Below are 71,041 nucleotides of genomic sequence, written 5' to 3'. Positions count from 1 at the left end.
ATGTGTGTGTGTGCGTGTGTGTGTGTGTGTGTGCGTGCACGCATGTGTGTGTTTGATCATTTGTTCTGTGCATCTGTATGAAGATTAAAAGAACATCATCTGTGTGCGACTAAGCACACACCTGTTTTTTATCTGGCAAAGGCTGTTCGATCATCCTCCCCAGCTCAATGTAGCATCACATATGGCATGCCTGGTGTAAGAGCCCTTAACGTGTGCTTTTTATGGTTTTTTATTGCAGCAGAAGTCACAGTTTTAGTACCTCGCTTGGAGCGAGGATCAGAATGAAGTCTGGGGTTCATGACTCCTCAGAGATTAACTAACACGTTGCTAAAAATGTCACGTCAGTGCAAAATACCTTTGCAACTAAAAACCATATGACACACCAGCATGTGGGGAGATTAAACGCACCTAGTTTTATGTTCTTGTGGGTTGAAAAATGTTTTTTTATTGTAATGATATAAGTTAAACCTTACCAGGTGACTTTAAAGATGATTTGGTTTTATGGTCAGATTTTTTGCACAAGTGAACTAAATGTTAAACCAGTAATCCACAGTTTTATTAGTTAAATTAATTTTGAATACTCCAAAAAACACTGACAATATTTTGTTCAAGTTGAGTGCAGTAAGTCTGTTTGAAATCTGGAATGGATTTCAGTGACCTCCTGTCAATACAGATGCAACATTACATCTGTATATTTCCACTTTAAAGTGGCTTTGTTTATGAAGATCAAACAGAACTGGGGTCTTCTGAGAGATCCTGAGCAAACATCCGATTCGGCCTCTTTAGAAAAATCTTCAAAAGCGTCTCACAGTATGGAAATGACCACATATGTTTCATTTTTACAGATGGGGTGGTGAATGCATTTGATCCTGACAGGTGACTCATACAACACTGTTTGGGGGTTTTTGTTTTCTAATGCAACAATATTGCAAAATGAGAAAAGAATATCATATATATATATATATATATATATATATATATATATATATATATATATATACATACAGTGGGGCAAAATAGTATTTAGTCAGCCACCGATTGTGCAAGTTCCCCCACCTAAAATGATGACAGAGGTCAGTAATTTGCACCAGAGGTACACTTCAACTGTGAGAGACAGAATGTGAAAAAAAAATCCATGAATTCACATGGTAGGATTTGTAAAGAATTTATTCGTAAATTAGGGTGGAAAATAAGTATTTGGTCACCTCAAACAAGGAAAATCTCTGGCTCTCACAGACCTGTAACGTCTTCTGTAAGAAGCTTTTCTGTCCCCCACTCGTTACCTGTATGAATGGCACCTGTTTGAACTCATCATCTGTATAAAAGACACCTGTCCACAGCTTCAAACAGTCAGACTCCAAACTCCGCCATGGCCAAGACCAAAGAGCTTTCGAAGGACACCAGGAAAAGTATTGTAGACCTGCACCAGACTGGGAAGAGTGAATCTACAATAGGCAAGCAGCTTGGTGTGAAAAAATCAACTGTGGGAGCAATCATCAGAAAATGGAAGACATACAAGACCACTGATAATCTCCCTCCATCTGGGGCTCCACGCAAGATCTCATCCCGTGGGGTCAAAATGATCATGAGAACGGTGAGCAAAGATCCCAGAACCACACGGGGGGACCTGGTGAATGACCTGCAGAGAGCTGGGACCAAAGTAACAAAGGTCACCATCAGTAACACACTACAACGGCAGGGAATCAAATCCCGCAGTGCCAGACGTGTTCCGCTGCTGAAGCCAGTGCATGTCCAGGCCCGTCTGAAGTTTGCCAGAGAGCACATGGATGATACAGCAGAGGATTGGGAGAATGTCATGTGGTCAGATGAAACCAAAGTAGAACTTTTTGGTATAAACTCAACTCGTCGTGTTTGGAGGAAGAAGAATACTGAGTTGCATCCCAAGAACACCATACCTACTGTGAAGCATGGGGGTGGAAACATCATGCTATGGGGCTGTTTTTCTGCCAAGGGGACAGGACGACTGATCCGTGTTAAGGACAGAATGAATGGGGCCATGTATCGTGAGATTTTGAGCCAAAACCTCCTTCCATCAGTGAGAACTTTGAAGATGAAATGAGGCTGGGTCTTCCAACATGACAATGATCCAAAACACACCGCCCGGGCAACAAAGGAGTGGCTCCGTAAGAAGCATTTGAAAGTCCTGGAGTGGCCTAGCCAGTCTCCAGACCTCAACCCCATAGAAAATCTGTGGCGGGAGTTGAAAGTCTGTGTTGCTCGGCGACAGCCCCAAAACATCACTGCTCTCGAGAAGATCTGCATGGAGGAATGGGCCAAAATACCAGCTACTGTGTGTGCAAACCTGGTAAAGACCTATAGTAAACGTTTGACCTCTGTTATTGCCAACAAAGGTTATGTTACAAAGTATTGAGTTGTATTTTTGTTTTTGACCAAATACTTATTTTCCACCCTGATTTACGAATAAATTCTTTACAAATCCTACCATGTGGATTCATGGATTTTTCTTTCACATTCTGTCTCTCACAGTTGAAGTGTACCTCTGGTGCAAATTACTGACCTCTGTCATCATTTTAGGTGGGGGAACTTGCACAATCGGTAGCTGACTAAATACTTTTTTTCCCCACTGTGTGTGTGTGTGTGTGTGCGTGCGTGCGTGCGTGTGTGTGTGTGTGTGTGTAGAAACACCATGAACAAGATATAACAAATAAAAAGAAGAAGAAGAAGTTTATATTGGGTCAAAAGAAGAATGCATAAAAACATAAACAAAACATGTCCTGTTTGGAGATGGGTCTCTCCACTGAAATCCACTAGGGCTCGTTAAACAGCGAAACCTGGGTGTGGAACTTTTCGTCTGTGAGATGGAACCATGCTAACCACTCTGCTGGGGAAGTACCCCGTGCTGGTGTGGGAGGTTGAGTAGTTGAGTTGTCTGGCTTATGCCTCCATTCTCCTGCAGTTCCATTTTCCAGAGTTTGTTGTGGCCTCTGGTGCCCAATGGACACTGTAACGGTGGACCCAAGAAATACCAGCCGGAGCGACTTTTGACAGTGCAGAACTTTTTATTAAGCTCGGGTTGTAGTGGACACATATACTCCGCGCTCTCTTTCTCTGCTGTCACCTTCCGTCTCCGTCTGTCACTGCCAACACATAAAGAGACACAATCACTGTCAGATCCCAGCACACCTGTTCACCCCGCCCCTGCGCCGCCCCGGGAGCTCACTGCGTCACGCCTCCTCTGCAGCTGGCCAAGGACCACACCCACGCCACAGACACTATACCTGAGTTGTGTGTTTTGTCTCTGGAGAATATTCCTGAATGTTTGTGAGACCTCATGGTTGGGTTCCGGTGCTAGAAACACCTTATTAGCAATCACAGGCTTACTTATTTGCAGCAAAACACTTAAGGTCAAAGTTCAAAGCTTGACTTTCTGATTGTATCATCAGATATGAGGTGCGATTTCTTGGACACTTGGGTGGGTGAACAGCTAACATGTAGTTGTGGCACATTTTTCCTCCACGGGACATTTTTGGATACACTGTGAGGATATTAGAGACATGGAAGCAAAGAAAGCCACGTTTGGACCCAGTGCTGGTGGTTACTTGAATTGTGGTCAGTAGGCTGTCAGCGCCTGTTGGAGCTGCAAACTAAGAATCATCAAGGGGACACCGATGATGAAGGAAGCTGTCAAGCTGAAAAAGAAGACCATTTGGGCTTGGCTGACCTAGAGGCCTCCAGAAGAAGTAGACAAGTACCTGCGGGACAGAAGGACTACAGCTGTGATGTAGGAACAGTTCAGTTAACTTGAACGAGGTTTTGGCAAATCCACAGATGATTCTAGATGGGAAACCAGGGCCTGTCCTGAGCTGTAATCAGTCAGGGAGAAAAATAGCTGACCTAAACTTTGGATATTGGTAGTGGAAAGCACATTTTGATGAAGTGTTGAATCAGGCACGAAAAAAAGAACAGGAAGAGATGAGAATCATATGGACTGCATATGCAGTTCCAGTAATTGTCCGATTACAGATGGTCAGTCATATAAACCACTGTCTTATTGTGTCTAATTGAAAAGACCTGGCTCTAGTATCTGCGGCTTGTGTGCTGGCAGATGCCTGATTGCCTCCATGCTTGCATTGCCTGCCTGTAGACATTTTCACACATGACCTCCAGATAATGTTGGAGGAATCCGGCTGATAAATTATCCAAATATGCCCTTTTTGATATTTAGCACAGTAATCTTTGGAGATGTTCTCACTCCAAAGATTTCTTCGGTTTAGGCACGTAGGGGCCCAGATAAAGCCTGCAGGACCCAGGAGACATGACTCCCACTCGCTAGCTGGGATTTCTCGGGACAGTTACCTGCTTGATATTTTTCACATCAGCCCAATCAGGCATCACATGGACTTTTTACTAGGGAGCTGGCAGATTAAAGACTGTCCCAAGTGTTGTCACGTGTACCTTTGTGTGGTAGTGTCTAGACAAGTTCAGAGCGGCAGTTCATGCGTGAAAATGGTCTATGTGGTTTTAGTGGAGGTGGCTGGCTTTTATTTCCAACACACATTATTATACAAAGCAGATTGTGTTCAGTTAAACCTGGAGTGGAGCTTTATGTGCAGATATGAGAGAAGTTTTGATATTCTCATAAAATATTAAGCCACAGGATATATATATAGTACACATTATATTTCGTTTTTAGCCTCAGACATTTTCAAGTTACAGATGAAGACTTTTAGTTTTCAAAGAGTTTTGTGAAGTTTAAAATAATATTTTCATTCAAATTTATTATTTAAAAAAGGGTGATAAATGATTTATTGATTGTCCTCTGAGCTCCTATAGATGATTCAATAACAAATGAGCCAGACCAAAGTGACCTTCCAATACCATCTCCCTCCTTTAATGGCTGCAGATGCAGATGTTCATGCCAAAGTCTCACTGGATCAATTAAACTTACCACCAGTGTTGGTCAAGTTACTTAAAAAAAGTAATCGGTAACTAATTACCGATTACTTCCCCAAAAAAGTAATCCCGTTACTTTACTGATTACTTATTTTCAAAAGTAATTAATTACTTAGTTACTTTTTAAAAACACGATTTACAACCTGAATAGGTGATAAAGCGATAGATCTTTCTGCCCAATTCTTTTTCTGCATAATCCATCATACAAAATGTAATCAAATGGAAAAGTCTCTTTTTAAAACTTGTTTTATTAGTTTTAACCTTTTAACTTCATGCATCAAGCAAAAATTTAATTATATGCAACATTCTCTGACTGGAAGAAATTAGTTTAACATTTAAACTTATTTTCTGCACATTCCAGCACATAAAAAATATTTTTTTGTGTTTACACTCAGTCTTTCAAATAGATGCAAGTAAAACACAGCAGAAAATAAATAAAGTCAAAGACTCAGCGGTCCTTTTGCTCTAGTTTCACCTGTAAAGCAGGAGTGAGGTAGGCGGAGGTTTACCCTGGTGCAGGTGTGCCGCAGCGGTCAGTGGAAGAATCCGCGAGTTTCTCTGTGAGTTTCCCATTACGTCGTAGCGCACTCGGTGCTTGCTTGGACGTTTAGGGGGGTTTTTTTCCGCTGTAAAAAGAAGTATTCTTCCCACGCACAATGGACACTAATGTTTTTGTCACTTTTTATGGAATCAAACTCAAAGTAAGGTCAGTACTTCCACGCTTTAAACGCTGCACGCTCATACTCTCTCCTGCACTTAACAGACCTCTCTGCATTGAATCATATCTGTTATTAACCTCTGTCTCTCTTCCACAGCATGTCTTTTATCCTGTGTTCCTTCTCTCACCCCAACCGGTCGCAGCAGATGGCCCCGCCCCTCCCTGAGCCTGGTTCTGCAGGAGGTTTCTTCCTGTTAAAAGGGAGTTTTTCCTTCCCACTGTCGCCAAAGTGCTTGCTCATAGGGGGTCATATGATTGTTGGGTTTTTCCCTGTATCTATGAAGCGCCTTGAGGCGACTTTTGTTGTGATTTGGCGCTATATAAATAAAATTGAATTGAATTTAACTGAATTGAACTCGATATATGATCCATTGTTGATCTGCACACAGCTGTTGCCACGAACGTCGCACTCGCTTACGTCACTGTCATGAGACATTCTCGCAAAAAAAATCACGGTTTTAGTAACGCGGTAACGCAGCGTTCCTACGGGAAAGTAACGGTAATCTAATTACCGTTTTTGCAATAGTAATCCCTTACTTTACTCGTTACCTGAAAAAAGTAATCAGATTACAGTAACGCGTTACACGTAATGCGTTACTGCCCATCTCTGTTTACCACTTTGAACATCAGTCGATCAAGTTAGATCAGAAGTAAGTAATACATAGATGTCAGACAGATCATATACAAAGACAGACTTCATTATGTCTCTCTTACAGAAACTAGACCAAACAGAAGATCCAGAGGCTGAGGGACAGTTTGTGTGCTAACAAGATAGCATAAAATAAAAAACAAGGCTGTGGATGTTAAACTGTTTGTCACAACATGGCTTTTTTTTCCCTCATTGATTGCTTCACTTCATCTGTTTACCTGTTATAGATCTGGTATATTTTTGGTAAACACAGGACTCAGAAGATGCCCAGGAAAGTAACAAAGCCTGTAGTCTGTCTGTGCTATTTAGGGTAAAGGTATTTTAGGTCATTTGGGTATATTCTTACTGAAAGAGACTTCTTAATTTTTTTTACAATCTAGATGGTGACTCATAGTTTTTATTAACTATACAAACCACACAGAGGTACCTTGTGGAATGTCCTCTACAGGCAAATCCTGATCTAGGTTGTGTCCTGTGTTTGAGGTGGTCATATAAAATCGTGATACAATCAGAGTCATTTAGAGTATTTATAAATGAGTCCTGGAGGGTATTTGTCTTCGTCAGGCAGAGAAAATATGACTTTATTGCACAGATATTTGACTTTTATAATGACATCTTTTTGGGTTTTGGAAAGAAAAAGAAAGAAAAACACACACATTTTCTTCCTATGACATGATAATTTGTCCTGCTGTTTTGCTCTGCTTACAGTAATCCCATCTATTCTAATCTGTGACTTCTCAACACAGAGTTTCTAGTTTTAGCAGGGACACAAACCACATGATGGTTGTGTTTGATAGTCACAGCACATTTAATTATCTGGTACTTGTAAACATCTATAGTTTCGCGTTTCAAAAACAAACATGACATTAATGGCAAATGGCACAGACAGCAGAAAAGGCATGACTGTATGGTTAGCTGTGATGGAAGTGGTTGTGTGACTGAGCCTTTAGTCACAGCTTCAAAGGCAGAAGTGGTGTTCAGGGTAAAAAGCACTTACTGGAATCCAGGGTGTCCCGGCGGATCTGTGGGCAGACACACATACCTTGTATACTTGATCCAAAGCTCTGATCCCATCTTATGTTCGTAATTGTTCATCACCCGACCACCTTCCTCTCAGTGTTTGTTGTTGAACTCTGTTTTTCACGTTTTTCATATTTGACTCACATTCGTGCGGTGTGGTTTTCCTTAGGTGTAAAAAAGCAGAAAAATGTTGATCGTGTGACAATTTGAAGTAGTTTTCTGATTCTCAAAGAATTGTTGCTAAATAACTTGACTTAAAAACATATGTAGAGGATTGCATTTATACCAAGTCAAAAAAAAATCTTTAAAAAAGTTAATGAAGAACCAATCAAAGTGTGGTTACGACTGTGACACAAAAGGTTAAGGTGACAAGATCTTAAATCTGCACTTTTGGTTTAATACTGACGGCTTCTCTGTTTGCAAGGAGGGTTTCCTGCATGGAAGTTAGCCGGAGGATGACTCTACCACTAAGATGATCTGTGACCTTACTGGACACTTTCTTTGTGGCCTTGAACTCTAGTTTCAAATCGATGTGTTTTTTTCTTCTTCTGAGGTTTGTATAGTGTTTTTGGATTTTGTGAATTGCAGTTTTTTAGGAAAGGTCGTTACTGCCGCTATGAAAAAAAAGTTTGTCTTCAATGAGTTGAGGTTTGGGGTTATTATGTCAGAGTTTCGACTTGATAACACAACATGTCAAGTTACTTTCTCAGAAATTTGAGTTGGTGGGTTGAGTTTTGGGATAATGGCTGGAAATTTTAACTTATTGGCATTGGCCAAAAGTCATGTTTGTTTCCACCACTGACCAAAAAAAAAAAAAAAAAGTGGTGGAAACAAGCTCCCTCGGTGTTTTCCTCACTGTAAAGTTGCTGACTATCTACCTCTGTATTTGTTAATTACTTTTATCTGTTTTATTTTTTATTTGTCTCCTGTTTGTTCCATTTAATATTTCTCCCCTTGCATGACCGTTTTTATTTGTTTCACCTGTGTTTCCCTCCTGTGTTCAATTCCCTGATTACCCTTTTTATTAGCGCTGTCTTCTCTCAGCCTGTGTACCTGCTCAACGTGCTTCCTCTCCTCACGGACTTGTGTATAGTGAAACAGATAATCTTTTCTTTAAAAAAATAAACACATATAAAAGAGCATTATTTTGGATGTTGGTAAAATCACTAAAACTGTCATTTAAACTGTTAATTTTATATCACACAATAGAAAGTTTGGGATTTCAAATGGCATGGTCTGATTTAAGATTTCAATTTCTTGGGAAATGAACATGTAAAAATACACGATATGTGTTAGGTGAGGCAATCTCATTAAAAACACCTAGATTAAGAAGTTTTAATGTATTTTTCTTTTCATTTTTTATTTGCAGGGTATTTTGTTTAGAATGATTGTGGAAAAAAATTTATTCATCCATTTTCTTTGAGGCTGAAATTAAATTAACTCAACCATCAGATCAAAACACTGATGCTAAGGCTTCAAAATACAAAGTCCAAAAGGTGACATCACAGTGGTACGTCCATCTTTTACATACATTACATGTTGTATCCACACTTGCTTTGGTTTTAATTATGTTGTTAAATAAAACAAGACTCAAAAATAAAAATACAGAACTGCAAAGCAACTTGATAAGAAATAAAGCAAAACTAAGACCAATGAAACCCATCCCAGAGCCTGCAGGGTCCACCATGCTGATGAATCATTACAGAAGTCAACCTATAATCCAGTATGGTAGCTGAGAGACCTCATCTGTTTTGAATTAGTGCTGCAGCAGGCACTACTCCTTCAGTGTTTTTTCCTCCTCAGGTTTGAAGCAGATTTTTTAAAAATGACTTGTTTCAGAGTTACATTTCAATTTTCCAAAAGATTCTCCTGAGATTGTAGCAACAAATACTCACTAAGGATGCAGTCATAATGGTGGGATATTAAATACGCACATGTTTCTTAAATGTTCCCCTAGCTCTCTCTTTTAAACCACTGTTTTATTTCAGGCAGTGTGAATAACAATAGGAAATACCTACATTAAAAAAAAAAGCTAACAACTTCTCAAAATGAAGAGCCACCTGAAACTACCACCTGAAACCGCCAGTGTAAGCATCTCTGTTTGGTCCTGTTAACAGATGACTTCAAAGATGACACTTTAATGGAGAAACTGTGATGCTTCATTTCTTTTTTAGGATCTATCACTAAATGCCAGATGTAACATAGTTTGCATGGCCTGAAGTTGAACTTGTAGGCCCCCAAAGTAGGAGGAACAATGTCAAATGCCAGACTTTACTGATAAGTTGTTTATGTTGCTAAATACTCATGCAGAGTAGAATAAAACTGGCCTAGTGATCAGGATCATCACCCTAAGCATGCAAGTTAAAAATCGGGGCAGGAACGTGGAGGAAATATTGAACAGAAACATTAATATAATCATTACACATGATTGCACAGTAATATTAGGTAGTACTGTACAACGCATCCACTTAACACACTGTTTGCTGCTACAACTACACATGTTTCTTTTCCAACTATTTATTTATGAGTGACTTATGTATGTATGTATGTATATATATGTATATATTGTACTATTCTTAGTTAGTGTATTGTCTGTCTTGTCTTAATGTTGGTTTAAAATGGAGCACTGTAACAAAAAATAATTTCCCCCAGGGATCAATAAAGTATTCTGATTCTGATTCTGATTCTGATTCTGATACTGAACCAGTAAAATGTCAGAAACCTAAAACAAAAGAATTGTTTCAGTATGAGATTTGTCCATACCGCTCCAATTACCACGCCTGTCACTGAAAACTAAAGGCCTAACAGTAAATGAGTGTGGAGGAGGGCAGCTGTATATGTGAAAAGCAACGGCAGGTCGACTCACTCAGGCTGTCATGTGTCCATAAATCTGCTGCACTTTCTCTGTCTCATCATCACACTGGAACTCAAACAGACACCTTTTCATTATCAGAGGATGACTAAACTTGCTTGCGCTCCTTTTCCATTAAGTTTGATCTCCATCACACCAGAACATGGAAAGGGGACAGGGTTTGGGTCAGCAGCAAAGCCAGAATTAGAATTACTGCACATCAAGAGAATGAGAGGATGAAGGGGTGTGAAGGAATGCAGCTGTTCAAACAGCTCTTTGATTTAGTGGTCACGGCGCCCAGTGTGACTCACTCTGGCTCAAAAACCATGGAGATCACTCAGACGTTTATCCCTCTGGCCCGGTGGATTTCTGCTCCCTGTTGACCTGTGTGTGTGTGTGTGTGTGTGTGTGTGTACTATCTGCAGTACCTGAACTTGATTACTTATACATGGTGTAAAGGTTAATGTTCATGTAATGTACTTACGCAGCTTAGAGCCTCTCAAGGACAAAGATTTTTAAAAAGCAAGAGCACTGGGGTTTTTTTTTTTTTCTTTCTTAATGTTTTGTTTCCAAGGAGCCAGACTTTCTTGTCATTTTAAAGTGGTCTTGTTCTCCAGGCTTTCTGAAGGTCATTCAAAGCTTTTCTTTGGGCATTGGCTACTTTTGCACTCATTTACAGTCCAGACCTTTTAACTGACCTTAAATTGCATCTTTGGGCACTTTGTTTTGTTACAAAAACACATCATCCCAAAGATTACACAGTTTAAATAGGTATAACATTGTATTTTTACATCAACAAGGTGAGTCCCAAAGAGCTATTAGCCAAAAACTTAGCATATCTCAGCACATCTCTGATCTGTATGTGCAATTAAGAAATTTGAGGAAAGTGGAGGGCAAAGAAAAAGTAGCAGGCATTAAAAACTGTCTACAACAGATGAACAGTATCCAAAGTCACATTCTTAAGAAACAGGAAAAAATCCACCTGGACCTTCAGTTGATCATTGAGCTTTTTAATCTCAGTTCCAGTCTTGTGGAAGGAAAACAGGGAGAAAAGACTGAGGTTGCCAAATTACACAAGAACTGGACGGGAGTCATGAATTCAAATTTGACGTTTTTGGTTAAAATTGTCATCAGCATCAGGCTCTGTCATGGTTTGGAACAGCATTTCAGGCCATTGCATTTTGATCGACCAGGAAAGCATCTGATTGGCTTCATTTCTCACACTGACAGTGATCCCAAACACATTACCAATGCAATAAAAGCATACTTGGACAGAAAACACACACACAATGGAACACAATCAGTCATAGATTGGCCTCCCCAAAGCCCAGACCTCAAGATTACTGAAGCAGTGTGGGATCATCTTCACAGAGGTCAAAACAAAAAGCAGCCAAAGAAGAGCTTTGAATGTCCTTTAAGAAGTCCAGAGAACTACACCTGGAGACTACTTGAAGAAACAAAAAGAAAGCTGCCTAAGAGACTTTAGGCTGTGTTGAAGAATAAAGGCGCTCATACCAAAAATTGACTTACAAGCTCGTTAGAATTGTACAAGCTCTGTGTTGCCTTATATACTGTATTTCAATGTACCTTGAAATACCTACACATGCTTTAAATTTTCAAAACAAAATGAAGAAAGAAATGAGGCCTGGCTCAAGACTTTTTGCAGTCCTGTGCGAATCCCACTTAAAACATTTCAAACATTTTTCTGCATGTTAACCACTCATGTTTATGATGTGACATGCTGTTTCTGTGCTGACGATAGAAAAATTAATGAATTATAGAATCAAAGGTCCCATATATGTAGGAATACTCCACATCTCCTATTAGCATTTATTACTATGAATAAATAAATAGAGAAATGGGCATCAGTAGTAAAAGCCACGTGCTACTACTTGGAAAATACGATTTTTCAAAGCATGTGGTTAACCAAGAACATCATATGGTACATACTAGTTTTATGACAATGAGATGCAAGTCAAAATCAATATATAAATTATGCAATGAAATTGAAGAGGTTAATGAGCAATCTGTATACAGGACACGAGGCCAATACATAAAAAGGCTGGAGTTTCATGTAGAGAAGAAGTGTTCTGTTTGTTTACTGAACTCTGTAACCTATCCCTCAACCAAAGGCATTTTAACAAGCCTGTGATAAGGCCAATAATATGACAGAAAAAAATAAATCTTCGTGGCAAATGAAAGCCTCGTGTCTCCAAAAAGCATCGCCTGCTTGGACCTTTTTTATAAACCGCAGCCTTTTGCGCACAGCAGCTGTCTGTCAAACTGATCCCTTCAAACTCTGCTCAGTTCTCCTTTCTCGCAGGGGTCAACACAATATAAAGAGCCACTCTGCCTTCCTTTCACTCTCTGACTGTGTCAACAGGCGGAGCATGAGGTTTCAGTTACACCGGTGCACTTCTCACCTATGTTTCACTGAAGTCATGCCAGAAATGATAATGGAAAATTGGAGGGCTTGCCTGTGTGTTAGCTGACAGTGATGGTGTGTGTGCCCATTGGTTTTTGTGTGCATGTCAAAATCTCAGGTCAGGTACCCACCAGGCTTCAATCCAAAAGTGCCACCACCTGATCCGTGTGTGCCTGCGAGTGTGTGTGTGTGTGTGTGCGTGTTATCGTTCGTGCATCAGTGAGAGCCTTGTGTTATCAGGCCTCTGCACCCCCCCAGCAGCCTGATTGAAATGTAAATTGAAAGTGTCATAAAGCCTATATTGTCAGCCAAATGCTAAGTTATGAAGAAATAGTAACAGGCTCTTTCATTAAGGAAATGACAGCTCGTATTTGCTCTGATTTTCCTTTCAATGGAATGTTTCCGTAATGACTTCAATACTGAGAAATGGAGAGAGGAAAAAGGAGGGGAGAAAAAACATCTGGCATCAATGACAACATTTTCTTTGGATATTAAAAAATGCTGTTTCTTTGACAGCATGTTAAGAGCAACAATGTTTTTTAAAATAGGTGTACCTTACTGTACAGACCACACTTCCAATGGCTCCACAGCCTTTAAGCGTTCAAGCTGTTCAACATTTTTAGAAAAATAAATTAAAGAGAGAGAATCACCTCATCCATGCCAACAACTTATAAAGTTTAACTGTAAAATTACAGTCGCCTCATTTTATGTATGTGAAACATTGTTTTTCTTTCTTTTTTAAAATTTATTCATCTCTGAGTTTATTATGTTTCAGAGAAGGTCTGACCATGATGGCATTATAATGAAGCAGACACTATGTATTTAGGTTTCAAAAGACAGAAGAAGAATTTATGGCATTTGTCTAATCCACACATTTTTTTTCAGTGCTTCTGGTTAGTCTCTATTCATGTTGTTCATGACTCGGTGTTTGTCTGTGACTTTCACTGGCCTCAGTTTTTCCTCTCCAATTCTTTGTAGTTGAATTATACAAAATCAAGTTTAGCAAACTGCAATACAACAATCAAAATGTGAAGTGTCCATACTTTCCAGCTCATATAAACTCAAACACTGATATATTGATTTTTAACATTTTCTCACGAGAAATTGTGATATGATATACAACAGATGAAATTTCGGTAACAATTTTGTTAGTAACTTGTAGGTCAGTTCAGTCAGCCCAACAGGGAGTAAGTATGACATGGAGGTAAACCTACACTTTCTTTCCTGGTGAACATGGGAGAAGCTTGCCTTCAGGGCTTTAGCAGCAAGACTTTCTAACATGTGAGTAATGCTGTCAAAGGGTCTCGCCTGACCCAACCCATAATCATTTCCTATACCTAACCCAGCAGTTTTCTATGACCATGCAAACCAAAACACAGTGAGAAACCATAAAAGAGGAAGACATTAAGATAATAACGCAACTGTAAGTCCAAAAGAAATATTTAGTATCCTTATTTTCAAATGGTGCACACATTCAAACTGACTGGGAGACAGGCCTGTGTCTGATCCATTTGTTCACCATGGCCTCCTACCTACCTTTGTGGACTGCAACGATGACCTCTCCTCCTTTCAATCATACTGTCAGTGTGAGAAGTGAGTAACCAGAGAAGTGTATTTATATTGACTCTGGACATCTGCCTTGACGTGTCACGAGGAAGAACCCGGAGGCTGAGGTTAGAGTGAGAAAAAGAAGATCGAAGAATGGGACACTGATACAGGGAAGTTCTGGCGTCTGCAGCCTCAAGGGGCATCTGTTGCTTTGTTTCCCAGGCCGGGTTGAGTATGAGTGAGCAAATTCAGTTTATAAGACAAGCAGACATGCAGAATCAAAACTCAACACTACCCCTTCTGGCATTAGTGACTTTGAAGAACAAAGATGGGGTGATAGACGAGGCAAAGTGCAATAATAGGGAAAGCACACTAATGCCACACTTGCATTTTGCAGGTAAGAGTGATTCTGCATTAGGAACAAAATAATAACAAACACCCTCGATTTAAAAGCCATTTTAACAGACAATCATCAGAATTTGTCTCATGATTAAATGAAAGAAGCTTTGTTGTAAAGAGATTAATAAGGCAATGACATTTACGGCCTCTTACATATAGAATCTTTTAGTTTACCCTTAACTGATCATTGCCTTATAAGAGAAATACACATTTTAACTTATTTAATAAATGAGATTAATTTTAACAGCAAGTAATGGAAATGTGTGGTTTTAGGTGATAACAAAAGAAAGCCCAGCAGCCAGTTTTATACAAGCTTTATTTACAATGTCATTTTTAGCAGTGTAGGAAGCACGTTTTCATCAGTAAGCCCTCATTGGACAGGTGCTATAATCCAAAGTAGACAGGATTTCTACTTTCCTCATTCTTAAAATGTCTACACGCTTCCCAAGTCACATACTTATGTACATAGTGTGTTTGTATACAAGCTATATAAAACTTGGCAAATGGAAGGTTATTTGCTACTTCAATACGAATTTTGTTCATTTTCACAGAGTAAAAAACAAAAGCAAAACAAAAACCTACAGCAAACACTGCACGTTATGATTACGACTTGTTAACAGCTCCCTGTTCATATTTTCTTTCTAATACAGTTTGACTGGTCTCCATTGTAGGTGCGCAACCAGCTAACAACAGAGAATACTGGGTAGTCATTTCATCTTAAGCATGTTTTAAAAGAAAAATGCACTACATTAGGACAGAGTTTTGTAGGATTACTGCTTTTCTCAATTAGAGTTCGGTTAATTAGAAAACAATGAGTAATAACCTCAGCATTAGGTAACTTTACTTTGTACTGACAAAGAAGTGGCATTGACGAGGTCTGAAAGTAGTCCAAACTAGCCGATTTGATGTATTATTAAAGAACAAACAGATGCAAATAAGAGCAACAAAACACAGGAGCTGATTTCACTGGGATAAAAGGGGTTAAGACATTGTGCTTTTTCTTAAGGGAGATAAAAAAAAAAAAACGTTTTCCTCAAATCCCTGATATAAATCTCAACAGGTCAACCCCAATGTGGATGTGTTTCATTATATACAGATTTCTTACCAGCGTATGGGGATGGACGGTTAAGAGTTCTGTGGAATAACATTTACAGCTGAAACTGCAGAGGTCACAGGCTAATGGTTTCAAAAACTCTGGGACAAGACACCGCCGTACTTTGCTACTGACTTCATACTTGAAAATATTCATCCACTACTCAGTTTTGGAAAACAAACATGACTTGCAGAGATAACATTTTAATGCAGTTAAACATCCATCCTCAAGAGCTAATGAACCTCTTTTCCCACTAAAAAGAAAGAAAAAAAAACAACAAAAACCCACCAGTCTTTGCAGGCATTAAAAAACATGACCATTTGTAGGGCTGAAGTAAATTATTAAATTAAAAATAAAGAGTGATTTGTTTGTTAAAGCAAAAGAAAAAAACTTTTTAAATAAAACGATTTCTAAGAAAATTCTCCTACTTAAGAAACGGGAGGTACATGTTCACAAACTTTATCTTCCTTTTTGTTGCATAAGACAAGTATTTAAATGATGGATAAATTACATCCACTGTAACAACATGAGTGGTGCTATAATACTACTAAAAGTTTAACACTGCTGTACAAGCAGCAAAAGAATAAGCTGTTAAGATTAAAAAAAAATGCACACCATGAATCATTTAAGCTTATGTAACATATCAAATAGAAGTAAAATAGATTAAAAGCAGAGAAAAGCCCACATTAAGCCCAACACAATAATTTATGAAGTTAAAATCCATATTTAACATTTTTCCCCAAATAACAAAATAAATGTGTGTGTAAGATCTATTGTTACAGAAAGAAAAGGACCAAATTAATGTTTTCATATAACAAATAAAAAAAGGCACTAAATCAGATGATGCAACCAACGCTCTTATTTAAATTAATGTATGCAGTCATACTTTTGACATACATTTAACCTTGAGTCCCGCTTTTCAATAGTTTCATAATCTTTAGGGAAAATAATGACATTTATTTAAAGAAGCTACATAAAATGTACAATATTACTCTCAGTAACATCAATGGTTCTCCATTACTAATACTGTAACATGTTTAAGTAGTAAGCGTCCAAATACAGGATGCCTCTCAACTGTCTGATGTGAAGGGCCTTTAAAAAAATAAATAAATAAATAAAAAATAATATTAATAAATATATATATATATATATATATATATATATATATATATATATATATATATATATATATATATATATATATATATATATATATATATATATATATATATATATATTATATTTATTTTTTAAGAGAGTCTATGGTCAGCAGGACCACTGGAGACCATTTCCAATTTTAGTGTGATGAACCAATTTTACTTTAAGTGAATAGACGGCACATCAGCCTGCATGAGCTAATGCACAGTTTCATGTCTGTACTACCAAGAATTTTCAAATCCAAGGTAAAATACACCAAGATATGGTAGGGCACAGGTTATTTGCTTCTAAAAAAAATATTAATCAATTAGGAATCAACTGAAATTTGGCTACTATCAGAAACACTATGTAGATGTGCGTTTAACAAAACAAAACAACAAAAAACTGCAAGCAGGCTTAATGGGGGCTTTTACTGCTTTTCAAAACATCTGTAACAATGTCTTTCATTTAAACACTTTATATTTATATCTCTGCAAACACTTTTCGGGCAGCATTGTTGCCTTTAGTCCAAAACTGGTTGCATTCAATACTTGAGGTAAAAGCACTTTTAAGATGCAATCTAGCAACATGTTCAGGGCTTTCATAAAAATACTTACTGTAGAAGTTAAAAACAGAATGGAGTCCTATTTTGTTATGCATACTGATTTGCCGGTTATACCTCTCAAATATTACCCCAATCCTCGAGCCACACAAATAAACAGAGTATGCAGGAATATGTCATTGAGGTATCCCTAAGCAGCCAAACAAAATCAAGTTAGACATAAATACTAGAGAACAGGCCTATTTAAACCCAAAACTTGACTGACAGATAACTGGCTTACTCCACTCCTTTTTCCTGGTTGTTTGTAACATACACAGCAAAATCTCCAGTGTTAAATTAACACTAGAGAGTGTCTATATGGGTCCACACCTCTGAGTGTTAAATACAACACTGTTGAGTGTTAAATTAACACTTTTGACAGTGTTATATGTTTAAAAGTAACCTAGTCAGTTTTGAAGATTAACAAAGACTAACACCGAGCAGTGCTGATTTTCTAACACTGGAAAAATAACTCAAAATGTTAGAAATATTTCAGTGTTAGAAAATCAGCACTGCCCAGTGTTAGTCATTGTTAATTTTCAAAACTGACTAGGTTACTTTTAAACATATAACACTGTCAAAAGTGTTAATTTAACACTCAACAGTGTTGTATTTAACACTCAGAGGTGTGGACCCATATAGACACTCTCTAGTGTTAATTTAACACTGGAGATTTTGCTGTGTAGGTGTAACAGACTTGATGCAGTGTGGAAGCAAACAAGCAGGCATGTTTATGAAGGCTACAAGAGGGGAGGAGGAGAGAATGTAACAAAGAGCATCAGGGTGTGGGGAAAGGAGTCGGAATGGTGGAAAAATTAACAGGGGAAAGGAGAGCGAAGGTTTTCTTTTCCAATCCCGTTCCTCCCCGGGTTTGTCTGGAGGTTATAATGCGTGACACCGCAGAGGGTTGTTAGTGCTCGCGCTGCTGCTAGTGGGCTGGTTATTCGCAGACTTGAGTCAATGCAAAGTCATGCAAACAGGTAGGTAGTTCATGCACGCGTGCCACAGCCTAGCCCAGCTGGGGGTCAGTGTAGGCCACATAAAGAACAGGCCAGGCTACACAAGGCTCGGGCAGGTCATTGGTGTGCCAGTCATGCAGGGACATTGCTGTTGAGGGAGGGGAAAAAAAGAAAAAAAAGAAAAGAAGTAATGGTCAGATGGCAGGGCTTTTTAGCCTAAAATCAACAATCTGCTCCTGATCTAACACCAAGCAAAATTATTTCAAGGTTAGTAAGTTATGATTCCTGATATGCGTTAAAACTGGAAAATGACAACGGAACAAACAATCGGTTAAACACATATTGAGAAAAGCATACCCTATTTAAGACTCCCATTTAAAGTTATATACCTGTATGTAGTGCGCATTTTAAACACCCTTTAGCAAACCTGGAAAAAAAGTGCTTTTTACTGTGACAGCAATGAGCTGATTATAGAAAGTGATATGGAACAGTCCACTCTGATGTGTGACACTGAACAGGTCTTCATGTCCACTCTGCAGATGATCCAGAAACTAAATCTCTTTCAACAGACAGTCCTCAGGTCTAAAACTCTCCAACCATCTCACCGCTAAACGTTCTGTGAATACATTATTTTGTCACGTCATATTAGGGGGAAGGTAAACCTGACAGATTGCCAAGGTACAGACATTTATATCAAACACTATGGCACATAAGGTGTTGTCTGTCAACTCTGTAAATGCTGGTGGCTCCTTGTTCTCTTAGATACTTAAAACTAATTTACACCAGTATGTACACTAGCACAGGAAATCTATCAAGTCTTAAATTGCACCACCTGGAACAATTTCAAAACCTAAAGAAGTCTTTTTTTTTTCTTCGGGAAAAAAAGCTACCATTCACAATTATTGCTGCACCATTACCAACAATCATGCAGTCCTATTTGAAATCACTCATTTAAATCAGTTAGAACGTTTAGCAAGCAAATCAAAGATTTACACGAGACATTACATAATCCTATGCTTCGATGTATTTGCTGGTCGAGACTGAAATGAAACACTGACACATTAAACTAAAAGTTGCTTTTACCTCCTTAAAGCTACATCATAAAGAGTTACAATAGATGACGCAGGACAGAAAAGCTGTCAAGTCCACTGCAAAAAACAAGCTGAACTTGAAAATGTTACTACAGGTAGAGATGTGCATAAATACTGCATGAACAGGTAGAGCGGTTCCTCTTATCAAAAATTACAGTAACTTGACAAGGACACGCGATTCTTCTGAGCCTTGCAGTCTGGAAAACCTGCATGGCACAAGTTTACTACATAGCACAGGTTCAAGAAGGTCAGTGGTAGAGAGGGAGGAAGAAAGGATGTTTGGTGTGATTGGTCAGAACCTATTAAATATGCTGAAGCCTGATAAAAGGTAGAAGTCTTGCATGATGGGCGTCAAGGTAAAATACGCTTAGGGGGAGGAGGAAAAAAAAAAAAAAAGGTGCAAGATTTGGGGGCAACCTTTCTTGGCATCTCTACCTCATGGATCTGATCAAGAAGGAAAAAAAAAGAAAATCAATCGGCAGGAAATGCAGGAAAACATTTACTTCCATTAGAAATGAATGAAAACAGAACGCCTCAAAATAGGCACATCGTTCGGGGGACTTGTAAAATAGCTGGCTGCAGCATTTCGTGCCCTACTGCCATCTACCTGGCGGTAGCTGACTGGGCGTGACCGGGATACTGGCGCCGGGTGCTGGTGGCTTGTCTCTGCCGGGCCAGGAAAGACTGACCAGAACCAGTGTTGGCGAGTCGATCTTCAGCAGCCTTCTTCTGCAGAGACATACCCTGGTAAAAGAAACAGAGGAGGAAAGCTTAAGGCCCCATTTGAAAGTCACTACAAATCAGCAACACTCCAAGTCAAAGACAGCCCTCAAGAAGGAGCGCAGACTGTTAACACACATATTAAGACAGTCATTAGATTATCTGCTAGTTAGTCCACCAAGCCTGAGGTATAGGAAATTAAATTAGCTGACATTCAACATTAGTGCTGATTTAGCAGCTCATGAACAATAATACCAGCAACTGAGGAGATATATAATGAGCAAACAGCCATTGACGTTATTGAATAGTCTGTGCTGCCATCTAGTGGTGATTTTCTTGGGCAAACAAAAAGGGGTGTTTACCCTCTGTGGTAGAGAAATGTATTATATCTGTTATCTACAGCAGAAAACATACGCAACATTTAAAAAAAGCTCCAATTATAACATTTTTGTCTTTCAATGCTTTAGTAGATGCTTTGTTCAGCTATGAATTACTTCCTGACAGTAGCTATTTCTGTGTATTGCTATTATTACACTGAACAAAAATATAAACGCAACACCTTTGTTACTGCTCCCATTCCCCATGGGATGGACGTAGAGACCTAAAATTCATTCCAGATACACAATATAACCATCCCTCCCAAACAGTGGTCACAAATCAGTCCAAATGTGTGGTAGTGGGCACATCTGCTATATTGAGATAATCCATCCCACCTCACAGGTGTGCCACATCAGGATGCTGATCTGACATCATGAGTAGTGCACAGGTGTACCTCAGACTGCCCACAACAAAAGGCCACCCTGGAATGTGCAGTTTTGTCTCACAGCAAAATGCCACAGATGCCACAAGCAATGAGGGAGCGTGCAATTGGCATGCTGACAGCAGGAATGTCAACCAGATCTGTCGCCCGTGCATTGAATGTTCATTTCTCAACCATAAGCCGTCTCCACAGGCGTTTCAGAGAATATGGCAGCACATCCAACCGGCCTCACAACCGCAGACCTCGTGTAACCACACCAGCCCAGGACCTCCACATCCAGCAGGTTCACCTCCAAGATCGTCTGAGACCAGCCACCCAGACAGCTGCTGGAACAATTGGTTTGCACAACCAAACAATTTCTGCACAAACTGTCAGAAACCGTCTCAGGGACGCTCAACTGCATGCCCGTCGTCCTCATCGGGGTCTTGACCTGACTCCAGCTCGTCGCTGTAACAGACTTGTGTGGGCAAATGCTCACATTCGATGGCGTCTGGCACGTTGGAGAGGTGTGCGCTTCACGGATGAATCATGGTTCACATTGTTCAGGGCAGATGGCAGCTGAGAATGTCCCAGTTCTTGGATGGCCAGCATACTCACCGGACATGTCACCCATTGAGCATGTTCGGGATGTGCTTGACCGGCGTATACGACAGCGTGTACCAGTTCCCACGAATATCCAACAACCTCGCACAGCCATTGAAGTGGAGTGGACCAACATTCCACAGGCCACAATTGACAATCTGATAGACTCCATGCGACGATGTGTTGCACTGCATGAGGCAAATGGTGGTCACACCAGATACTGACCGGTTCTGGGTCCCCAGACAGGCAGAAAAAAACTGCAATCTGTGGCATCTTGCTGTGAGACAAAACTGCACATTCCAGGGTGGCCTTTTGTTGTGGGCAGTCTGAGGTACACCTGTGCACTACTCATGATGTCAGATCAGCATCCTGATGTGGCACACCTGTGAGGTAGGATGGATTATCTCAATATAGCAGATGTGCCCACTACCACACATTTGGACTGATTTGTGACCACTGTTTGGGAGGGATGGTTATATTGTGTATCTGGAATGAATTTTAGGTCTCTACGTCCATCCCATGGGGAATGGGAGCAGTAACAAAGGTGTTGCGTTTATATTTTTGTTGAGTGTACTTGCTTGGCCACAAATCTCAGCTGTATGTGCCACAGTGCATTTTAAAAAGAAGACCAATCGTCTGTATCACCAGGATTTGCTTCAGACTGTATAGGTGCTCCTTACCATATTGTACCAGGCTGACACAATCAGTTTCTCCTCGTGATCTCTTTGGCTCTTTGTCTTGTCCATTTCTTTCTGTTTGGAGGAAACATGAAGGCAAAATCAACCTTAGAGTGGAGGATGTTTCTAAAACAAATATTGGCACATGAGTCTATTACTTATTTTGCCAGGCCCTTTTTTCAGGCACCCTAATTCCCAACTAGATAATTGATTACCTCCAGTGAATGCAACATCCTCTCCTTCTCCTGCAGCTGGTTTTTCAGGGCTTGGACTTCAGGACCTGAACCTTGGTTCTGTTTGGGGTCCAGTGTTCGGATTACCTGTGAAGGACACATTCAGGTTATGTTTGGGGGTTTTTTTTTGTGTCCCATACAGCCCGCCCTAAAGAAGACTATTCATTTATGGACCCTTTGCTAGTAAACATTTACTCACACTCTTGGCTTTTTCGAGGTATTTCTTGTATCGCTCCTCCATCTGTTTCATGTCTTCATCTTTTTTCTTCAAGGCCTCTTCCAGCTCCTCCACTCGTTGGACTGAGAGGGGAAACAGCATCTTAGTTTAGATTTCCTTTAAACTGACTCATACATTTTAATGTCAGTGCATGAAGAGTTACCTGTACAGCAACATTACACACAAAATGTTTTAAATGTCAGCGTGTTTTGCATATTCAGATATCACCGTAAACTCACTGCTGGTGTTGTATTTCGGCTCCATTTCATCAATGAAGGCATTTTTCTTCAGCAGCTCATTATTCAGCTCTTGTACTTTTTCCCTAAGAAAAAGAACATTGCACCTTATATCAGGTAGCTCACAATATGAAATGCAGAATTAAGCGACATGGGCAAATTAAGTTAAAACACACTCACATGTGCTCCTCATATTTCTTCTTCAAAATAGAAGACTGGAAGAAAAAGAAGAAAACAAACAAAACGGGCGAATGTGTTAGAAATCGTGGTATCAAAATTCAATCATTCCTGTACGTTGAACTGTTTTTGGAAAAGATCATGATCCAAGATGTGGAAAGATGAAGAGATGAAGAGACCTTCAGTATAGTCAAAGTGTTGATGATACTGAGAATGTACAATTAAAGCAGGAACCTAATTTCTTTACATTTTGAATCAGCACCAGTCCCCAATTTGACATCAAGGCGACGTGCAGCCAGTATAGACAAAACTCATTTTCAGAGTATTGAGAGATTACATGCTCCGATTGCTACAGGGAAGCTAGAGGAGAAGACAAGGACTTTGGGGTTTCTATCAGGGGAGGGGATTTAAAACTACTCACAAGAACAGAGAATATTTGCGACTTGCTACTACTCTAAAGTGTAAATGCTACATTCGGTTACACATTCTTGTCAATATAAATATGTTTTAAAAAGCTATGCAAACATCAGAACTGAAAAGTCTAAAAGCTGCAACTTGCTGAAATCACAAAGATATACTTACTATAGTCTGACAGTGGAGAACAGTTGGAAAATAACAATAACAAAAGAACAAAATGGCAAAAATTAAAAAGAGGTGCCAAATGTGACATAATAATCTGACAGTTTCACATCTTTGATTCTCACATAAATGTTGCATCTGTACTTTCAATGTTATTTGAGGGAAATAGTTTTCCATTCTCTTCTTTCTGTTGCATGATTTTAGACACTGTTCTCGTGATATTGAGTGAAAGGAAAGATGAGGCTGATACTGAGATCTAAGATCTACAGTGACGGACAAGAAATTAAACCAGAAACCCCACAAAAGAAAACAAGTTTTAGATCAGTGTTAATCAGGCAGTAAAGACAAAGTTAAACATGCACGTAAACTCTCTTCCTCACATCAACCTTCCTGGGAGATGCTCCAAATCGCATTTTCTTAAAAATCTGTTGTCCCATACTAGGAACTAGTTTGAAAGAGACAAGGAACAGAGAGGAGGGCCATGAAAACATTTAGCATCAGAGGTGAGGCGGCAGGCAAATGTGTTAATAAGATGGAGAAAAATTTGAGTTGTTGAATTGCTGAGGAGCTTGTATTAATCTCGTTCACTGTCGCAATCAAGCCTCAAACACCTGTCTTTAACATGGCTAGACATCATCCCAAGAAAGCTAGTGTGTCTAATGCTACAGCAGAAATAATTGTAAATAAATAAATAAAATGACATATGCGCAGAAAGGGGAATGCAAAAGCTGTTAGAAGTTGTTAATGTTTACAGTGCATTGAGGTAAGCACAAGAATTAAAAAGGCTGATGTTGTGAAAAAAATGTTCGTTGCCTTTTTCACTATTGCACATGACTTTCCAGGACCTAAGCCGTCAGTAGAAACAGAGCACTGCACTCTCTGAAGTGTAGTTTGATTGCTTTCTGTGTTTACTGCCACCAGTAAACTGGTGCTGGAATTAAACACAGTATGAGTACATGAGTACAAGCATTTACTTACATCATCTGCTTTTGAACCCTGTTCTTGAAGATTCTTTTGTAGCTCCTCTACCTGACTCTGTTCCTCCATCAAGCGCTGATTTATCAACCTAGATAACAAGTACAACGTTTCACCACAGTGTTGTTATTTTCAACAAATCAGTGACCAAACTGCAAAATAAACTGTTGTAGATCCAATATTAGAAGGAGATTTTTAGCTGATAAGTCATTCACTGAAATACAACAAAGACAAGAACAACTGTGTGGAGAAGTAAAGGCGAGAATCACCCACATTCCAGCACACAAGTGAAAATGTGGCTCAATATTAATATGAACAGACCAAAAGGAAGAACAATATTATTGTTTGCTCTTCTCAGATTCTATATCAGTGAGACACTGGGTTCAGTAATAGGTGATTTCCTGTTAATACCAATAAGCTATATGTCTTTGTGCTCGATGCCAACCTGTTCTCTGTCTCCAGTTCATTTTTTCTCCTGTTGGCATCCTCGAGTAGACTCTGCAACAGAGCGATCTTCTCATTGTCTGATCCCTCCTGAGCCAGTTTCAGCATCTTGTTTTCATGCTGAAGACGAATCACGTGTTCTCTAGAAACACAGAAGCATCAAGAGCATTAAACTCAAATAACAAGCATTCTTGTTTTATACCACAGTCTCAAAAATGCTTCAGAATATTAGTCTAAATGATGAACTTAAAATTCGCAATATTTTGTTATTTATTTTATCATCTCGTGTTAGTATAGGGCACAACGTGCAGAAAGGGAAACCTCAACCACAACAGGAAGAGGGCTCACTTTGAAATGGTGTACTCCTGTGCACGGAAACATACACACAAGCAAGCTCAGGTCAAGTAGTGAGTGTAAGTGAGATATTCACTTCAGCGTAACTAATCACTGTAGTGAATCACCTTATTACAACACTGTCTGCTTAATGAATTATACCTATGGCCTGCTCCGTTTTAGTGCTCCTGACAGTGTTACAGCAGTGGGTTAAATCTGACAAATTCCACACTTGAGTCAAAAATGTTATCTACACAAATTTGGTTGGATATTCCCTGTATTTAATACAGCAGGAGATAAAGCTTGAGGCCAGCCTTGTCTTGGGCTCTAGTGTGACAGACAGCCAAATGAATATAAAGCACCTGAGAGCCTTACATTCAGCTAATCACCAAAACAGCAGGATGGGTAGGAAGCTTTGTGTCAAGCCCTGTTTTTAGGGCATGGCACATGAATCCATTCCAACTGAAGAACTGTTGTTTCCAAACAATTTATTACTGACTACAGGTACTGACTACGACTTTCAGGTGAGGTGCAGTTGGCTGAGGGACTGAATTTTCAGCTGCGAGTGCGACTCCCTGTTTTACAGTTCAGATCAAATGAACAGGCAACAGGTGCCTCTTATAAAAGCAGCATGTTGATACTGAAAAGTCACCAAAAGACATCAACTGGAACATAAAGTCATTAGTCATTCACAAAACAACATGTTTTCATCATTTACCTTTACAGTAAATGAACTGCCTGGATGGGGTTAACCTTCCCTCTCCCTGAAAGTAGCTTTTAGAAGATTTGTATACAAATCCACATTTTTCCTGGGTTCACAAGTACTGAATAAAAATTTAAGCATATTATCCAGCCAACAGAAAATCCAGCTGTCCTGGAAAGCTGCTGGCAGTCTGATGTAACTCACACTCAATTATTACATAACGCTCTACAGGGTTTTTAAGCTAAACCCATCCACCATAAAACAGCAGAGAAAGCCTTGAAGCGGGCTTGAAACTATCTGGTTGTAAAATAAATTACACTAGAGACATACTTTACTATCCAAAATTTAGGAATCAAGCCTTAAAAAGTGAATTTATTTTACCAGAGCATTAGTTATATTCTTTTTGCATAGTTTGCTGTTGTATTTGTTACTCAGTTATTAGTTTTTTGTTCTTTTTTATTTTAAAAACCAACTTCTAGGATGATCTAATATCATTATTCTTCTCTTTCATTTAAAATAATCAAACTGGCACAAAAACATATGGGTTAAAACATATACACACACACACACACACACACACATACCGCATCTCTGGAGTGGTGATCTCAGCAGCCAGTGAATCAGAACCATCGTTGCTACCCAATGGGAATAAACCTTTAAATACAGATATTAGTTGTAAATAAGATGAGCAAGAATTCATTAAACTTATAAGAGGCAAAGCTACACCTATTATATTTCAGGACAAAGACATTTCTTCACCTGATGTGAACTGTCCCTCTTGAGCTTGAACACAGTGTAATTCCTCAATAGTTTCCTTCAATGAATCTCTCTCACTTCGCATACGCTATAAAGAGACAAAGAGTCAAACGTGTGAATGAGCGAGACAGACAGAAGGTCAAACAGCAGAAGTGCAGGATCTGGAATCAACATCAGTGTGCTTAGTAGTAAAACATTTCCAGTAAAATACTTTCCAGACAGCTGCGCAAGTACCAGTTATCAAGAGCCTTTGGTCAAAATTTCCTCTCATGCTAAGTTACAAGGTTTGGCTTTTCTAGCTGTAACAAATTTGATTTCATCTAAAAAGAGAACAGTAAAGTGGCATATTTCATAAAAACAAAACAAACAAAAAATTAAAGTAATTCTTTTGTATGTCATCAGTCCTAATTTTAGTCACATTAAATATACGTACATCTTTTTCTTTTTGTAAAGAATCGACTTTCTCTTTGAGGCGTTTATACTCAAACTCCATCTTGTCCGCCTTTTTAGACTCCTCTGACAGTCTGTTCTGAAGTTCAACCACCTGTGAAGAGAGATGACAGTTCAAAAGAAGACCTGATCGCTAAAAAATTATTACACAAGCATGAAAATTGTAAAACAGTACTAAGACTGGGAAAATGTAAAACTTATTTATTTAGGAACAGGTACCTGTCTCTTGTACGTCTCCAACTGGGCTTTGGCAGCATTCGCCTTTCGTAGCTCTTCCTCTAAGCCAACATTAGCCTGCATTAAAGCTGTGGTTTTCTCTTCCATAAGCTTGTTCTGGAAAATACGGACATACATTTTTTTTTTTTTAGACTGAAAGTCATGTTTCACAATCTGATTTACACGTTTTCAAGAACTGCAGTGTTAGCACTCATGAGAATAAAAGCTGTATTAAAGTTGCTGTGTGTGCGCGCGTGTGTGTGCGCGCGTGTGAGTGAGAGATTGTACTTGTCTTCTGAGCAGTCCCATGTCCTCCAGTTTCTTCTTGTAGTGTTCCACGGTGCCCTCCAGTTTTGACACCTTGTCAGATGAGTGCCTGCGATGAAAACAACAAGCAGTTTTATTTTCACCACTGTCATACTGATCCTGCTGATTTCCACACTGGATTAGTTAAAGTTTAGTTTATGGACAGATAACAAGCTGTAAAGCGAAAAGTTTTTTAAGCCATAGTGTTTTCTTGGCTCTTTTATTTTCTGTCTTTAGGCCAATACATCTACTAATGAATGAATGCTAAAATTAAAACGTGTGCTTCACAGCACCTTAGCTAGAATTACTACAAACAACAAAGCTCCTGTCTTATTAGTTTTTTAGTTTGTTTTAATTTAATAATTTTAATATGTTAAGGGTTCGTTTTGCATCCTCAAAATACCTGAGGACATCAATCTCATCTTTTAGAGACTGGGCCTCATCAGCCAGTGATGTAAGGTCTTCATTCTGGGACTTCACATCCAAAAGTTCTTTTTCCAGCTCCTCACAACGGATCCGGTAATCATCTTTTGCTGCCTCCAACCTAGAGGGAATTAGAAACAAGTGTCATTGAGCCTGCAGATTTTGGGCATTAATCAATTCAACCCTGACTTGTTGAAATTCCTTTCCACGTTGCATGCAAATCGAGACCTGAAGGTTTCTTCCTGTAGCTGCTCCAGTTGCGTCTGCAGCTGAAGATGTCTGCGTCCAGCAGGGCTGTTTATATCCTCTATGGAGTCAGACTGGTTAAGTCTCTCCATTAAGACCTGGTTTTCTGCTAGCAAACTGCTCTTCTCCTCTTGCAGGGCTGCCACCTGGAGAAAGGGAAGTGTTGAAGAAAAGGCCAAAGAATGGGATACACGAAATCATGAGTGAAATGAGAGGAATGGGATAAGAAAAGGTGAAAAATGGGACAGCGTGGAGAAAAGAAAGATTAACGGGAACACAAAAGGTGTGGAAATGATCGATTGAAGGGATTTTAAACACATGAAAAGAAGAGATGCAGAAGGGAAACAAGTTAGAGATGATTTATAACTTTCACAATGTAGGTAAGCTACTTTAATTTGCTTGTTTCCTTTACAGCATCCAGGTCCATTAGTTTAACAAACACACACCAAACACACCTTAATAAGGCAAATCAATTAACTCCAACATGGCAGAGAGAGCTACATGGTTGGTGTTTTCTCAGTGTGATGGGCAAAGCAAAGCAAAAGCTGCTGCTGCATTTTAATGTAAACAGTAAAAATTAGATATATTGATATAATTTGTTGAGAGAAAATACAAACCTTCTTTAAAAAATTAATATAATCAGTCAATAAGGAAGGGATTTTTATTAATTTGCCTGGATCAAGTCTATAAACATGCCTTAAAACACTGGAAAATAATTTAATCCTTCTGGGACTTTAGGAAAATTATCTAGTGAATCTATTTGCTCTTTTTTATTTTATTTAAAAATGCATTTTAAACTAATATGGTGTGACTCACTATCTCTTCTAAAAAGCTTAACACTTCCATGTCTAAAATTCCTACGAAATTCCTTGTGAAAATTCCCTTATGGCAACAAAACTGTATCACATCAAAGATGCGAACCGTGCAGCTCAAAACGCAGGAAACAGGGTGAAAATCAGCTGCAATTAATTCCAAAACCAGCACACGGGTTCCTCAAAAGATACCAAGTGCCTTCAGGTACAGGCTTAATAATTTTGCTGACTGCTTGCTGATCAGAGTTATGCAACCAAAAAAATAAAAAATAAAAATCTGAAGACTGCATAATGTTTAAACAGTGATGAACGCATTTTTCCAATAAGTGACTCATTTCTGAATTCAAATGTTAACCTATTTCCCTCGCTTTCTACTATTGCTGTGGAAAAGCATGGGACACACCAAGGTAAAAGAAAGCCACATCTGACACAGCCAGACCAAACTGCAGTTGTGCCTGGTGTGCTCCAACAGGACAATGTGTACAGTTGCACAAATGCTTGTGCACAAATGCTTGTGCACAAATGTGTACACATACATGCACACAGAATTTGGAAAAGGGGAACCTGTTGCAAGCAGGCTAAAGAAAATCACACACCATGAACATAAGAAAGAAACAAAGAAAATAAAGTCTGGATTTACCCTCTCTTCTAGCTCATTAAAGTCTAACCTCAGTCTATCACGCTCCTCTTCTGCACGGAGAGCCTTTAAACCAAGGCAAACAGTATTGAAAGAGTAAAGAGGAAAGATAAGAGGAAACTGATTCAACACAAGTGGAGAGCAAGTATCCCTTTAAATTACAGCTCCACTTTTTGGCAACAACTGCAATTAACAGTCTTTCATTTACAGTGAAGATTTTGGGCTGGTGGGTCAGATCGCCAATTTGGCAAGGCAATTATTAAATAAGGAACTATGGGACATGCCAATCAGTAGCAACTGAATCAACAATTTTGATGACATCAATCCAAAAATGGAGCTGCTTTTAAAGTGTAACTAAAAATATCTGTAAACTATATTATGAAGTATGACACTTATGTAACAAATGAGTTAGAGCAGAAAAATTGTTCACAACCTTATTGTAATAGGTTGTAGTGGAGTGTAGTGGAAGAGTAAATGTACACGGTGCTAGCTGTGAAGAGCCTAAAACCACTGGCCGTTATTCATACAAAACCAACCTGCAAGTCAAGCTCGCGACACCTCTGGGCAATCTCTTCCTTGGTAGCCAAAGCATCATTCAGCTCCTCAACTGTCTTCTTCAGCTGAAAACAGATTAAGCATAAATCAAGAACTGCTGCTCCTCAAAATGTTTTATGTAGTACACTTAATAAAAAAGGAAAACAATTCCATGCAGACTTGTGAAAAATTAAGTACATCCTTAATATTTTCATATAAATTAAGAGGGTAAGTAGCAGTCAGGTGCTGCTAATCAGTGGATTCACTGATCAAAAAAATAATAATAATAATAATTTTAATTCAATCTAATCCAATAGCAAAGAAGGTTTATAGAAAGACAATATAAAAGCAGTAAAACTACACACAACAATAAAAACATTGTTGTTTTTATTGTTTTTATTAAATTTACATCCAAAAGATTCCAAGTACACAAAATCATAAGACATAATCCTCCAACCCCCCCCCCCCCCCCCCCCCCAAAAAAAAACCAAACAAAAATCCACAAGGTAAATAAGAGAGACATAAAACTAAAGAACGCTACTGCACAGGTAATAAAAAAGTTTAGATCCTATGACATCTTACTCGTGTTCTTCTCCGTCTGCAGCCTGAAGGAAGTGGTTCAAATTCTCTGAAGGGGATGAATCTGGCTCAGCACAATAGCTCAGCCCTTTCACACTACCTGCTGCTCATATACAGCAAGGAGTAGACTGTGGGAAAACTATTATTTTGCTGGCTACCTTCACAACTTTGTTCAAGCCTATGCTGTTCTTTGCTCTAACATGATTATGAGAAAAAGTTCATAGAAAAAGACTGAACAAGTATACAAGTATGGATAGTTTTGATGGGTTGTCAGGATTTTTTCCCCACTAAAACAAACATAGAAACAAGGCTTAGGTTTGCAAAGCTACATCTGAGCAAAGCACAAGAGCTCTGGAAAAGAGCAGATCTTTGGACAGACGACAGACGAGACCAAACCGGAGATGTTTGGTGACGATGCAGAGGAAAAACCAAATACAGCCAATCAGCACACCTCCTACCATTTGTCAGCCACAGGATATGGCTGACAGATGGTACGAAGCACCTTATAGTAATTGAGTGGATCATGAACCGATCTGTATACCAAAGTATTGAAGAGTCAAATGTGAGGCCATCTGTCTGACAGCATGGCCAAAATTGGGTCAACAGACCAAGCACAGCAGCAAATGTACAAGAGATTGCTGAAAAAGTAACGATCACACTGTTGCAATGACGGAGTCAAAGTCTAGATCTCAACCTGAGTGAAATGCTGCATAGGAGCTTGTCAAAGCTTGAAATCTACATACCTGTCTGTCCAGATCCACATATGAGTCAGTTCCTCCTGTAGCTGGAGTCTCTTTAGTCATCAGCTACAGATACAAACAAAAATGATTAGAAGTGCAAACAACACTACTAGCGATGGATACCATTAGTTTTATTGGTATCAATATTACTATTTATCATCATTCCTGAATCGAATAGGTTTCAAATTTATAATTAACAATACCAGTGACCAGAGTGTGTTTTTTTATCCATAAAAATGTGACCAGTTAGCTGTTGATCACTAAAAAGCAAGAATCAAAGACTCTTACTTTCATTTATTAGTTATTATATGCACATAATACTTTTTAAAGGTCTAAAATAGATAACAAGGTACCTCTTGGATGGCAGTCATGACAACATGCTGCACCGATTCTTCCATCACCATTATGGTTTTGATGTATTCTAGGGATTAGAGAGAAAACCAAAATTAAGAGTAAGTAAGTATAAAGTAGCACATAACTTTCTGAATCAGTGGGTAAAGCAGGGAGACAACACAGAACATGGGCCTCTTAAATCCAATATTCACCTTGTTTCTGTTCACAGGTGACAGCGCAGCCCAATATAAGTTGTAACATCCTTCCAAGCTCAGCTGCATCAGAGTGTTCTCCAATAAGATTAACATCAGGTAGTGGGAAGTCATTAATATCCTGGCCTAAGACCTAGAGACAAGGATGAAATATGTAAGGGCTATACATTGTATTGGTTTGTATTTATTTATCAGGGTCAATGCACAAGAACATGAATCTCCTAAGAGAAGAGATGCATTCTACCAGATTTACATCAGTTACTGATAGGTTTGTAGCTTGAACCCATCCGCTGGAACGTTGGAGACAATATAATTACACTGCAAAGCAAGACACGAAGTAGGCAAACTTCTTCATGTTTCTCGTGCACGGGAGAGAACTGGACAGGCACCGTTCCTTCGCTTGACCCCAGTTGCTCTCGTCCGTTCTCCCGTACCACTGTTCTTTTATTGAGGTTACATGAATATGCATAAGTTCATTAACATATGACGTCTACATACACACAAAGAGTACCTTGCCTGTGTGTGTGTGTGTGTGTGTGTGTGTGTGTGTGTGTGTGTGTGTGTGTGTGTGTGTGTGTGTGTGTGTGTGTGTGTGGACTGCTGATCAAAGGGTCAAACATCCTTGGTCAGGAAGAGGGTAGCCTCCCCCTCACCCTAGATGGTTCATCCTAGATAACACGGTGAGGAAGTCCTGCAGTTCATCTAAACAAAGAGCACTTAGACTAGAACAGACGCAACTACGTTAATCCTACCATAAAACAATAAGACACGGTATGACCTCTCATGCTCCCAAAGTGCTGTCTAATACACACAAAGTTTGCAGACTATCAAGGATCAAAACCTCTACCAATCTACAACTAATTACAAAACTCTAAGCATATATAAGTAAATATTTCTAAGCATAAATGACAATCAACAATACAAATCTAACAGTTACTAGATCATTTCTATCCACAGTCACCGGGGAGATCAAGCAATAAACACAAATACACAAAATCACGTAAGCAAGGAAAAATTATCCTAACACAAATTCAACTGGTAGTTCCTTCAATAAAACACAGACTGTAACACAGCACCAAATCCCATATAACAATTACTGTCACACATAAACACAAATAGATCAAGAGGATAAAAGAGAATCCCCCTTTTAACATCACATGAGAAAGAGTGTCAATAAACAGTAGTTCAATGAGCTTATTCCACTTCCTGCCAGCTTTAAACATAAAGGCAGATTGGAACAAAGCAGAGTTCCTTCTAGGAACTTCACAGTCCCCTCGAGCTGTGAGCTCCAAGCTCTGGTTGTGTGTTCTGGGGGGTGGCGCACAATATTATGAACAATTTAAAAAAGTGAGTTGTACGTCTGCATTTTTTAAAGTATTTTACATATTATATACACACATATACAGTGTTTTGGGGTTTAGTCCATCTGGCAACCAGATGAGTGAAAGAAATAGTATTCACTGACCAGTTGCAAGTCATTGCTGGAAGTTGACTGTAGTTGCTGGGAAAACAATTGCTAGAGTGCCAGGCACATAGGCCTGTGTAACCTGTCGCAAGGGGAAAATGTGTATTCCTCAACCAGATGGCAATACCGCCTTGTGATTGTTTTGGTCACTACTATATTGTTGCGTTTATAGTTTGATTGGAAGTGATGGACTTGTCGACAAACTCTTGCCAGCTACTCTCCGAGCTGTTAAACTGTCAAAAGTGAAACAAACCAGAAATGATGAAGGGCTTTATACAAAGTAAAAGTTGTGCCTCAGTGCTGCAGCCAACACGTTTCAAAGGACACAACTTTTACTTACAAGTCGAATGGTCTCCATTTCCAGTAAGTATCACACTTTATGAACTTATCCTACTCCTCAGCTACAACAACACGACAGATAACCTGAAAAGTAAACGCGATTAACTACAGACCACCATGGCAATGTCTTAGCAACCTAGCAATCGGTAGTTGTATCACATCCAATAAAACAGTAAATTTTAAACAATAAAATCACATCAGAAACCTCAAGAACAACTGGATTATTAGGACTTGTGATGACTTAAGCTGACTGGAGTAGAGTAGACAATCACTTCTCCTCTACAAGAATGTCTGGATGTAAAGTACTGAAAGTTCATTTTAAAATCATTATAATAATTTAAATACTCTCACCTCCTGGATATAGTCTAGGATGCCTTTCAAGATTTTCTTTAGATTGCTGATCTGTAAAAGAGAAGAACGTATATTATTAGTAAAATTCAGGTTTAATCAGCAAATACTGATAAAAAAGAGACCATTTGACAAAGCCCATCTCATGCACACTTTGCTATTATTGAAATCAAGAGTAAGTCATGTTTACCTTTAACCTCCAGTTGTCTCCAACGTCTGGCTTGATTCTACTAATCCAAGCATCACTAAAATACACTACATCTCTAGAAATTTCAGACAAAAAACAAAACAAAACAATGCAAAGTGGGCTTTGGTAAAAATAAAAAAAAAAAAGCATACCAAATGAAAGGACTGGGGTTTTTTTTATTCATTTGTGGACTATGGATTTAATATAACTTTATAGAGATTAAACTGTATTTGTTTACCTAAACTTTACAATGATGTAATAAAATTCATCAAAAACTGATTAGAAACATTGCATTTTCTTTCTACACAAACATTAACAGTAACTACTTACATTTTCTGTAGAACTTGTGCCATGACAACACCACTTGTCAGGTCTTCTACAGTCTTGCATGGAGCCTCTACTCCAAATGTCTGGATCTGAAATAAGTAAACAAAGCGCTGGTTACAGAACTAAACTATACAATTATACAGGAGTAACCAGTGTGTTGAAAACAGCATAACATGTTTGAAACACTAGAAAAAACCTATTATAAGATTAAACGCCCTGTTTTAGGGAATCCCTTGCTCACAATCATACTGTCACAGCTGTATGCTGGCTAGTATCATCACACACTTATCTGCTGTCCACTGAGCAGATCCACCGTACGCATTGCAAATTTTATAATGGTGCCTTTTAATAACTCTCAATCATCCACAGTACTAACAAGAACTCACACTTACTGCTCTTGCGGACTTCACTTGTCATTCTGCTCAATTTCTATTATATCATTATTTCATTATGTCCCTTCTAACTATTTCACATGTCTTCTCTTCCTACCCTCCATATTTTTCTGTAGCATACCCCTCTGGCAGAAAGTCTGTTGCCCAGAAAGAAGTGATATCAGTCTGCATGCCAACTTTACAAGAGCCAAAGGAAGAAGATACACTAAGAAAAGGGATGAAAAACCTAGTTAAAATCCTGTTTGTACATAATTCTGTCTCCCTCACTTTCTATTATATAGTATAGTATATACATAATGCAAGGCCTCTATTAAAAGTAAAAGCCAACCAGCCGTCCACATATTTTGCTCATCAACAACGACACAGGTTAGTGAGGTTTGTTTCTTGCGGCAATCTATTTTTCTGTGAGTGACATAAACTGAATGAATGACACAGAGGTACCAAAAAGACACCAGCAACTTTGTCCCGGTTCTACCTGCTTGTCTCTGTGAGTGTCATCATTTTAATTCATGTCTAGTACGTTTTCCCACCCTGCTTTGTTATGCCGGGGTTGAAATTGAAAAGGCTGAACTGAATACATGTTTATCTCGCTGCAAGTCTGAGAGACTGACTGGACCAAGACTTTTACAAGTGTTTGCTGTCACTACCGAGTTTTAACATTTATTTAAAACTGAGTGTTTTATCTTTTTTTTTTTTTTTTTTAAACAAGATTAAAAATGAAAAATGAATTCACTGTTCTACACACCCACACACATACTTATTGATAAGTGGAAGAAAATGGATGGATGGATGAATTTACTGTACTAAACTAATTTGATTTCTAACTATTTTAACAGTTTCACACTAATTTATATTTTAAGTTAACAATTTAAGTCTGGGACCATGGGAAGTGTGTTATTATGTCACAGAAAAGCAACTAACGGCACTATTTCATCATTAGGAAAGAACAAGATTAGTAAACAAGAAGACACTTGACACTGTGCACCTTAGAAGGACACAGCTCATGTGGTATGAGGAGAGCATGACATTGCAGTAACATCCATCTACAAGGAAAGCTTTTAGACTAGAGTTGTATTTAGGCTGGACATGAAAGGTAACGCTACAGTTTAGATGCGAATTTTGAGTCTTTTCCGCTTGTCTTTTTTTTTTGCACTGTAATTACATTGGGGGGCCAATTAGCTGCAAAACTTTATCTATTACTGCTTTCAAAATAAGCGATTTGTCAAATAGTCCTAGGCAGCAGGAACAGAAAGCCAGACACTGGCCAGGAGCCAACACAAAAGAGAACCTAAACAATAGTCGTGATTATGTAACACCAATTACTGGGGAAAAGGCAGAGAAACTTCACCTGATAACCCACACCCACAGTTTTCACTCCATCTACCAGCTCACTTAAACTCTTTTGCCAGCTTTAAAGTACAGGATACAGTTACTTACTAACTTCCTATATTTGATGGAACTGGGATAGACGATAATAGCAAGACTTGCCTCTTAAAACATTTGCTGTGTTAGCTTTTTTAGGCAGTATTAAAATGTGTTACTAAAATACGAGCACGGCAACAACACAAATCCCTTTTCTTTTGAACAGCCACTGAGTTAAGAGGAACTGAGACAAGACAAACATCTAAGTAGAAACGGCTGCATGGATCCCTATTGTTATGAACTTAGTACTGCACAACAGCAATATTTGGTCTGCATCGTTTCCTTTTGCAGGAAAGGCAGACAAGGAAAGAAAATAAAGGAATAGCCAGCCCTGCAAAAACCACACTGACCACTAACAAACGTGACACTATGCCGGGCAGTCCTTAGCTGACAACACGCTGTGAGAGTTGTACAAAAGAAATGAATTCACGGCCCCTGACACGCAATGTGCTTTTGTGCTTGATTTAACGTATTACCTCAAGTCATCTTAAATCAATCAGCTACTTTTCCACTTTGCTGACTGATAAAAATTTCCTTTCATTTTTGTGTGGCTGTAGCTTGAAAAAGATCCTACACTATTCTTTCTAAACAATAGTGGCTTTCATGGTAATGTGAGCTTGACAGCTTTAGCTGCATGTCCCACTGTCCAAACCAGCGCAATACATAGAGTAACACTATATAACAAAGCATCGGAAAGGAATGTATGCTGATGTGATTTCTAATAAAAGCCAAAGCTGACCAGTGCAGGTGGGTTGCTTTATGTGCAGGTGCAGGACATTGTGCAGTCACGTTTTCCATGAATGAAGCCAAGTATCATTCTGTTCAGTACACTTATCCTCATAAAAACGCCTTTAGAGATTAGTTAATTATGTCACATTTGGTGTCTTGAATGTTGATCAGGCACAAATCTAAAAACAATTAACCCAGTAATTACATCAGTCACAAATAGCCAATCAGCCTTCAATCAAACCTAATGTTTATCGCCAATATGCTGGATTACATCACTGAATATAAAAAATATGATTTAATTTTATATCCATCCCCTTTATAGTCTCTACGTTTATGTGAATCAAGAGCTAAATACATGCAATCGGTAGTTACAGAGGACTAAATCTAGTTAGTATTTCCTATGCTTTGGTAAATACTGTCTTGGAAAGAAAACTTCGGTGATAGACCTTTGTGTTGCCTCGACTAAAGGGCAACAGAATATGAGCCCCAGTGTAAAATATTATATATAATATTTTATAATATAAGCCTAATTCAAACTTTATTGATTTCAGATGGGATGTCAACTTTTGAGATAGCGCTAGGCTACTAAATGTCCTCTGAATGACATCATCAGCTCATGTTCCAATCAGCTTATTTTAATTAAACTAATCGTGGAACCCTGAAGCACTCGTCCAAGAGCAAAACTGGGCTAATAAATGTCCTCTTAATTATCAGGATCACCTTCCATTCAGCTTGTTACGATTATACTAATCAAGAAGCCTTGAAGCACTTACGAGAGAGCAAAATAAGGCCAACAACCACTTCAGCAACTACTGGAATAGTACCGTCTGCACACCCTGGATTTTTATGAAAAACTGCTTCGACAGCTACCCTTTTGTCCTGCTCAAGGCAACTTCTCTTAAACAAGTGGGAAGCGGTCCAAAGATACTTTCTAGATATCCACTATAGTCCCTAACCTATGTTTAAAACCGAACTCTGGTTTGTTTTCCCCCTTGGTGTGGTTCACTTTTATAGATTGTGAACACAATAATCGCAGGTGTGGACAAAAACAACCAATTCGAGACCCTTTGAAGATGTTGGTCTCAGTGCGGCTCCAAATGAACTACAGAGCAGTTTGTTTATAGATGTGCAAAGGTCTGTATGGGCTAGCAATTAGCCGTGAAAAAAAAACCCCAAAATTTTCCATGTTCTCCAAATGTCCAGAACACAGCACCTTCTTGCTGTAGTTTACTTTTATTGCTCCTTCCGGAAATCCATCTGGCCAATAAGCGGAGTGAAAATTCTCATGTGATTTGTAGTGAGGAATTTTGCTTCGCTTGGAGCTCACTTGGATTTTTCTCTGCGTTAAAAGAAACCAGGCAAAAGCGACATGTTTACTAGCACCCCATATGGAAAAGAAATAGTAAAAACTTATATGATTTACTCATGAAAGTGGCCACTTTCTCATTACTTTCATATATTGTTTTAGTAAGTATCCAAAACATACAAGTTTCATTATATATATTACATTATATTACAATTATATATAATTTTTCAATGGATCTTACAGTATATCTGTTTTCACTCTCGTATGCTTTTCATACAAGTTTCACACAAGACACAATACACAGATACAAACTTTATAAGAGATATATATACAGTGGGGCAAAAAAGTATTTAGTCAGCTACCGATTTTGCAAGTTCCCCCACTTAAAATGATGACAGAGGTCAGTAATTTGCACCAGAGGTACACTTCAACTGTGAGAGACAGAATGTGAAAGAAAAATCCATGAGTCCACATGGTAGGATTTGTAAAGAATTTATTCGTAAATCAGGGTGGAAAATAAGTATTTGGTCAATAACAAAAATACAACTCAATACTTTGTAACATAACCTTTGTTGGCAATAACAGAGGTCAAACGTTTACTATAGGTCTTTACCAGGTTTGCACACACAGTAGCTGGTATTTTGGCCCATTCCTCCATGCAGATCTTCTCGAGAGCAGTGATGTTTTGGGGCTGTCGCCGAGCAACACGGACTTTCAACTCCCGCCACAGATTTTCTATGGGGTTGAGGTCTGGAGACTGGCTAGGCCACTCCAGGACTTTCAAATGCTTCTTACGGAGCCACTCCTTTGTTGCCCGGGCAGTGTGTTTTGGATCATTGTCATGTTGGAAGACCCAGCCTCGTTTCATCTTCAAAGTTCTCACTGATGGAAGGAGGTTTTGGCTCAAAATCTCACGATACATGGCCCCATTCATTCTGTCCTTAACACGGATCAGTCGTCCTGTCCCCTTGGCAGAAAAACAGCCCCATAGCATGATGTTTCCACCCCCATGCTTCACAGTAGGTATGGTGTTCTTGGGATGCAACTCAGTATTCTTCTTCCTCCAAACACGACGAGTTGAGTTTATACCAAAAAGTTCTACTTTGGTTTCATCTGACCACATGACATTCTCCCAATCCTCTGCTGTATCATCCATGTGCTCTCTGGCAAACTTCAGACGGGCCTGGACATGCACTGGCTTCAGCAGCGGAACACGTCTGGCACTGCGGGATTTGATTCCCTGCCGTTGTAGTGTGTTACTGATGGTGACCTTTGTTACTTTGGTCCCAGCTCTCTGCAGGTCATTCACCAGGTCCCCCCGTGTGGTTCTGGGATCTTTGCTCACCGTTCTCATGATCATTTTGACCCCACGGGATGAGATCTTGCGTGGAGCCCCAGATGGAGGGAGATTATCAGTGGTCTTGTATGTCTTCCATTTTCTGATGATTGCTCCCACAGTTGATTTTTTCACACCAAGCTGCTTGCCTATTGTAGATTCACTCTTCCCAGTCTGGTGCAGGTCTACAATACTTTTCCTGGTGTCCTTCGAAAGCTCTTTGGTCTTGGCCATGGCGGAGTTTGGAGTCTGACTGTTTGAGGCTGTGGACAGGTGTCTTTTATACAGATGATGAGTTCAAACAGGTGCCATTCATACAGGTAACGAGTGGGGGACAGAAAAGCTTCGTACAGAAGACGTTACAGGTCTGTGAGAGCCAGAGATTTTCCTTGTTTGAGGTGACCAAATACTTATTTTCCACCCTGATTTACGAATAAATTCTTTACAAATCCTACCATGTGGATTCATGGATTTTTTTTTCACATTCTGTCTCTCACAGTTGAAGTGTACCTCTGGTGCAAATTACTGACCTCTGTCATCATTTTAGGTGGGGGAACTTGCACAATCGGTGGCTGACTAAATACTATTTTGCCCCACTGTATGTATATATATATTTTTTTTCCATATGGGTCATTAACTGATACAAACTATAGTTATGAAAAACGTATCGTGTAAACTGAGGTATTGTAAACTGGAGGCTCCAATTTTGCTCAGGTTCAGCTCACGAGTCAGCAGTGTATTAAAAGGGTTGACCAGGAACTTCACATTAGACTACCTGGTTTACCACAAACATTTTTGGCCATCACAGATAATTCTTGCATTAATAAGAACACATTGACTGACAGTATAGACCATAAAGGGCCACTGAACCAAAACAATGCTTCATCAAGATGTGTTTCATAAGCCACTGCAACACGTAAACTTGGTTTCATATGTACTTTTGGAAATGAGCGTGTAGTGAAAAGTAAAAACTCAGCTAGTCAACCAAAAACAATAAACAATCATGTTATTATAAATGTCAGCTGTAGTACATAAGTTGGTGGTAACACATGGGGTGGACTGAGACCCAACAGGAAATCCACACCTAAAAGTTTGCAGTAACAGCTGGGTCAGGACATGCTCAGCTGTGGAGAACGTGTGCACGACTAAATAAAGTTTAGAATGTAAGCGATCACGTATTAAGAGGCCGGATTAGCCTTTTTCAAATCTGCAGCGCATCGAAACCCTAAATCACAACATTGATAAATACACCAGACTAACCATCTCCTGTGTGTTTTCTCAGATTTAATGGTAAATGGCTGATTCTCATATAGGGCTTTCTACTCAAGCATTCTGGCCTTATACAACATGTCTCATTCACACAATAACTTCTCTCTATGTGTGAATGTGCAGCATCTAAGTGCTGCACATTCACACTCTGATACATGCATTAAGAATAACTCTGGGTTCAGTATCGTTCCCAAAGACACTCTGCCACGCAGACTGGAGCAAAAAGGATCAAACCACCGACCTTCCAGTTAGTAGATGACCTGCTCTACCTGCTGTGATACCAAACCTTCCCAAGGGCAAATTAATGAAAAACAACAAAAACATTAAATCCTGTGGCTTTTATTCATTAATTCTTTTTAAACATCCAGTAATTTCATATAATGACAGTAAAAGTACATGATGTGTATTTTCCAGTCATGTGCAACCCTATATATTTAAAGTATGAGTTGAGAAATATCTATACTATATATATTAGTATAATATATATACTAAATATCTAGTTAATTTCTGGATAATTACCAAAGCTACACACACTCACATGTAGCATGCAGTGGGAGATAATCACGTGTTCTCAGTCCGGGAAATATTCCACTTGTTTTAGCTGTGGGCGCTTGCAAGGCGGACCATTCAGCAGGCAGAATACATGAAGCTGAATGGCTCACCGTGAATTTAAAGGATAATTGCCTGCATTGCTCTTCATGCAAACACATTTGGATATTATAGACTTTGAACTAGAAAGCTGGGAAGGTAAATAGTGTTTCTCCAAACAAATCTAGTATTTACAAAGTCATTAAATAGTACTTGCAAATTTAATTCAAAGAACATGCATGAAAATCAGCTATGCTTGATCTTAATGCTGCACTAATCTAAACCAGTAACACTTGTCTCGTTTTAGTCCTAATTAGTCACTGATGTATCTTCACTGTTAATAGGCATGTAAGGTATGTGAGGCATGTTTGCCAGATCCATTATCACTATGACAAAGGTTTACTGGGCCTTTTCACAAAGGGAATCAATTATTTTATGCTATGTGTGTAAAACTAATCTGTGGGGTCATCTACTGCTCTTCTTGACACATCTTCAGTGAAGTTTCTGGAATCACTGGATGTTTTATGGCTTCAAGTATCACACAACAACATCCAGGTGACCCAAGTGAACCTGCTCAGAAACCAGCTTGTGTGCAGATATGCTGACATTAGAGAAGCAGGGTAGCATGCATGAACTCGGCTCCAATATAACCAACACCAGATAGATGTTTCCATTATACAATTCTGACATTTCTACCACTAGAGTATTGTGAAAACATGTAATTTTTCCATGCAGAGTTTTCATAACGTTCCATCCAGTCAAATGCCTGAGCAGCACTTTATTAACCTTAAGGTCACTGGTTTAACCATCAGCAATCGTCACGTCATACTATGGTAAATGAGGATGTGACAGCTTTCCAAGTACAACGTGTTATGCCTTTTCTAGAAACCCAGTGTTGGGAGACCTCATTGATCAATGTAAACATATACCAGTCTGCAGCACGTGACTCTACAGTCCGACGCCTTTAGCTTAAATCCCAGTTTTCAGCCTCTGAGCATCAACAATATAGGGTAATGTCTGGTTAAAAATCCAAGCCCAAGAAGTTATTTAGCATTAACATTTTATTCAGAAGAAGGAATGAGGAAGAAAGGCGAACATAATAATATGCTACACTGAACAACGATGACAGGAATTTAACCCCAAAGCAGACGCCGAGCGTTTATCCTCATACCATAAGAAAAGACAAAAAAGGTTTGACCAAAAGAAGCTTTAAATCATAACAAGGCCAATGCGGTTTGACACACCATTCGGTAGGGATTTAGTAAACGAAAGCTCAAATAACGTTAGATAAAAGCCCGATTACACAGCGCATGAATCAAAAATCAATAGTTAAGCCATGGTATGTGGTGTGCTGGCGGCTAGCAACCAACACATCAGCAGCTAAACACAGCAAACAGCTGGCCTGCATACGTAACCACTGTGAGGCGAGTCATTTTCCTCTAGCCAGCTAACGTTACTCCCGTTAGCTCTTCGAGCTACCATTAGCCTAGCTAGCGTCGCCGGGGCGCCGGAGAACCGTCTGTCAGCGGAAAAACAACTATAACTCGATTACTTACCCATGTTAAGAGGCTTTCACACACTTCCATACGATCCAAAGACTCTGATGTACTCATCGTGATCTAACGTAGACCGACTTTACGTGGCGAAGAGAGCCTGAACTTGATAGTCAGCTTCATACACTCCCGAGATCTCTGGCTCTCTGGGTGTCTCACAATCCGTCCGCCAATGGTCGGGTTCGCTGGTTCGCTAGTCCGGCGTCTACCAGAGGCGGGCTGTGTGGGCGGAGTCTATAGTTCGTTTTAAAGGGCAGTTCTCACTTTGAATGTACTGTCAGGTATTAATTACATGAAAAGCTAGTCCACAACCAATTATTATTTCAAAAGAATCTGAAAACTAGCACAAAACAAGCACCAAATGAAACATTCATTTATTTATGGTTCTAAAATATGTAGACACAATCACAGGCAAAAAAACAAAACAATCCAAGGAAATTACTTTTTTTTCTGGCAAGCAAAACGGAAGCAGCGCATAAGCTTGGGAAGACATACAGCTGACTCAGTGCTGCGTAAAAGCATAAGTCTAAATGCTTATAGAGAGCACCAGAGGGTACTTCTCACAGTGAGACACCCAGTGGGGTTTAAAAGAAAACTAAGCCAAAATACAGAAAGTTTGTTAATAACTAAGTCCAACATATGATTCAATAACTTGTTCAACTGATGATATTGGTAAATGGTAAAATGGTAAATGGCCTGTATTTATATAGCGCTTTTATTGTTGTTGAGCTGTAGCTCTTAAGGTTTGTTGTAATTTCTTTGAGCATTGCATAGTCTGACCTAGGGGTGGATTTTTGGGGACATCCACTCCTGCGAAAATTGGCAACTGTCTTGAATATTTTTTCACATGTGGATCATTTTTCTTGCTTTCAAATTATCCACACAGAATCAGTCCACACAAAAATGTTGTTGTACATGCACAAAGACAATAAAGGGCTATTCTGTTCTATTGTAAAAAAAAAAAGTTGGAGCAGGTCTAACCACACACAAAAAATTCCCATCAAAAGCAACTAATGATTTATAAAAGAAAACCACTTGATTTCTTCATGCAATTGCCACAATTCCATTTAATTTAGATGGAATCCCACTAACCCTGAGAAAATGAGTGCACGTGATATCTTTGAAATTATGTTAATAGATTGTATGAGAGAAGCAGCATTTTTACACATTTCTGACATGCATTTTGGCATGTACACGAAGTCTGTGCACAAAGTGCCCCTTGCATGATGCTTCCAAAATAAAGATTACATCAGGGTGGGACTTCCAAAAAACCTCTCAAATGTAGTTCACCTGGAGCATTACAACATATGCTGCTGTCTCTGGCTTTAGTTTAAACTGAAAGGGACACTAGTGGAGCAGTACTCAAGTATGACACATACTGGTATGTGGGCACACCCTAAAACAAGACATTCCATGAGGTAGCTGCTGGTCTCCTTTTTTGGTAATATAAATCTCTGAAATACAGTGAAATTTACAGTTAACCTGCTCCTTTTACTTTGCCTACCATGACAAGCTTATCAAACATTGGCTTGAATCCCCAGAAACCAAATAGCCTGGACTCATTGCTCAAAAAGTAACCATGGTTACACAGTAACTTTGAGGGAAAAGGGCAGATAATGAAGTCTCCCTCTCTGGCTCCACTAGACAACACTACCTATTTAAGTAATCACAACTAAAAAAAAATAAAAATAATAAAAGAAGTTGAGGTGGAGATATTTACTGTGCACCAGTCAGAAGTTCAAGCTGGATTTACACTTGAACAGTTTGGTAATCCCCCATTTATTTATATCCTCAGTAAAACACATTTTGTATAGAACATTAATTTAATTTGAACATAAATAAGACTTTAATACATTTCAAAATCTGACAGATTGAGAGACTCTGACGTTCTGAAAAGCTCTGTAGTGCGTGAAGCTGAACTGACACTGACAAACTGATTAAGATCCTGAAATGTGAAGAAGAAAAAAAAAGAAAAAAAAAAAAAGAGAATCCTTAAAATAATCTTTGAACATTGAAACATGACATTAACATTCATTACTTGAGTGAGCTGATGATTAAAAATGAACTTTGATCAGTTCTTTCTTTTCTTGAAAAACAAAGTCATCTCTAACTGAGAAATCATCATCAGACTGGTTGGTGTTGTTCACTATATTTTCACGTGGGTAAGCCCAGGAAAGTTCGAAGCATGTTAGAATGGATGAATAAATCTAGACGTTTCCAGGTGAAAAACTTTAGTGATTTTGACACAAACATTGGTTTCAAGTCATGGTTATGCAGGTTACAGATCACTGAAATATGGGCGTAACTATAAATGAATAAAGCAGGTTCTAATAACCCCATTAACAGGGTTCTTGTAACACACCTTTGCTTGTCAACTGACAACCCAAATGTAGACTGTTGACTTTAAATCCATTTAATAAAGACATTACAGTTTTACACGATTGTCTCCATAATGATGACATACACATTAACCAAATGCCCGTTCATGGCACTGTTGACTATTTAGTTAAGGTTGGAAACTGACAGGCAAGAAAGACTTTCCTGACTGACCTCAGTGCCTGACTCCAAGTAGATTTTTACATTGCATCCTTATATTCTGCTTCTGTTGGTACTGACTCATATGACCTTAGAATCTTGAATGGTAAATTCTATATACAGAGTCAATATTGAGAGTACTTTTTTTTGCTAACCCATCTCCTGTGATAAAATAACATCCAAGGCTTCAGAGAGAGAGAGAGAGAGAGAGAGAGAGAGAGAGCGAGAGCAAAATCTGTATTATCGACTAACTGCTCTTAGAACATTTATTCCGTTTTTTTGCACGTCCTCAGATGTTGACTTCACTCTTCCCGAGGCTTTTGAGAAGGCCTAGCCGTTCAGTCTCTGAGTAACCACCTCTCTGTACATGATAGAGATGTACACAAAGAGAAGTAGGATTACAAAGAAATCGTCCATGAATCCCAGAAGACCAAAGAGCGCTTCGGGAAGGATGTCGAGCGGAGAGGCCAGGTAGGTGATTGCCCCAATGAGGCAGAGAAGAATTCGAATCCTGAACATCCAGAAGAGGCCACCCACAGTAAACATCTCTCTAAAGGCGTGACGAAGCAGAGTGGGCACATCCCGCAGCCTGTCCATAAACTGAGGTAAACCACAGAAACAAAGTTGTCAATAATAACTCACGTTTATCTCATTTAAGGTAGTATCATATCGGCCATTTCATGGATGGCTGCAAATTTTAAACCCCTCTCTTTCACATGTCTCCCATGATAGACTTGCAGAGAGAGCAAACATCCACTTCTTTAACAACTTTCCTAACTTTTGTATCAAGAATATAACTGTTGTTGGGTTTCAGACTATGACTCACAGAGACAAAGAAGGAGTTATACAATGGAGAAGTCCGCAGCTCCCAAGACCAAAGGAGACAGATCAGGTCATAATCAGATGAGCACCCCCCCTTAAAATATAACCATATTCTGGGTTGTACAGAATGAATATTCGAACTTAAAGCCCCAATCTAAATAAATATCACTGAAATACTCACAGATCTCGGCTGGCCGGAAAACCTGCGGTTGTAATCATTGATATCTCTTAATATTAGCTGAGGTTCAGCTTCCCCATCCTGTACCCTCTGAGGACCAGCGTGCTCATGAAATAGTGGAAAGAGCAATGTTACCTGGAATTAAAAGAAAAAAAAAATTAAAGATATTTTTAAGAAGGATACCAATACTGATATTGATGATAATCACATACATCGGTTGACATATATACACTTTTTTTTTTTGGGGGGGGGGGGGGGGGGGGGGGGGGGCTTTGTTGCCAGTACAACAGCAAAACTGCTGAGAGAGATTGGGATCAGAGGACAGGCACAATGGCAGGCTATAAGAGAATTAGCTAACACTGCTGAGAGGACCAGTCACAGGCTATGGCTACAAAGGGCTGACATCACTTGGGCAGCTAAGGCAGTCAGCTAACTGCGATACACATGCCAAGGATTGATCACCACGACCAATCCTTGGCATGAGGCAGGCCCACCACGGGCCTGCCTCAACAGGGGGCGTCGAAAGAGTAAAACATAACATTAAAAGTTTTGCTGGTTGACTGCTACAGCTGTCTCAGGGCCTCCTGGGGACTGTGCAGTTAACTTCATGGTAGTACTAACTAAAAAGAAGAATGAAAAACGTTCCACTCTTCTCCCCTCTGCTCTTCTTCCCTTTTCTGGTAGGCAGTGGGGAGGTAGAGCGCACAGCCAGATCCGGCGGGGAGGTGTGGGAAGCCAGATCGGGCGCCTCCTTCCAGCTCTCCTCTCTGCTCTCTCCTATCTTATCTCATCTTACTTGTCTTACTCCTCTCTGTCACCTTTTCTGTCCCTTTGAAGAAATGAGGCTCCATAAATGCTAAAGAGGTAAGTATTTCTCAGTTGTAGTGAATAGATAGAAAATAAACTGTAGAAAATTAAACAGGAGAAAGAAGGAGAGAAAAACAATTTTAACATAAATCATTGACACACTCCAGGGCCTGATCAACCCTGGCAGGGCCTCCTTGGATGAGGAGTCTAGTGATAATGGCCGAAACACCCGATGAATCCAAGGTCCACTACGGACGATGTGTCGCAAATTTAACAATTTAGATCAGATCTCTAATCCCTAAACCTAAGCAGGGGAAATGGCAGGCTAGCTTGGGTAAAAGAAGGCACACGACGATGTGTGCTGCTGGTAAAGTTTCTGCGCTGCTTTCTTCATAACAGCCATCCTTCAAGATTTTCTCCATTAAAAGCAATGCATTGTCTGGGATTGTAACATCTAGTCCTTTACTGAAACATTAGAGGCATAGATAACAGTTTTCCCCAAAATTTGCCATGTGTTTTTCTTTTTATGTACTCATTTATAGTTATATCGGCCAGTTGATATTATAAATCAACTGGGTGGTAATATATATATATATATGTAGAGCAGTGACAGGTCACACAGCACCGCTCTGACTGACACATCACTTATTCCATTTAACACTCATTTCCAACAACTGTGGCAGTAGCTAAACGCCTAAAAAGAATTAAGGTATTTTTGTGCATTCAAAGATATGAATACAGAACAGCTGGCAACTTATGAATATCCCTAGTGTGCATTTTAACAAGTACTGAAAGACTCACCATTTGTCTGCAGATGGGGCAGTTAATAGCTCCCAGCCAGGTGCCGTACCTCCAGTAGGCTATGATGCAGGAGCCTGTGTAAGAATACAGGATATGGCACATGAGTAAAACTAAAGCACAAAAAAAAAAAAAGAAAAAATAATTTTTTTTTTTTTTTTTTACTTCAAATGATGTTTTCCTTGATGTGCATATTTTCAAATAATGTCAACATTTGTAGAAATTTTGTACTTTTTGTACTACTTTTTTAGTAATGAAATAAGCGATTAAAAGAATGAAATCATATTGTTTTGTTTAGTGCACATTACTGAAATCTGTACAATAATCTCACCACAGAAAAGGTGTCCACAATTGGTTTCCACAGGCAGAACAGCCTGCTGTAAACATACAGGACACGACATGTCTGTGTAATACTGCTGCCTGGCTTCAGCCTGGGGATTTTCATCCTGCAAAATGAAATCAAAAGCATACAAATTAAAACGTTTAGCACATTTGTTATAACAGAGCGCACAATTTTGAGAGTCATTCCCTCCAAATGAACAATAAAAATTATAAACCATTTACTAGCTGTAAAAGAATATTAATATTTATCTATAATCAGCCCTTTTGCAACTTCCTGTTGTGACTTGACAATTTAAACCTTTTCAGTTCCTTCTTCTGGACTTTTGCCAGTTCTAGAGCCAAAACTAATTGCTTCTTTTAAATTTCAGAGATATAAATATAAATTTTAGAGGTTGCTTTCTTAAGATAACATAGAAATTAAACACCAACAAAATAATAGTTTTAGTAAAGGATGACATCCTCCAAATTAAAATATAATCCTCAAAACTCTGCTTTTCTGAGTTTGAAATGTTCAGGCGATGTTTCAAACCACTCAAAGGATTCCAAGTAATACGTAGGGCTAAAAAGGCTAGAGCTGCGCTTGCGTCTTTACCTGCTCGGTCTGGAGCTGTTGTCGGACGGCTCTAACATGCTCCTGATTCTCAGGATGAATATTTTGCTGCTCTTGTCTGCAAATGTCAAAGGATGATTTGGCAATCAGATGTTTGTCAGCGTAAACTATGAAACAGAGCATGACAATGCAAATCCAAGACAGTGAGCTAAGTTTTAATACACTAACTGCCTGTGAACACAGTAATGAAACGGTAACACTGATGAACTTCATCATCAGTGTTACGAGTAGCCCTAAAGTGCAATATTCTACATGATTACAACCCTCAGATATATGCATATATTATCGGTCCTGAACACCTGTCATCCAAAGAAAAAGAAAACGGCACTTTCCTTTTATTAAACAACAATTGCTTACCTGCAGAGGAGAGTGAGGAGGCCTGCAAGGAAGGCGACACTGAGCACCACCACAAATAAGACCTGGTTGCTGACACCTTCAATGAGAGTGTCCTCATCTTGGATCAAGTAGTCCAAGTCCCCATGCTGACCGTCCTCCATCACCCACACTCATAGCCTACAACTCTGGAAAACAGAGGGGGAGAAGAAAAAAAAGATCACTAATTACAATTTTAAATGTTAGTAAAAGCTATATAATTTAACGGACTATGAGGTTCCACTAATGTATTCCCAAGTCTGTGAATGCCACAAATCTGTGGGTTTACGGAATTAAGCTGCGAACTTAAAGGCTTGTTTTTAAGTGACCTGTTAGCAATAGCAGCGATCAGTCCATTCTTACCAAAACGTTACAAAAATAGGGTAGCGACACTTTATGTCTAGTCTACTAGCCTACTTGTCCCTGCATGTAGCATTCTTCCGTTCACTGTGTTGCTATTATCAGCTAGCAACGCCCGCTTGCCAAGTTTAGCGCTGGCGTAGATTAGCTTTTAACACATTAATGAGCACCGCTACTGTTGGTAATGACAGTGCGTGGCTTTTGGAAGTTCCTCCACCATAGACAATATTGAGCCCTGTAGTTATTTATGTACCAGTGAAAGAAGGACAGCTTCTCTCTTTAAGTCTGAGCTCTTACGGGACATTTAACGACTCTTTGACGACAGGCTTAGCAGGGCCGCCTTAAGTTATAGCAAAAGAGTGTGGCACAGAGCATAATGAAGCTAATACTGTTTACGTAACGTGCAAAGTAATTTGAAACGTTTTGCAAGACGGACTATGATGAAAGAGCTCACCTGATAATAAGAAGTCCACCTCCAGTCGGTAAGCTCTTTCCAAAAGCTTCACCTATCCGCTCCATCCACTCTATCGAGACATTTCCCTCCCCAATTATGACAGCTTTTAGAGGCTCAGTCAAATTAGGAGACCAGGAGCAATCGCTTGCGTGTTGTTGCTCTTGCTTGGCATGCCGATGGTAATGTTTCGGTTTGCAACGACTTCCTTTCCTTCTTATTCTCTTAGAGGTATGCAGGTTAGAAGCTACGACGACAGAATGCTGCCCCCTAGTGTTTAGTAATGACGTTATCTTTGTACTTTATCCTTTATCCCATTATTTTTTTTGTTTTATTTTACATAAATTAAACATATTATACAAAGAGAGAGTAATTTCTGAAATTATTTAACTGCTCAGAAAAATAGTTTTAGCTTTTTAATGTATGTATTCTCCTACGTTTATTTAACTTCATTATTTATGAGAGACTTGTATTCTGTCTCTACTGACGGAAATGTCTTACCTTAAATAGAAAGACGTCTTCATATAGTGTATAACTTAACAATTAAATTTCTTAGTAATGATCCAAGCTTGTTAACCACGCTTTGACCAATAGGTGGCAGAAGTGCTAATACAATGTAGATGTTTCTTACAAGAAGACGAAGAAGAAAAAGAAGGAGAAGAAGAAGCACAAGCACCACCACCGCTAGTGCATCAATATTACGAACAGTTCTACGAAGCTACTTTTGGCGACAAAAAGGACCCAGTTTTACACAGCTCTCTTTAACTGAGGCGCAATGCCTCGTTATGCACAGCTAGTGATGGGTCCCGCGGGTAGCGGTAAGGTAAGTTATCACTCATTCAGTTAAACTTGTTGAAATACCTTGTTGTGCTATTCGGCTAATGCTAAGGCATGAGGTTGTCTTGTGTTCAACACAGACTGCATCTGCTTTTTGTTTACTGGAGTTCATTTTCATTTCAGAGTACCTACTGCTCCACCATGGTCCAGCATTCAGAGACCTTAAACCGTTCGGTTCAGGTGGTCAATTTGGACCCAGCAGCTGAGCACTTTGATTACCCTGTCATGGCAGGTAAATGCAGCATAGTTTTAGTTTATATGACATAGTAGTGTCCATAGAAGAGAGGAAGATACGATTAACCCTGATAAATGGCTTTTAATTAGGCTCTAACATTAATTCTTGCTTTAGCATTTAGCATATAGGAGTTATTTTACACAACCCACATGGTAACTTTATTATGTTTGCTCTCAGACATTCGTGAGCTTATTCAGGTGGATGACGTGATGGAGGACGAGTCTTTAAGATTTGGCCCAAACGGAGGTCTGGTTTTCTGCATGGAGTACTTCGCAAACAACTTTGATTGGCTGGAGGAAAGCCTGGGCCACGTGGAAGATGACTACATATTGTTTGACTGTCCAGGTAAATGTTTCAAAGAGGGTATGTTGAAGCCAGACTTCCGTTAGCTTCAGCACAGTGCAGTTGTTTGTGCTGGAGTGTGGATGGGATTCAACATATCCTGGGCACTGTTATTTGTTAATTTTGTTAAAATCACCAAAATAGATTTACACTCATGACCACTTACCCTCAAAATTACCTTAATTCCTTATGGCATACATTCAACACGGTGAATTCCTTATAGACTTTGGACCATACTGACACGATAGCATCACAAAATTGCTGCAGATTTGTCAGTTTGTTTGAGATGCCAAAACGTTGATTTTGGCCATCTGAGACTGAAGAAGGCACTTGGATGAGTGATATAATGTTTCTCCCACTGAAAGTGCTATGGTTTTGATGGACAGGATCAATGTTTTGGGATTTCATTACCTGGATGATTGAGCATGCAGCGAGACATAGTTTGAGATGATTTTGAGCTTTGTAGTATGACAAATTATCCTACTAGAAGCAACAGTCAGAAGATGGGTTTACTGTGATCATAAGGTAGTCAGCAGCAATACTCAGGTAGGCTGTGGGGTTTAAATTATGTTTTCTTGAACCTTTGCAAATTATAGCCTCAGTTTCCTGGTCATAGTTGACAGTAGTGGCACCTGGTGTGGTGTTCTGCTGCTGTAGCCTATCCGATTCAAGGTTCAACATGTTGTGCATTCAGAGATGTTCTTCTGTAAACCTAGGTTGTAATGAATATGAGTTTACTCTTGCCTTCATATTAGCTTTAAACAGTCTGGTCTTTCTCCTCATACATGAACAAGAATTCTCACCCAGAGAAGTGGCGCTCTTTTTTTTTTTTTTCTGGACTGTTGTCTGTAAACCCTACGGATGGTTGTTGATGGCTGTTTGGGGAAAATCCCAGCAGATCAGTTTCAGAAATACTCAGACCAGCCCGTCTGGCATCAATAACCATACCATATTTCCCTTTTCTGATGCTTGCTTTAAACTTCAGCATATTGAACGTGTCTGTATGCTTAAATGTAGTTGAGCTGCTGCCATTAGAGAGTAACAAACCTATTGAATTGGCAGATGAGTGTATATATCATTATTTCAGTCTTGGAACAAGGTATGTTATCGTTGGAAAAGTGGTTGTCCGTGTGTGCCTCATAGAACTGGTGTGAAGCGTGGCTTCTCTTTACAGGGCAGATTGAGCTGTACACACACCTTCCTGTAATGAAGCAGCTGGTGGAGCAGCTCCAGCAGTGGGAGTTTCGGGTTTGTGGAGTTTTCCTTGTTGACTCGCAGTTCATGGTGGAGTCTTTTAAGGTAACAGTCTCACAGTGTCTTCCTCTGATTTATTTGATTTTCCTTTTTTAACTTCATTTCTGTACAAACACAAACATAATGTAATAGTGAGAGCACACCTTTTACTTGTCTCCTACTGTAGTTTATCTCTGGAGTCATGGCTGCCCTCAGTGCTATGGTGTCATTAGAGATTCCTCAGGTAAACATCATGACCAAAATGGATCTGCTTAGCCCCAAAGCAAAGAAGGAGATTGAAAAGTAAGTTTCATATGAATTGACAATGTTAAGTGCACACAAAATCTACAAAAGTAATTCCCTTTGTCGTCTGTACTAGGACTAGATTAATGTTTTCTTTTCATGTTATTCAAAACCTGAACATGTTTGAAGACACAATTCTTAGTTTTAATTTGCTTACATTTTTATGCATTGCATTTTTTTTTTTTTTTATAAAGATACCTGGACCCGGACATGTACTCGATGATGGAAGACGGCTCCAACACAATCAGAAGCAAAAAGTTCAAGAAGCTAACCAAAGCTATTTGTGGTCTCGTAAGTAAAGGCCTTGATTTGGTACTGCATCATGTTTATGACCAGATTGATATTTTTATTAATATATTTGTCTGTTTTTAGTGAGACAGTATCTGTTTGTGTATCTAGATTGATGACTACAGTATAGTAAGATTCCTCCCTTTTGACCGCACTGATGAAGAAGGTATTAACATAGTACTGCAACACATTGACTTCTCAATACAGTACGGAGAGGACCTGGAGTTTAAGGAGCCAAAGGTGAAGAAACAGCACAACCCACCCACCCCAATTAAACACAACTGGAAAAAAATAAATATATATATATATATATATAATAAATATATATTTATATAATAAATATAGTGTGTGTGTGTGTGTGTGTGTGTGTGTGTGTGTGTGTGTGTGTGTGTGAGATGCATTATATAGCTTTTCATGATCAACCAGTTTTTTTTTGTTCTGTACCTTGTTTTCCTACAGGAGGTTGAGGAACAGCCTGCTAACCTAAATTATGACGACATTTTTCAAGACAAAGCGAACAGCTGAGGCGGAGTACGGCCAATCCTGCAAATACAGACTTTGTGTAGCAAGACTGGCAAAGGAGTTCCAATCGGACTGTTTGTTGTAACTGGATGGATACCGAGAAATGGACACGTGAAGAAGATTGTGGATATCATAAATAATGTTTCATGTTTTTTTTTTTTTTTTTTTTTTTTTTTTTTTTTGATGAAAATGAAGCTATTCATTTAAAAGTATATTTTAAAACAGTGGTTTGATGCATTTAAATGCTTAGCAGTTATTAAAAAATATTGCTATTATATTTTTTTGAATAAAATGCAACGCAAAATACACGTTTTGCCGCCCGTGTGATGTAAAGTGTTTATTTAGCGCCCCCGGCTGGTTGATACGCCACATGACACGTGGCCACTTCCTGTAAAGCCGAAGGGTGGGACAGCACGGAAGCAGCATCTTGCAAGTGTTGGAATATTTCTGTCGCTGAGCAGTTGGACTGATATTTATCATTCAACATGCCGGTGAGTAAAAATAAGAAGGAACACACTATTATTGACGAGCAGAGAACTTTACTGCTAGGATTAGAGCAGAAATATTGCGCTGAAATCCCACTGAGTAGGAAAAGAGGGGCCTCCGAGTTAACGTTAGCATAGTTCGCTAATTACCTAACCATTTGGGTCGCAATTTAACGATGTTTGACATGTCAGAAAGCGCAAATTCGCGTTTGATGCTTTGTTGCAAATAGGTTTTAGCACGCTGCCTATACTACTTCTTATTATTTGGTTCTACGGTAACATAACTATTAAACCAGGCTAGCATAGTAGCAATGATGCTATCTGGCAGAAATGTTCCCAAAGATATCAGGTGACAGCAACTTTTTCTTTTAATATTTTTCAGGCGTATCACTCAAACCTGATGGCCACCGAAACGAGGCTGGTGGGGAACATGGCTTTGCTCCCCGTCAAAACTCAGTTTAAAGGACCAGCCAGAGGAGACGGTAAGGCTATGCGATATATTTTACTTGTGTAATATTTATCGAGTATATTTTACTCGATAATGTCCTTCACATAACGCATATCAATTGTAGTGAAGTCTATAGTAGTGTTTTTTGATTTGGTTAAGTCATTTTTAGGCAATGGGTTGTATCTTGTTATGACCCCTACTGTATTTCCTGATACATGCATCAGATACACTTCCTTATATGGTGTAAAAAGCTCATCCTCAACTTCTAACTTCTTCATTAGAGTCTATGAGCACTTCTGTAATAAAACGGTGCATTTTGTAGTGTCTACTCCACCTAAATGTTCATTTCAGTCTTCCATGGTGTTGTGGGGTTTGACAGGTTCAGTGCTATTGAATAATAAAGTTATTATATTTTGTGATTGGGTGATTCTAGTTGCTTGTTAGCAGTTCATAAATCAAGAATGGAGCTCTGCTGGTAGCAAAAAGGCCTGCATGGCCAAAACGGGAAATGACATTTTAACAGTGACACATACATATGCACATGCACAAATACTGAATTTAGAGCCATAAATTTGTTGATTTCTTCTTTGCTTTTTTAAATTTTAGGCGTAGATTCTGATATTATTGACGAGGCTATCTACTACTTCAAGGCCAATGTTTTCTTCAAGAACTATGAAATCAAGGTAAGCAATTCATTGACATTTGCACTGTTTTGATTGCATGTGTTCCATGTTTAAGGAGACCAAAATAGTCATAAACCTTAGGGTGGTTTTGCTGTATTTGTGCCCCCACCATTGTATCAACATATAATTTTTTTTTTTTTTTTTAAAGTAGCTTAATAAGTTTTATTTGAATAAGGAGGCAGGTATGCACCTCACTGGTGCCCCTTTTCCTCTATGTTTTCTCTTACTCTCTGGAGCAGCTGAGCACTTGGTTTTTCCACATGCCCTGGCTTGCCTCTTCCTGTGATTGCAAACAGTGCAATCTTTTCATAGTTTGCATAGTTTAGGCTGTTCAATTCTGAGACCTAACTACTACAAATTACAGTAACCTCAATGCTTTATATAAATTTTTCAAAAATGTGTGTGTACATGTGTTTCTTTCAGAATGAGGCAGACAGGACACTGATCTATGTCACACTCTATATTTCTGAATGCCTAAAGAAACTACAGAAGGTAAATTGAAATCCCCACAAAGGGCTTAATGCAGTTTCATCACTTGTAGCAATGAGCTACTTAAATATATATATTCAAGTAGGTGACCAGAAAACATAATCAAACTATTTCCATTGGGATATGTGGCTCTACAGTGCAGCTCCAGGAGCCAGGGAGAAAAGGAGATGTACACTCTGGGCATCACAAACTTTCCCATTCCTGGAGAACCTGGCTTCCCCCTTAATGCTATGTATGTCAAACCTGCAAACAAGCAAGAGGAAGGTAAGAAGCCACAAGCTAGGATTAGTACATGTTTGTCTGCCTTAGGGTGTTTATCAGTAAATAAGTAAAAACAAACTTGACATTTCACCATATTTATACCAACTGGTTATGTTGTTTAAATTCCCTGACTCTGAATTAGACTGGTTCCTTTGTACACCTCTTATATTTCAAGGTAAAAATAGAAATGCTGACCTTTAAGCTTTAGGGGTCTGGGGCTGAAAATGTTGTTTTATACTTATGTGATTATCATTTATAAAGTACCAACTGTTACACATGAAACTAATGGAATTCCACCCTATTTAAAAACTCCTGAAAATATCGAGTTATTTTACTGAACTCCATATCCAAGTGAATCCTCTCAGATCTTTTACAGCAATCTTACTCCTAAATCTAAATGCCTGGATCTTTTTTTTTTTTTTGTACAGTATATTATGTGGAAGGTCGACTACTAAAGCCATGCCTTCCTGCTGTTAAACAGTAGTTGTTGCTGTCTGTGGCTGGACTGATAATATTTGCTCTTCATCCTTCTTTAGAGACTATGAGGGCCTACCTCCAGCAGCTCCGACAGGAGACTGGCTTGAGGCTATGCGATCGTGTGTTTGACCCCCAGACAGATAAACCCAGCAAGGTAAGTCTGGCATGTCCAAAGTGATTGGCTGTTGCGGTCTGTGAACATGACAAGGGAAATGTCTCAGGGCTAATGCACCCCTTGTTCCTTAATTACTGTGTCTGATGCATCCAGTAGGATTTAAGTTGCAATACAGAAAAGAACTTGCATAGCTCATATTTGGATCAGAGGCGAACGAAAATTAACTGTTGTTCCTGTCTTGATTTCCTGCCTCCTTTATCTGATTTATACAACTTAATATCAAATCTAGGTCACCACACAGCTAACCCAGGAGGGATACAGGCTCAAATGCTAGATTTAAGCTGCTTTCTACAATCTAAATATGTGCAGGTTTCAGCAGTTAACACTGAAACGTGTCCTTTTGACTGAAAAGTTTACCAACTTTTTCTTCTTTCAGTGGTGGGTTTGCTTCGTCAAGAAGCAGTTCATGAACAAAAGCCTGTCAGCCCCTGGACAGTGAGCAACTAGGACTGCAGTTTTCTACACTTGCAAGATGGATTTTTGGGTGGGGTGGTAAAGGAGGGTCTGCTTTTGTGTTAAGATTTTATACAGTTTATGTTCAAGCATGTCTTCACTTGTTGATTATATTGAGCTGGTGCTTAATTCAATAAAGCAATTATGGAGATGCGAAACTAGTGCAGTTATTGCCGTTTAGTTTTTAACCAAATGTGCCACTAGGTGTGAAGGAAAACTTCAGTGACTTGAGGTCTGTTTAAGGATGTGTTGGTGTACAGCGGAGGGAAGAAAAGGTTTCTACAGAAAGAACAGTATCTGCACGACTTTATTCACACTTATATCAATACAACTATATTTCATTTGACATATCCATGCTATTGTAACCATAAAAAAAAAAGCTGTTACATATAAACTTCTGTAAGAGGTATTAAAATAACTGCTGACCTGTGACCTCTTCCATAGGAATGAGAGAATACATTTACTCTACATATGCAATCACAAGGATAGGAAGAAAGTCTTAATTTAAAAAAATAATAATTAAAATCACGGTTTCTCTTTGGTTTGTATGAGACACCTTTTTTCCTTGAGTTAAAAAAAAAAAAAAACGCTCTTAAATGCAGTCCTTGCTGAAGTTAAGGCAGTGTTCAAGTTCACCAACAAAGGAAAGAAGAAGCACCTGAGAAAGAGGAAGATGTGTTTCAAGATTTCCATCTGATCAATGACTGCGATTAATGAAAAACTGCATATATAGTGAAATGAGTGGCTCAGTGTTGCAAATTGAAGGAAAAAAAAACTCGAGCAGTCGACACGCAACAGCTTCACTACAAATAAATAGATTAATATAAACAAGCTTTAGAGAAGGTGCATTTATCCTGGTGCCTTCTCCAAAATCTGATGATTTTTTTTCCCCATACACAGAATTTAACATTACACTACTTAAATTATGGAAATCATCCTAAATATTATGTTAATACATTTACTTTGGGGGAAAAAAACAAAATAGGAGCAGTGTACTGTCAAATTCCATAAGTATGCAAGCCACACAAAAAGGCTGCACATGTCCTGCTAGTGAAATGCTGATAAAGTGCAGCATTGATGTTACTGCTGTTCAGCAATATTCATGAAGAAGTTTCTTCACTGGCAAAAAGTTGCAAAGATCTGCCAGCCATCTCCCTCAACGGGCAATCCACATCCAGCTCCTACCCAAGAAAAAAATAAACATTTCAGTTTCTGTTCTAGTTTCATAAGGAAGTAAATCACTATGGTAGAAGGCTATGAATTCAGAGGGCTCTAAAAATCAAACAAACTAACAAAAAAAATAAATAAATTTGTAATGCATGAACAATAAAGCTTCTTCTTGTCATTACTTAAAATGCAGCTAATGCCAAACTTGCTCAAAGGCAGCCTAGCAGATGTGAAGAGGTTAAATCTGGGTGATTGTACTTACAGAACTGATGATCAGACTGACGCCTTAGTCAAAAGCAGTGTCTTGGCTTTTCCGTACACAACGCGCCACCTTTTTCTTAAAAATTCCTGTAGGATCTTCTCTCCACTCTTTCTGCCGGGTATAATAGACAGTGATTTTATACAGTGTCATTTACTCCCTCCATCACTTCTTGTTTCTACATCTTGGCCACACAAGCTGCACAAATCAGAGATGCCTGTAACACGTTTACTTCATTTCTCTTAGAGCTTACACGTTGTCTGAAGCTAGCGGAGAACATGAGCACTTACAGCTGCATCCACATTGGCAGGAGAATCTACATTGGGATCTGCCAGCATGGAGATGACACTGATCATGATGGTCTCCACTGTATGGATCGGTAGCCAGCGCTCCTCAGGCTTCTCGTAGCCGTACTTGTCCTCACCAGGTTCATGCAGAATGGAAATGCAAACTTCGCCATTTTTTGCCACTGGCATAAAAGAAAACAGGAAAATAAACAGACTGTTACAGTGCTGCAGATATAAAATAAAAGGTAAAAGCTCATTAAGGGACTTTTACCACAAGTGGTGTGGTATAGGCTTATTCCATACCACTTGTGGTAAAAGTGGCTCATGTCATACCACTTAAAAGTACACGATTGATGGATCTATTGATCCTCACCCTACTGATATAGTTAACATACACAGACTACCAACTGAAGAAGCAATCATAATAGCAAAATAATGATAATAAAAGCAAAACATGTTTCTTCTTAAAGTGTTATTGGTTATGTATTTAATGTCATTTAAAGAATTTTTTCCAGATTCACAATTTATTTATTTTATAAAATGAAAATTTGAGTAATTTAATTATAAATATAATTAGTTTTTGTCCCAAGTACAATCCACATTATTACTTAAAAAGCAGATTTACCATTCCTTCACTCTGGTATCACTCAATTTCAATCATTTCAACTAAATATTAATTGTGTTATGTATATATGATGAAACCAATCAGCCAGCTGAGAGACATAATCTGTCTAGCGTGTATTGAATCAGCCCTGGGACCCAAAACATGTCACCTAGAACGGGCAAAGGAGACATCCTGGAAGAGAATAGCAGCTCTACTCTGAGGCCCTCACTCCATTTCTAAGGCTGAAAGATGACACCATTCGGAGAAAACTCATTTCCATCACTTGCACTTGTGATCTTATTCTTTCAGTCACTACTCAGAGCTTGTGACCACAGGTGAGAGTAAGGACATAGATCAGTCGGTAAACAGACAGACTCACTTTTACACTAGTCTCCTCACCACAACGAACCAGTACAGCACCCACACTGCTGCCAAGACTGCACCAATCTGCCTGTCACTTTCCCAACTCCCCTCTCTTGAGAACAAAACCCAGATATACTTGAACTCCTCGACTTGGTGCAGCAACTTGTCCCCTACCCAGAGTGGGCGCACTCTTCCAGCTGTGAACCGTGGCCTCAGACCTAGAGGTGCTGATTCTCATCTCGACTGCAAACCACTCGGGTGTAACCTGAAAGTCATTTCTCAATGTAGCCAACAAAACCATATCATCTGCAAGAAGCTGAGACAAAAGACCCGATATCCTCCGTCAATTAGCTGTGTCTAGAAATTCTCCCCATAAAACGAGTCTGTGACAAATAAAAGCCTTGGCGGAGACCAACACCCACTGAGATCGAGTCTGATTTAATGCTGGGAATGCAAACAACTAAAAACACCTAAAGCTAAATGATTACTACAAGTAGTTATAATACACAGTTTGCCTCTTGCTTTGCTCAGGGCATGCTGGCATGTCACAGAAGCAAACAGTTGCTACTTTCCCATCTGTGTTTTGGGAGCAAAGTAAACATCTTTTTTTTTTATGTAGGTCTTCCAGTCCAGTGTTGGACAGCCACATCAGGTGTTTTCACTGTGATTTAGTGGTCATTAAAATGTGTTCAGAAATTGCAAAATGATGATGATTAATCTTGTAAATCACACACGCTGCTCTCCGGTATATAAGCTGCATTTATAGGGTAAAGGTAGTGGTATCGGCAATGCTGGCCCTGTATTTGCTTCATATCTGATCAATACCAAAATCTGCAGTATTGCACAGCACTACTGTACATACCCGAGTGTTAAGCTAAGGCTTATATATTTTTAAAACTCATAATTCTTGTATTTTTTAATAATATAAATTACCATCTAAGCCATTGGCTGTGATTAGAAGTAATGTTTGCATAATCATAACCACAATTTAAGACAGCCCCCCCCCCCAAAAGAAAAATGCTAATTTTCTATCCTTTGATGTAGAATACATAAAGAGGAAGAGGTTCTGAGATGCTTGCTCTTACCATTTGGATGCCAGATTTCAGTGGCGAACTTCATCTTAGGAGGCTTCAAAGGATAGTCGCGAGGAAATGTTAAGATAGCTTTGAAGAAACCTCCTTCACTGAAAATGAGAAAGAGGATGGTGTTAACAAGACCAGCTTTAGCTTCAGATGGATATAAATCCATTAGTTAAGATCAATAAACAAGAATCACTCACTATAATGTGTCTTGAGGTCCAATAACGACCACTTCCCATTGATAAATGTTATCATCGTCCACGAGCCCGGCAGAAAAGCCGTCCACTGGGTTCTTGATCAGTTCTGCAGATTCAAAGTGATCAAACGTGTTTAAACTCACCACACTGTGTGTTTCGAATAACATCAAGTAGACATGGAGAGAGTAAGCACATGTAATGAATGGGGGTGTACTGACTTTTAAATAGTAGCTGTTGAGCAATAGCAGCTAGCCTTAGTCATATGTCCGCTAACAGCTGTGTGACACGCTATCTACGCGCGACACGTGCATTACAACTACATTTTCAAGCTTTTATATATAAAACACACAGGTCACATATGACAAACACTGCTACTACTAAACAACAACCAAACGAAACACGTCTGCTTCTCACTTGTGACTGACAATAAAACAAAGTGAAATGCTAGTGTCCACAGACTTAGCAGCAACAGTTAGCTAACTTACCTGATAATTGTTTACGCAATAACAACGAAGACTGTCCCGTCATTTTACAAATGTATGTTTTCGAGTAAGAAGTAACTAACACAAACTAAAGCTGTGGAAACGATTTAAACTACACCGTCCACGTTTCTTCTCTCTCAGACAGCGCCGTCAGTGACTTATAAAAAAAAGTGGTCTGAGGAAGTAGTGAGCCATTTTTACCCTGAGTCAGATCTCTCAGGCAAATCTTCCTCCCCATGTACGTAGCATACCACAAATGTCAGGGTAAAACTAAGCTAAAACTGTGCTAAAATATTTAATTAAATCGAATAAAAATACAACTGGGTTTTAGAAAAAATGTAACGTAAATTAAATCATGTGCACATGTAATGACAGTTAAACAGCCAAATGCCGTGCATTAAAAAAAAACCCCAAAAAAACAAAACAAACCTCTGTTATCTGCTAGCTTAAAAAAAACTATCATTTTACCTCAAATTAACCAGGGAAACATTAAGACTACAGATATTAAAAATCTCCCTAACAAACATATAACTGACTAAAACACTTTGTTTCTCCTTTATGCATATTAATGTATAATAATAACATAATAATAATGATAATAATAATACATTTTAATTATAGGCGCCTTAAAGATCGTCAAGGTCACCTTACATTAGTACAGCAAAATAAAAACATAAGGCCCTATAAATGGTAAATGGCCTGTAGGACCCCAAAGCGCTTCACATATCCAGTCATCCACGCACACATTCACACACTGGTGATGGCAAGCTACATTGTAGCCACAGCCACCCTGGGGCGCGCTGACGGAGGCGAGGCTGCCGGACACTGGCGCCACCGGGCCCTCTGATCACTACCAGTAGGCAACGGGTGAAGTGTCTCGCCCAAGGACACAACAACCGAGACTGTCCAAGCCGGGGCTCGAACCGGCAACCTTCAAATTACAAGGCGAACTCCCAACTCTTGAGCCACGATTGCCACGGCTATATATATATAAACCCTCTGATGTATAACCTTTACTGTTAAGAGATATACAGTATGCATAAAAGCAACCCACAAACCTGTTAGATAATTTATCCTCATACCTGCTTGAGATTTAAGACATTATTAAGTACAGGTAAGTATGATAAAGTCCTGTTTGCTGTTGCATCACTCACTATACACTTTTACAGACACTACACAACAGTATGGGCAAAGTTGACAACTTAGCACTAAATATATTGACACAAAGAACTTTAGAAATTTATATTCTAAATAATATATTCATACAATAAAAAATATTCTCAGCCTTATTTTGATATGAAATTTTTAAAATAAAAATCTTAATGCTCAACAAGAAAAAAATTAGCATGGATTTGTGATATATGGAGAGCAAGTAAAAATCCCTTGTTTGTCTTGTCAGACTTACTCTGGATACAATTGTTCACAGTAAATTCAACCACTCAAATGTAGGCAAATGTTGACACAGAATACTGAATTACAACTGTTCTGTGATATAAAAAAGTGGAAATCAACACACAGAAATATTAGTCAGGGTTAGCAATAGTTGGAAAGCTTTCATTACATAGTGTTTATACTTACTACATAAAGGCCATTAATAAGAAGACTGTTTTTTCTATGGTACTTTGAAGACTTTAAAGCCTTTATATTTCTGTGTTGGATGACTGAATTCGCAGAAATGGCCTATATAAAAACTTTGCTCTATTCAGGCCTTTTAACCTGAACTAAACTCATATAGTGGGATATAATAGTGCTGGTTACCATCATCAACTCTTATCTAGCATATATGTCCATTCTCTCCTCCCACTCCCTCTACTGTCTCTTTGTTACTTCCCTCTATGATTGACCGCTTTTAAATCCCTTTAAGTCAGATTTCAAATACACTGATCTCATTTTGCTTCTTTACTTGCTACAGCAACATCTTCATAGCATTCCACGCCTACATGTGCTTTGATCTCTAAAAGTACCATTACATTCCAAAAACACCCAATACAGATCTTCAAAAAACCTCTAAAATGACTCCAGGCTTGACCAAAAATGATCCCTTTATCATGCTGTCAATGCATGGGCTTAAAACATCATCTGTGGTTGTAGCAGCCTTCTCTAAGAAATAGATATCCATGTGTTATACTGTGAAGGTGAAATGCTTAATTCTCTTTCAGTCATTTTACAGCCTCCACATATTTTGCCTTTTCACCGTCTTGGCTATTATTTTTCCTCTCTTCTTAAAGATTTATTTAAGGCTCCAATGTTGTTACTCAGGGCATGTATCTTTAGCTTGCCATCATTTAATATTGTCTTCATTATCTTACACATTAGAGATGCTGGCAGCACAGTGGTGAAGGGCTTTGCACAATAAGAAGGTCAGAAGTTTGAATTGACTGGAAACCTTTTTGTGTGGAGTTTGCACTGGTTCCCTGAAGTCCAAAGACTGCACAATAGGGTAACTGGTGGTTTTAAAGTGGCAATAGGTGTGGTTGTCTGCCTATCTATTTTTTCTCTGTGATGGACTGGCGACATGTCCACGGTGTACCCTGCCTTGTTCCCAAGTGACAGCTGGGATAGGCTCCAGCCTCCTTGCGACCCTGAATTTGATAAGAAAATAGATGGATGGAAACTAGCTGTAGGTGTGAACATGAGTGTGAATGCTTGTCTGTCTCTCCTTGCTAGACCTGATTGAGTGGCGACGTGTCCAGGGTTTATCTCTTGTCCCATGACAGCTGGGATAGGCTCCCCACCTCTGGTCCCTGACTTGGATAAGCTGATTCATTAGGTCTGTATGCATGTTAGTATGTGGCCACCTTTCTTGGTTTGAAATTGAAAAACTGCATGCTATCCGTTGATATTTCACACTGCATTGCTAGTCTCCACCCCTAAGGCCATTCTGGTGTAGTAATTTATTGATCTAATCATTTTGTGCAATAAAATACATGTTTAGATTCCAGTTCACCTACTCTCCCTAATATTTATTACTTGCTTTCCCCGCTGATGTTTTTGAGCCTATGACACTGTAATGCAATGCAAAATTTTTTTTTATAGTTGACTCTATTGCTCTAACCATCTGCATTATCACATGAGTCATTCCTCCCTAGAAGAATGTGTGAAATCTGTGTTTATCTAAAAAGATATCATTAGATTCCCTGCCTAGTGACAGAAACATAAGCACATTAAATGTCATGGACTTTAACTAATTAGCACCCTAACTGACATCCTCACTTTTTTAAGATCTCCCTTAATCTCCCTTGTTTTCTTTTCACATGTTTGTTCGGCTCCTCTAAAACTTGTGACTTCTCCAGAAAATTTCATGCTGCCTGAACCAGCACTCTAGTCACCCCAGGTGGTCCTTTACAGACTTGTTTGGTTTTGGCCCACAGGCACCCATTATAAATGCAGAGAAAAGACAGTTTTTTTAATCAAATATGTATCAGGAGGAGTTTCTACTTCAGTTGGTCTTAAGGGTGAATTTTTTTTGCATGCTCACAGATGCTGCTGTCATCCTGACTAAAAAAACAACAAGAAGAAGAACTGTCATTTTCCATATGCTGTTTTCCATAACTCCCACATTGCAGGAAACTGCAGAAAACAAAAACACATCTAAATGTCCAACATTTAAAATAGGTAAGGCAGGGTCTAAATTGGATGTGTGCATCTTTCTCTGTGTTGGTTCATCCAAAGCAATGAAGTCAAGCTTGCAGTAACTAATTGGTTGCTCAGTTCATGTTTTACATCCACAGTCTCATCCTGCAGCTGCTTAGCTATTTGCTGATTAGTATAGAATCATAACTGTGCAAATGTGCAATGTGGTAACCCTAAACACACTACAGCTGGGTTCAGACTGTTACTGTCTATACCAGAAAGCCAAAAACTTAGACCTCAATTGCATTAGTCAGAGTGAGGAATGAAGTGGGATTTGGTTCTGGTCAGGAGTCAGTGAACAGTAGAGGATTTTGAGTCATGTGAAAAAGAAATTTTTACAGGACTTTATGCAGTCCTGTGGAAAACTAAGCACACAGTTGGTAAACAGTCGAGGTGGTCGTGCTCATATGCTACATTAGTTTTTGACCGATGTAATGGTCTTCATTATAGCCAAATGTTTCCATTTTGGTCTGTTTAATAGCTCCACGGCAGACCCAACCCGATTTTCATGCTTTTCCGCATACGTTATTATTACGGTTGCTGTTTTCACAATCAGCTGCAACTTTGCAGCTCCCAGTCAACCAACAAGAACACTGCAGGACCTAGTTCACCCTTTAAGCCAGCGAGACATGATTGCGAATGCCGCTCAGGTGAGTCCGCCTACCCCCCCGCGAGCGGAAGAGGCAATCAGCCCTGACTAAGGGCGCCCCCGGCCCCTGGCCCAGCGACAGGGAGGTGTTAGTTTTTTAGGCTTAGCACAAGGCAGCCAATACCACTCATGCCATTGTTTGCTTATAATTCTTGTTTCTTTTTGTCCAAAAGAGAGCAGTATTGTGCAGGAATCAATGTATAGTGTGCCAAATCAACACAAGAGTTAAAAAAATGTTGCAGTCTTATGTCAGTGCGAGTGGTTGTGCCTCTCTGTGTTTGCCCTGCTACAGACTGGCGATCTGTCCAGGGTGTATCCCGCCTCTCGCCCTATCGTAGCTGGAATAGGCTCCAGTCCCCCTGCGACCCTGTCAAGGATAAGCGAAACAGAATGGATGGATGGATGGATGGCTGTTGTAGTCTTAACCCAACATAATTTGCAATTTATTATTTATTTAACTTAAATACAATTTGCATGTGCTGGTGTCAGCATCATAAAATACTCCCTCTCCATTTAACAGTGCCTGGAATGTAAATGTAAGCTATGCTTCCTTTGAAGAATGATGCAATACTTTGATGGTTTTGGCCTGGTTGGGTATCAACTGTTATTTGCCTCTGACTGTGTGAAAAGATCCAAAGCTTTTACATTTTGCAACATTAGATGGTGCTGTAAGCAAAATGCAGATTAAAGCAATCAATTTCAGACACATTTATCTTTTACAGTGAAACAGTAAATAAAGACAAATGCACAAACAATGGGTCCAGGAGGGGCAATGTTGCAACATCCATTTTATAAGTGAATGTAATGGAGCTCTTGGGAAGTGTGATATTAACTCAGCACACTAAAAATAACCATGGTATTAAACAGAAGCTGTACTTACTGTATATATGCTGGTTTGATTATCGTTATGGTACTATTAAATGCCATATCATTAGACTATGATATAGGATGATGATGGTAAAAATGCTGCATACATCTGCATCTGTGAAAGACTGCACTGGGAGAAAAGACCGAGCCTAGGGCAGTGGTTATTAGAATGTAATTTGTTGCACTGATTAGAGTTGTCTCAAAATCACAGTGGAGTTTGCACTGAGAAGGCAAACTAGCTGCTGACCTATACCTCTTACCTGATAATTTACTTAGACCTCTGTGACAATGGTTGAAAAGTGCCCACTCCTTGTAATTCAGCTGTGGCTGGCTGAAGCCTGGAAATCAGATATACCATACTCACTGTGTTTCACTGAAATGTCAGCATGTTCTGATGAGGAAAACGATGAAGTGGCAGGTTATGAGTACCTCAGAGAAATGATTTTAATTACTTGTGTTTGTGCTTGTCTGGTTTATTAGATCTTATCGGAGCACCTCTTAACAATAAAAGCTGTTTTTTCCTTAGAAGTGGTTTTAAGCATTTCAGTCAGGTACACTCCTATCTGGTGGTGTTAGACACATCACACAAACAACTTTGTCTTTATGGTCTCAGGCTTTGGCTGTTTGTGTGATCTCTTTACCTTGCATGGCAAAGGCGCTCTAAACATCTTTAAAGAGTTTTCTTTTTTCCTCGTAGTGTATCGCCCTCTGAACTCAGTAGGTAACATTGTATCTTTGAATGTTGAAAGGCAAGCACAAGTTTGAGCCTTAGGCACTCCTCTTTAAGAAAACAGTCCAACACTTGCTACTTCATGTGCTTCTCAACACAGATGGCAATGTGATTCCTGACAGTATTATCAAAGCTAAAGTAGACGCCAATTGTTGTGCACAGTTTCACACAGCGTTTTGGCCTGAATAGATCAGAAGTCTTAACTTTGAGTTAAACCATGTGCACTGTTGTTTTTGAGGTGCTTTAAATGATCAATGAGCATATGTATGTATGAAATTGCTTGTTACTAAACTTGTTTGTGCCAGTGTAACGGTAGCAGCAATTACTACTAAACATGGTGTCAGTTCCATTATTTCACTATTTGTTGAAACAATTTGAAATGCACTGGTTCAGCAGACTGCTTTTTTTAAATACATATGTATATATATACAAAGAATGCAATTACAAGTTAGTATAACTTTTCTTAATTCAGTTATGATTGTGGTCATGGAACCATTTACAGTTTTGGGGGAAAAGGGCTAGATAAAGCATGAAGAATATCTTTGACCTTTATGAAACTGCAGAATACTGTGATGGAAAGTCGCCATGCTGTTGCTGAAGCAATTAGTGAAAAGGTTGTTCCTAGTATTGCACTGCAGAGCTAGTGGGATTACTTACTCTCATGCGATTCAGATTGCTGTTAAAGGTTCACAATGATTCACTGCCTCGAACAAGCAGTGCCTGTGCCTATGGGTAGATTAAACTTCATACACCTTATTATTTAGGAAACCAGGTGAAAGCTCTGCAATTATACACTTGCCTCCATATATTTGTTTTTATCAATGCACAACACACATTTTTGCCAAGAAGTTTGCAATGTACCTTCAGGCACTGAAAGAAAATAAATCTGAAAGTGATAGGCGCAAGTTATGGGCTCAGGATGAAGATTCTCACTTACTGGCTCAACTGTTTTAACCGATAAGAACAGATTTGTTTCAATAGCTCTAATAAGTTAAATAAAGCCACAATAAAAAGCTGATTAATCGGCACTAATTCAAGAAATATTAGTTGGGGTCCTTCTATAGCTCCTGGGTTTAGCAGGTGACCCATTTGCCAAAGACTACTGGAGGGAGGGGCTGGGTTTGAATCTTCACCGGACCCTTTTCTGAATGTCATTCCCACCAATGCTATCTCTCTGCCTTCCTGTCTACTCGCTCTACTATCCTGTCAATAAAAGCTTAAAAAAGGGAGACATTAGTTGCACCGGAACAATCTGAAACACCGTTCCAGCACCTTCAGTTAATGAGCAATTAAATCTGATAGGCAGGTTAATGCATATTACTGTCAAATTATTTAATTTTTTATGTGCTGCGGCCTGGCATTACTTCCAGCGATGGCATGAAGATATTTGCACTTGCTCACTAATAAGAAAATAATTGCATCCTACCACTCGCTTACACCTTCAACGCATCTCTTTTTTTCCTTCCCTTTCCTGCGATGCTTTCATAATTCAGAGGCAAATAAAGTTTTGGTTGTGCTACTCAGCGTCTAGCTAGCGCTGCAGAAGAGGAGTGAGCGTGAATGGAATAACCTTTTTAGAAAATGCAGTTTTTGTAAAATTTTGTAAATGTACAGTCGCGGTAGCCATTTCCCATAGAGAGAAAGTGAAATGTGCATCGCTCAGAGATGGAGAAGCGTGAGAAAGAGGAGACAGGAAAGGAAGATGAAAGACCATTTTCAAATGTAAGGATTGCTTAGCAAGTGAAATTTTATAAACTGGAAATTTAAATCTTAGATGTATTGTACAGTGGGGCAAAAAAGTATTTAGTCAGCTACCGATTGTGCAAGTTCACCCACCTAAAATGATGACAGAGGTCAGTAATTTGCACCAGAGGTACACTTCAACTGTGAGAGACAGAATGTGAAAAAAAAATCCATGAATCCACATGGTAGGATTTGTAAAGAATTTATTCGTAAATCAGGGTGGAAAATAAGTATTTGGTCAATAACAAAAATACAACTCAATACTTTGTAACATAACCTTTGTTGGCAATAACAGAGGTCAAACGTTTACTATAGGTCTTTACCAGGTTTGCACACACAGTAGCTGGTATTTTGGCCCATTCCCCCATGCAGATCTTCTCGAGAGCAGTGATGTTTTGGGGCTGTCGCCGAGCAACACGGACTTTCAACTCCCGCCACAGATTTTCTATGGGGTTGAGGTCTGGAGACTGGCTAGGCCACTCCAGGACTTTCAAATGCTTCTTACGGAGCCACTCCTTTGTTGCCCGGGCGGTGTGTTTTGGATCATTGTCATGTTGGAAGACCCAGCCTCGTTTCATCTTCAAAGTTCTCACTGATGGAAGGAGGTTTTGGCTCAAAATCTCACGATACATGGCCCCATTCATTCTGTCCTTAACACGGATCAGTCGTCCTGTCCCCTTGGCAGAAAAACAGCCCCATAGCATGATGTTTCCACCCCCATGCTTCACAGTAGGTATGGTGTTCTTGGGATGCAACTCAGTATTCTTCTTCCTCCAAACACGACGAGTTGAGTTTATACCAAAAAGTTCGACTTTGGTTTCATCTGACCACATGACATTCTCCCAATCCTCTGCTGTATCATCCATGTGCTCTCTGGCAAACTTCAGACGGGCCTGGACATGCACTGG

General features: G+C 39.1%; 5 protein-coding genes across 9 annotated transcripts; 2 read left to right on the top strand and 3 right to left on the bottom strand.

The window, feature by feature from the left end:
- Positions 1–18,015: 18,015 nt before the first annotated feature.
- On the bottom strand, positions 18,016–43,768 carry hook3 (hook microtubule-tethering protein 3). Of its 4 annotated transcripts, none has more exons than XM_023153176.3 (24): positions 43,571–43,768; positions 34,976–35,061; positions 34,649–34,721; positions 34,462–34,512; positions 32,307–32,439; positions 32,115–32,182; positions 31,765–31,827; positions 30,445–30,528; positions 28,442–28,605; positions 28,194–28,334; positions 27,773–27,860; positions 27,488–27,601; positions 27,252–27,362; positions 26,822–26,906; positions 26,647–26,716; positions 25,028–25,168; positions 24,586–24,673; positions 23,032–23,066; positions 22,855–22,937; positions 22,598–22,698; positions 22,381–22,485; positions 22,169–22,240; positions 20,034–20,170; positions 18,016–18,483 (listed from the first exon to the last, which is right to left on the bottom strand). In XM_023153176.3, exons 1-24 carry the CDS (start codon positions 43,625–43,627, stop codon positions 18,468–18,470), a joined length of 2,166 nt encoding a protein of 721 aa, XP_023008944.1. In that variant the 5' UTR covers positions 43,628–43,768; the 3' UTR covers positions 18,016–18,467. The 4 variants fall into 4 exon arrangements, with proteins under 4 accessions (XP_023008944.1, XP_076742534.1, XP_076742533.1 ...); XM_076886418.1 differs by lacking the exon at positions 18,016–18,483 and adding an exon at positions 19,397–19,870; XM_076886419.1 differs by lacking the exon at positions 34,649–34,721 and having other exon boundaries at positions 43,571–43,752.
- Positions 43,769–45,781: 2,013 nt separating this feature from the next.
- Positions 45,782–51,068, bottom strand: rnf170 (ring finger protein 170). Its single transcript, XM_004538243.4, has 7 exons — positions 50,846–51,068; positions 50,017–50,180; positions 49,642–49,717; positions 49,039–49,153; positions 48,711–48,784; positions 47,106–47,237; positions 45,782–46,702 (listed from the first exon to the last, which is right to left on the bottom strand). Exons 2-7 carry the CDS (start codon positions 50,154–50,156, stop codon positions 46,433–46,435), a joined length of 807 nt encoding a protein of 268 aa, XP_004538300.1. The 5' UTR covers positions 50,157–50,180; positions 50,846–51,068; the 3' UTR covers positions 45,782–46,432.
- Positions 51,069–51,478: 410 nt separating this feature from the next.
- Positions 51,479–54,908, top strand: gpn3 (GPN-loop GTPase 3). Its single transcript, XM_004538244.6, has 8 exons — positions 51,479–51,665; positions 51,803–51,911; positions 52,092–52,259; positions 53,431–53,555; positions 53,677–53,792; positions 53,987–54,083; positions 54,192–54,320; positions 54,540–54,908. Exons 1-8 carry the CDS (start codon positions 51,618–51,620, stop codon positions 54,603–54,605), a joined length of 858 nt encoding a protein of 285 aa, XP_004538301.2. The 5' UTR covers positions 51,479–51,617; the 3' UTR covers positions 54,606–54,908.
- A 44-nt stretch (positions 54,909–54,952) lies between these two features.
- arpc3 (actin related protein 2/3 complex, subunit 3) lies at positions 54,953–58,231 on the top strand. The gene is made up of 7 exons (XM_004538245.5): positions 54,953–55,093; positions 55,470–55,569; positions 56,142–56,218; positions 56,642–56,710; positions 56,845–56,971; positions 57,505–57,599; positions 57,997–58,231. The coding sequence occupies exons 1-7, from the start codon at positions 55,088–55,090 to the stop codon at positions 58,057–58,059; spliced, it is 537 nt and encodes a 178-aa protein (XP_004538302.1). The 5' UTR covers positions 54,953–55,087; the 3' UTR covers positions 58,060–58,231.
- A 131-nt stretch (positions 58,232–58,362) lies between these two features.
- On the bottom strand, positions 58,363–62,829 carry LOC101476756 (ubiquitin-conjugating enzyme E2 G1). Of its 2 annotated transcripts, none has more exons than XM_004538246.6 (6): positions 62,515–62,829; positions 62,033–62,135; positions 61,839–61,936; positions 59,790–59,968; positions 59,503–59,609; positions 58,363–59,254 (listed from the first exon to the last, which is right to left on the bottom strand). In XM_004538246.6, exons 1-5 carry the CDS (start codon positions 62,555–62,557, stop codon positions 59,514–59,516), a joined length of 519 nt encoding a protein of 172 aa, XP_004538303.3. In that variant the 5' UTR covers positions 62,558–62,829; the 3' UTR covers positions 58,363–59,254; positions 59,503–59,513. The 2 variants fall into 2 exon arrangements, with proteins under 2 accessions (XP_004538303.3, XP_004538304.3); XM_004538247.6 differs by having other exon boundaries at positions 59,503–59,613; positions 62,515–62,805.
- Positions 62,830–71,041: the final 8,212 nt, after the last annotated feature.

The sequence above is a fragment of the Maylandia zebra genome, linkage group LG7 (assembly GCF_041146795.1).
Source record: "Maylandia zebra isolate NMK-2024a linkage group LG7, Mzebra_GT3a, whole genome shotgun sequence".
Taxonomy (NCBI): domain Eukaryota; kingdom Metazoa; phylum Chordata; class Actinopteri; order Cichliformes; family Cichlidae; genus Maylandia; species Maylandia zebra.
Note: the sequence above shows the minus strand (reverse complement) of the source record. Positions and strands in the feature narration are given on the sequence as shown.

Coding starts and splice junctions, on each gene's coding strand:
- hook3 (XM_023153176.3), bottom strand. CDS start 43,627: ATGAGTACATCAGAGTCTTTGGATCGTATGGAAGTGTGTGAAAGCCTC. Junction 23,067..24,585: donor AGGGTTCAAAAGCAGATGAT/GTAAGTAAATGC, acceptor TTTTTCTTCCAG/TCTTCTATTTTGAAGAAGAA. Junction 22,938..23,031: donor AAGAAATATGAGGAGCACAT/GTGAGTGTGTTT, acceptor TCTTTTTCTTAG/GGAAAAAGTACAAGAGCTGA.
- rnf170 (XM_004538243.4), bottom strand. CDS start 50,156: ATGGAGGACGGTCAGCATGGGGACTTGGACTACTTGATCCAAGATGAG. Junction 49,154..49,641: donor AACAGCTCCAGACCGAGCAG/GTAAAGACGCAA, acceptor TTCATTTTGCAG/GATGAAAATCCCCAGGCTGA. Junction 48,785..49,038: donor TTGTGGACACCTTTTCTGTG/GTGAGATTATTG, acceptor ATTCTTACACAG/GCTCCTGCATCATAGCCTAC.
- gpn3 (XM_004538244.6), top strand. CDS start 51,618: ATGCCTCGTTATGCACAGCTAGTGATGGGTCCCGCGGGTAGCGGTAAG. Junction 51,666..51,802: donor GTCCCGCGGGTAGCGGTAAG/GTAAGTTATCAC, acceptor TTTTCATTTCAG/AGTACCTACTGCTCCACCAT. Junction 54,084..54,191: donor CCAAAGCTATTTGTGGTCTC/GTAAGTAAAGGC, acceptor TTGTGTATCTAG/ATTGATGACTACAGTATAGT.
- arpc3 (XM_004538245.5), top strand. Junction 56,219..56,641: donor TCAAGAACTATGAAATCAAG/GTAAGCAATTCA, acceptor TGTTTCTTTCAG/AATGAGGCAGACAGGACACT. Junction 57,600..57,996: donor AGACAGATAAACCCAGCAAG/GTAAGTCTGGCA, acceptor TTCTTCTTTCAG/TGGTGGGTTTGCTTCGTCAA.
- LOC101476756 (XM_004538246.6), bottom strand. CDS start 62,557: ATGACGGGACAGTCTTCGTTGTTATTGCGTAAACAATTATCAG. Junction 62,136..62,514: donor ATTGCGTAAACAATTATCAG/GTAAGTTAGCTA, acceptor TTGAATCTGCAG/AACTGATCAAGAACCCAGTG. Junction 61,937..62,032: donor GGACCTCAAGACACATTATA/GTGAGTGATTCT, acceptor TCTCATTTTCAG/TGAAGGAGGTTTCTTCAAAG.